Raw genomic sequence first — 72,089 nt, 5'->3', positions numbered from 1 at the left:
GTTAAGCCTCATCTAGTTCCTCCCTGCTCAGCTCTCCAGCCTGTCCAGGTCTCGCTGAATTGCAGCACAGCCTGCTGGCATGTCAGCCACTCCTCCCAGCTTCATATCATCAGCAAACTTGTTGAGGGTGGACACCATCCCCTCATCAAGGCCACTGATGAAGATGTTGAACAAGACTGGACCCAGCACCGGACCCTGAGGATCACCACTAGATACAGGCCTCCAACCAGACTCTGCACCGCCAATCACAACCCCTGAGCTCTGCCAGTCAGGCAGTTCTCAACCCACTTCACCATCCCCTCATCTATCCCACACTTGCTCAGCTTTGTTGTAAGGATGTTGTGGTAGACAGTATCAAATGCCCTGCTGAAATTAAGGTACACAACCACCACTGGTCTCCCCCCATCCACCCAGCCAGTGATGACATCATAGAAGGCTACCAGGTTGGTCGAGCACAACTAAATCAACACAAATGTGGGTTTTTCTGTGGAATCCATCCTAGGTTAAAAAGATTTTCCTTATGACTCACAGTCAAATGCTGTTCTCTCATTCCTCTGAAGTTGAGTTTAAGTGGCTTTTAGGAGAAAACATACTTTTACAAACCAGGGGAAAAACATAAGGCTGCGTTACTGCTTTCTCTAGCAATGACAGAGGTTCTTGTACTTGAAATAGCTAGGGCTAGCAGATGGGCACAGACACAAGTTCTGGCCTTTCCTCCATTGCCTCACAACCTCTCACTCAGAAAGCTAATCCAAAATTAGAGAGCACAGGACCTCCTATCTGCCAAAGGCTTCTGGTAGTAATTAATTACCACAAATATCAGATCAAAGTGAAACCTGCCAAAAGGAAGAAGAGTGAAACAGCTTAGGGGTATTAAGACCACAAACTCAAAAAAAAATTCTGAAATTGTTTTCTGTCTGAGTACATCCCACTGAAGAAAAATCCATACTCAAATTTACTGTGAGACACTCAAGGTCAGGAAGAGCAACATACGTGTACTTTATTTCCACCTATAATAGAACATGAGAGTGTTACAAGGAAGTACAGGTAAAAGAAACTTGGTACACTGCTTTATATTCTACCTATTCTTAACTTCAAGACTTTTAAAAAACATTAAAAGAATACAAGTTTTTGTCTTGAGTGAGCATGGGTCTATCCCTCAAATAACAGCCAATTAATTAATCCTCCTAAGTACCTGAGGAAAAGAAAATTGCATTGATAGCATCAAGTCATTCCACCACTTCTCAATAGTGCATTCATTACTTACAGTGCCTAAAATCATGGTGAGGATGGGGGAAGTGGGATTATTTGTACATAAGAAAAAGCTTCAAAGTGCTATAGCCCTTCATAGTCTTCCAGAGCTTTTCATTATAAAAGTCTCTAGATAATTTTTATTTCATCTGTAAGACTCTGGAACTGATACTGTTGGGAAAGAACCACCTACATACAAGCAAAAGTATCTGCAACGATTCTGCTGGGGCTGTTGCCTCCTTGGTGCTCTAATGACTGGCTAGTTTCCCAAGATACAATCAAACTGGTTCTGCTAGAAGAGAATGCAAGTCGTCTTCAGTGCTGAATTCAAAGGTGATGGAAAAACCAAGTTCTTCCGTGATAAGCACAATTAGTGTTGGTTAAAAGGAACAAAGTTTCTAGGTCTGCACACTTATTAAACTGTGAACATCTAGAAGTCTTGAGATCAGTATACAAGACAAATTAATGGTTTTCAAGATTAACAAAAGCTATCCTGTTTGGCTAGCGACTGTACTGAAGAAATTGCATTGTCAAATCTGCACCTAAAGCGCTCAATAGCTCATGAGGAGGAATGGATAAATTTGCCCATCCCAAAATGACAGGATTACTTACTTCTGAAGGTCATATACAAGGTTAAAAGTATTATGTGTATATAGGAATTATAAATATGATTTATTTATGATTCAGTACATATTATTGTAATGATCACAGTTAAGCTCCTCCCAAAACAATTTCAGTAAACACCAGTGTGCAGGGTGAGCCCCAAGTGATGTTAAAGTGAACCCAGAGACATCCTCAGAGATAATTAAGCCACAGGAAGGAGCCAGGTGTCCCTTCCCTTGCTTTGAATGATGTCTCAAGCACTCCTGTAAGAATGCTCAAAAAACAGTCAAATCATGGAAGGGGGCTTTCCTTTGATTTGACTTCCGTGTGGAGTCCCAACCAAGATTTGGCCGGCATCCAGTGTCTCAACCAGTCCTGGAACTAGAACTAACTACAATTACAAGGAAGTGCTAAGGGACACCATCCTTTCCCTTTGTTACTATAAATAGGGGCCAGGAGAGAGGCAGGCCTTTCTCTTTTTTTTTTTTTTCTTTCAACACCAGGGAGAACAACTCCGGTTGGCAGGCCCAACACTGGAGCCAGGACTAGTAATCTCTCCTTTTCTCAGTCTTTCTCTCTCTCTCTCTCTCTCTCTCTCTTTTAGAGCTATTAAGTAACACAAAGCTTACTTGTATTTCTTATAAAACTGCACAACTTAAGTAGATATCATTGTGAGAAGGCAAATGCACATAGGAAAACTGTTTTATGGAATTCTCCCAGTAAAGTTAATGGTTTTTTCCCCTTAGGTAAGGATGTGTTGTTTCACCTTAATCTTTCTGAGGGAATTTGCAAATCTTGATCACCCAGCTCCCTCTCTGCAGATGGGACATAACAGACTGTCATGGTTTTATGATTTTTGTTATCGGTATTCTACATCATAACACCATGTAGTGCACTGGGAGTTAAAAACTTAATGCTCCAGTTCCTTGGATTGTGGAGAGTTCCAGGTACCTGGTTCTCAGAACAGAAGAACTACATTTCCCAGAGGACTTTGCGTTGTTCTGTTACTGTTTTTCAGTTCAGAGGGAAAGATAAAAACTGTTCACATATCACGAGATGTGCCCTTTTTTTGCCTTCCCTTGCCTTCTGCTCATCCCTGCAGCATCTCTCTCTCTAGCCATCTCACCGCCAGCATTAGAGTAAGGCCTTTTGGTTTTTGGACACTCTCGCTCATTTTATTTATTAGCTTCAATTCCAGTTATATTGTATTATACTGTATTATAGTGTGTTATTTTGCATTACGATATCTTATTTAGTAAATTAGTTTGTTTCTCCTCAGATCATCACCGCTGTTTTGTTTTCAGGCCCATCTCCCTACCCTTTTTCCCTTTTCCCTTTCCCGGGGCATGGGTCCATGGGTCCCCCTGCCCCATTAGTCACGGAACCGGGCCGAACCTGCCCGTAAACCGCTGACACAGCCTTTTCTCTGTCTTTTGCCACTTCCTATTCTGTGACTGTCCCTTATCATTCCTGAATGCTGGTAGTGGAACATTGCAACAGTTTGTGAATGCTGCAGCCTATTCCAAAGGTTGCCAGACAGTGAAGGCAAGACACTGGACTCTGTGTAGAAAGTGCTAGTTGTGTTTCAGGGTCCTTGGAAGGAAATGAGGAGCTGTAGACAAAAGAGTGGAAGGAGCTGAAAAAAGAAAATCAGTGTTTTCGTTAACTTCTGGTGAGTGCTACTCTGAAAGCAAAACAGATGTTTCTGCCTTTGTCTGGTGTCTTGGGGTCATGCAGATCTTCTGGTTCTGGCACAGGCTCTTGTAGAACAGGGATGGTCACAGTAGTCACCATTGCATTCCTTACATTTTTATACAGATAAGAAAATAAATACAGTGACATTTGAAGGGTGGAACACCTCATGGAGCCTTGGTACCCTAGAGGTGTGAGCTCCAGGAGGAGGGAGGTGCTGATGTCACTGTTTGGAGTTTTCAGTTCTAGTAAATTCTCGTAAGATAGTAATAGTCTTCTGAGGGCCATCTGCTATGCACATGAGGGTATTTCCACTACCTTTCTCTGAATGCTCTTCTCAAGAATTCTGTTTCAGACTCCTTTGATGATTCCCAACAGGGACTTGTTTCCTAGACATCTGAAAATCTTTGCTTTTTTCCACTCTGATTGACTCCTAGATTTTTTTTTTTTTTAAGAAATTGGAGGAATTTAACGTGCATTTTCAAATGGAACGCTACCAATAAAAAAGCATAATATGAGCTTATGCACAATAAACAAAGCATAGGTGATAAGAAATCAATTTAAATGTCCACTCTTTTGGCCATCTGATAATGGTTATCTTCATTAGCTTTTCTCCGTCAACAATTTTAGGATTTATTTTTAAGAATTTGACAACAAACTCTTCTCAGTTTCAACCTGTGCCACACAGGCAACATGAGGTTTTGTTTTATCCTTTTTGGCATCAATAGCAAAATTGTCTCATTATTTTGGGAACACTTTTGCAATTGTTTTGAATTACGGCATCATTGGTACTGACCTGAACTTTAGAAGTTTTTTTTTTTTACTCCAATATTTTACCATTCATAATTTAGTCTACTTGCTCACATCACTTTCTGTGATTTGAAAGAATTGAAAAGAAAACATATAACTAAAAAAAATCTCAAACTACACAGCCATCAGAAATCATTTTTTACATAAAATATATTCCTTTTTTAAAGTGCATATATAATCTTTCTGGAAAAACTCTCAAGCTAGAAAGATGGAAGAACTAAATAAAGTTTGCATCTTAAGTATTCCCTAAATATTTAATTCATCTTTAGACTAAAGCCACTGACAATGTAGCTGGACTTTAAAAACTAAGTTATCGTAATTCAATTTTTACCCTAGTGGGTCTTAATTAAGAAATTCAAAGGAAAAAAAAAAGGAGAAGGAAAGAAAGACAGACACCTGAGATATTGAGAACTATGGAGAATATTGTTAGTGAAAATAAAAAGTAGATTTATCTCCATTAGGTTAATGCCTCTGACAAAATAATTTAACAAAGGGAGACATTCTTATAATACTCTGCAGTAGAGCTCTTTTCAAGAAAAAGAAATGCTGAAAATTTCCTTGCCAAATGTCTGCTGGACAAAAGCAAATTTAAAATTGGGAATTTTCTAAATGAAATAGATACACAAAACTGTCTTGAAACAGACCAAATGCTAGTACAGTCATGCATGCCTCCAATTTCTGATGTGTTTGAGAAAAGATTACTTCGGGCAGTTTGTGACACTTTTCAGAAAGCTATCTGGAATTCTGCTCTGTTCTTGTTGATTACTTAGAATATTATTTATGAAATAAATGATGGTGCTAATGTTCTATGAATTAAATGAACCAGTCAAATTACTTTAAAGGACTCTTCTATGTAAACATGAAGTTCTGATCATTTGAATCTCATTTTACACCCTCCTTGAGACCCAAAAATAGTAATTAAGTTTAGATCTATATGTTGTTGCCAGATGGAAGCAGAACTCTAAAAGAGATGTCTTTTTTAATTTTGTTTAAGGAATCTGTCTGTTTAAGGTGCTGTACATTTTGTTAAAGAATTAGAAGAGCTAATTCTGGGACCATTCTAAAGTATTTAGTGCGAAAGCTGATTAAAAAGAATGTGTACTTTGTGTATTTTTCTTTTGATAAGTTATATGTTTCACTAGAAGTCGATTTATGAATCGTTCATGAGTTTATTGCCATATAACCTTGGAAGTTTCTCTAATGAAAAACCTACTTATCAAAAGAGCACACATATACTAACATACATCTGTGTATGAATAAATTATTATTTGATAAATAAGTAGAGACAGAGGCTGCTAAGGTCTAATACTGGTGACTTCAGACTGACACGTTCTACTAGGGAAAGAACAAGGGATAAAACTTCAGGTTTCACCACTAGGCAGGTAGGAATTTTAACATAGAGAAAGGGCTACTTTGTTTAAATGTTACTATCTTGGCATCTAAGGTTATCCACAAGACCAAACATTTTGTAATTTGTTAGATGGATGTTTTCTCTGTCCATGCTGTGCTGAGAGATATGAAAAGGTACAAGCGTGTGCCTTTTTCTGCTCATGACTTCGGACAAAAACGTGTCGCAAAGTGTTTGCATGGCTTTGCAGAGATCAGCATTGTACTCCATGTCCATCCTGTGACCTGCTGGGAATCACTGCAGTTCCACACACGGAGGACATGGGCCTGACCAGGTGGACAGGGGCGCAACTGGTTCTAAGCACTTTGTGGCTATTGCAGGAGCAGCAAGTTCTGCTGTGCTTGGGATCTATTCTGGCAGCTGGTAGAGAAGCAGCATTTGAAGTTGGAAAAGTTCTTCATACAGTTGTGGCAATACTTGTGAGACCTTTCATAACCAGCCACAGAATAAAATCTGTTTCAAGACAGTTTTGTGCTTTTATTTCATTTAGAAAATTCCCAATTTTAGATTTGCTTTTGTCCAGCAGACACTTGACAAGGTAACTTTCAGCATTCCTTATCCTTGTACAGAGCTCTACCATGGAGTCTTTTTAGAATGACTCCCTTTGTTAGATTATTTTGTCAGAAGCACTAACCAAATGATGACAGATCTACTTTTTATTATTACTAACAATATTCTCCATAGTTTTCAATACCTCAGGCATTTATCTTTCCTTCCTTCTCCTTAGTTTTTTTTTTTTTTTTTTTGAGCTTTAATAAAAAGAAAAGTCATGCTTCAATACATGATCAAGCTATAATTATTACAAGACTGGCACTCTTCTAGCCTGAGTAAGTGTATCAGGTCTTGGAATTATAGTACACAAGCATAAATCTGTGGGAGGAAAACAGCACCTGGGACAAAAACAGGGTTAGTTTAAGCAGACATCTGTGCCTTGGATGCTTACACGAGCAAATAAAAAAACTGCATGTGACAAAAAAAAAAAAAAAAAAAAAGTAAAGCATTTTAGTCTTGGTAAGACTTGGTAGTCTTGGTTACAAATTTTAGCTCTCGGGCTCTTTTAATTAATATTTTTTGCAGGTTTCCCTTCAGAAACACCATGATTTGGGTGTAGAAATAGTCTCTCCTTGGCAAGCACATTTCCTTTCCTTCATTCATTCTGAGTTAATTTGAGCATATTGTAGTTGTTCGATTTTTTACCTAGTCTCCACAGCAGACTATTGTGAAACACAACAAATCCCCCATGTCAGGCCCTGGCCTGCCTGTATCTAGTAGTGCCTTTTTCTTATCTGCTAAAATCTGCTTGGGCTTAACCACTGGCTTACAGCGTCCAGATGTGTACTTAGCTGGCCAGCTGCTATTCCGGCAAACTACCCACCAGAACCTTTCCCACAAATGTCATCAGCCAGTCAAATGTCATGACTGAGTATATTGAACTTTTTTTCATATTTAGATGTTTACTGGAGCATTCCTATCCAGTTCTTTGGACAATGATTTTTGCTCTATAACGTGACTCACTGACAATAAATATAAATGTGTCATAGGTCTTTTCTGAGGAAGTTGCTTCATTATCCAGTTCTCTTCAAGAGATCGTAAAATCATTTTACCTGTTCAGTGGTTCATTAAACTTTTCATAAATATTAAAACAAAAAAGATGAATTTGGAAGTTTAAGCAAAATGGTTATGGTAAAGAACTGAGAATCAAAGTTTAAATAAGTGTGCATAAACATCTGTTGAAAGACTTTCACTTTTCAAGTCTCTGAACAAAGCTTAGATGCAAACCTGAGAGGGAAAGCCGTGCAGTATAATTACAGGTTTTAACTGCTAATTGCAAAAACAAACAAGTCTAGACTTAAACTAATGCTAACACTAAGTTCTGTGACCTTATCCTAAAACAGGAGTGACACACTGTTTTTCAAATTCTGGTGATGATTAGAAGTGAGTCAGTACATGACTGTATTCATACTGATATTGAATTACCACGTAATTAAATTTCACAAAGAGAGTAGGATAGTGAAGGAGCATACAGTGGTAACGTTATTTTATCTGATGAATTCAGATACACAGGTGCTGCTGAGTTTTAAACATCCCTTAGCAGTTACACTGACAGAGAGTCAGCAGAGCTGACTGATGGTGGCTCACAGAGTGAGTCTCAAGCTACTTCAGCTCTGAAAGAAATAGACCTTTCTAATTCTCACTATCCATTCTTCACAACACCTTAGATTTTCCACAAATGAACATTTGTTTCTGGATATAGTGTTTCTCAAGTGGGAAAAAGGGATTGTTGTTCAGTGCTCATATTGTACAACTGTTTAGGCATTATAGAATCACAGAATCATAGAAACCTTAGAGCTGGAAGGGACCTTTAGAAGTCATCTGGTCTAACTCCCCTGCAAGGAACAGGGACATCTACAGCTAGATCAGATTGCATAGAAATACATCCAGCCTGACCTTGAACATCCCCAAGGATGGGGCATCCACTACCTCTCTGGATATCCTGTTCCAGTGCATCATTACCCCTACTGTAAAAAACTTCTTCCATGTATCCAATCTATATCTCCCCTCTTTTAGTTTGAAATCATTTCTCCGTGCCCTATCAAAACAGACCCCACTAAGAGTCCAGCCCCTTCTTTCCTCCCCAGAGCCTTCTCTTCCTGAAGCTGAACAGCCTCAGCTGTCTCAGCCTGTCCTCATAAGGGGGTGCTCCACCCCTTGGATCATTTCTGTGGCCCTCCTCTGGAGGCATTCCAACAGGTCCACGTCTCTCCCGTACTGAGGACTCCACATCCGGTCACAGTCTTCCAGGTGAGGTTTCACCAGCACAGAGTATATGGGCAAGATCACCTCCCTCATCCTGCTGACCACTCTTCTGTTGATGCAGCTCAGGATATGCTTGGCTTTCTGGGCTGCAAGGACATATTACTGGCTCATATCTAGCTTGCCATCCACCAGTATCCCCAGGTCTTTTTCAGCAGGACTATGCTTTCATCATCCAACTTGTATTAATAGTGGGGATTGCCACAACTCAAGTGCAAGACCATTCACTTGTCACTTATCTCCATCCAGACACTGAGCCACTGACCACCATTCCCTGAGTACAGTCTCTCTGAGTTCCTCATCCATCAAACAGTTCACTCATCAAATCTATGCATTTCAAATTTGGAGACAAGAATGTTGTGGGGGACTGCATTAAAGGCCTTCCTGAAGTCCACATACATGACATCTGTAGCTAGACCTTTGTCTGTTGACTCAATCACACCATTAAAAAAACCACTAGGCTAGTCAGGCAGGACATGCCCTTGATGAAGCCATGCTGGTTGTCTTACATCACTTCTCTCTCATCCATGAGCCTTAGCACAGCTTCTGGGAGGGACATCCTTCACATACTTTCCTGGCTCAGAGATGAGGCTGACAGATCAGTAATCTCCATGGATTGTCCTTTCCACCCTTCTTAAAAATGGGTGTAACACTGCATTTTTTCCAGTCACCAGGGACCAGGCTGCCATGACTTCTCAAATTATTAAATATCATCAAGAGTCAGGCTATTTGTATTTGGAAAGGTTTCCTAACACGTTGTCAATAAGAAATAACATGTCCGCATGAACACACAAATATGCACACATCAAGCAGTGTTTGACAAAGGAAAAAGGCTCTGGAGACACCATAGAGCAACCTTCCTGTACCTAAAAGGGTCCTACAGGAAAGATGCTGTGGAACTCTCTATCAGGGGAGTGTAGTGAGGGAGCCACTCTGAGAGGTAACAGCTTTTATTTTAAAGAGGGGAGATTTAGATTAGATATAAGGAAGACATTCACAGCAGGGAGGGCAGTGAGGCACGGGAACGGGCTGCCCAGAGAAGCTGTGGATGTCTCATCCCTGGAGGCGTTCATGGCCATGGGCAGCCTGATCTAGCTGGAGGTCCCCTACAGCTGGGACATTTGGGGTTGGAACTGGTTGAACTTTAAGATCCCTTTCAAACCAAACCATGATTCTATGAAAGACGCAACTAGAAAATTAGAGCGTGGCTCTCTCAACACACTGCTGGATCTGGAAGCAGCCTCCATCAACTTCTTGCTGCATGCCACACAGCTAATACAGACACAGCAGACCAGGAAAACAATGGGCTCAGGGCTTTTTGTCACATAAGCAGCTGAAAGACTGTGCACACATGTATGTGTCAGAGAGCTTTGCTCCCCTCTCCAAACAGCCCTTGAAAACCTGTTTGTGGCACAGGTTTCCCCTGCCAAAGCATGTGTCAGTGCTATTTACTGAGAGCAGATATCTGGCATGTTGGTCTTTTTGGAGGGAAGAAGGAGAGAAAATACAAGTAAATGCTGTAGTCCTTCAATGTAACTATGCACTATGTATTGTAATTGTGTAGACAACAAGTCAGATGGTTATGAAGAAGGACATTTCTGCAGTTCCCAGAACACCTCAGCTTAATCCCATTCTGTTTTGAACCTTCCAGTACTGCCCAGACCTGCTCCAAATTTTTACCAAAAGTTGTGCCTTTGTGCTGTTGTCAACACCATGCTTCAGTAAGAACTGCTTTATAGAAAGCTGTTCCTAGTATTAACATTAGATTGCTCCCCACAGTAATTGTGGGATCTAGGCATTATTATTGCTTAATGTTGAATTTATTTTCTCACTCCATCACTTTTGATCTGAACAATCTATATGCTTTACTAATTCTTGTGAAAAAAAAATATCTTACAAATTCATCTTTCTCTTTGCAATCACCTTTAATTACACTGATAACATCAAACAAAGAACAGCATTTGTCTTATTAGATTCCGGTTAAATTGTGTACGACTGAAATATTCAAAAATGTTTTAGAAAAGAGTCATTGCAAAGAGATAAAGTAAGCAACAAGGGGCACTGAATAGCAAATACAGGAGAAGGAAAATGCTACTGCTATTTGGGGATTTTTAAAATTATCAATTGGGGTGAAAAACGAAAAGTTATTTAGCAATCATTGTTTCCATCTGGATAGATTTCCACCATCTTCAGAAGCTGTGAATCCCATGTCTGTTCCATGAGATGTATGTTCTTTCAGTTTCACTCCTTTCAACAGCACCGAGGCTGACTTTCTTAAAACTCACAGTTAGTAATTCAACTTGCTGTATAAGGGCCTTGGGCCTTCTCCCTTAAGAAAAATACATCAAGAGTTCAACTGGGTTTCCACTGAAATAAATCTTGAATCAGACTAATGCAAGATATTTACAGTGAATAATTTTAAACTCCAAGTTATCCAGAAAAATTCTGACCAACATAGAAAAATGTGGCTTTAAAGTTCAAATTCTAAGGAAAAATTACTGAGATGTAAACTGAGTTTCCTAATTCTCTTTTGAATGTATTAAAATATTTATCATGTAGTCATGTATATCCTGTCTTACTGACAGCCAGTAGATATGCAGTTCAAATGCAAGGTAGGTTCATCATACTGCTGCTGTAGGCTGGGACTTATTTTGTTACCAGTCCGAAACAGTGTCTTTCATTTGTTCAGAATTCATGTGCACACTAGACTTGATCTGTGCATTTTATACACTCTTTTCAATGTATATTTTAATACTCCATTTCAAAGTGTAAGGGCAGTAAGTTACAACATAAGTATATTAAATCTGAGAGAGAAAAATAGCTTAGCTAAACAGGAGTACTATTGGGGTGACGGGTTATAAGAGATACCAGTACTGCTGCAATGACCAATTGTTAACTCAGGAAGTACAAGCTATGCTTCAAAGAAAGTTAAATACGTTAGTATGTTATAGACGTGGAAGACTAAAGTACTTCAACAACTTTAGTTCAAATGAGCTGAAAACATAAAAGTCATGATGTAGTTAAAATTCTGATATTTGAGCATGTGTGAATGTGATTAGATGCAACCAATATCTTTATTTGTCCTGCACAGAGAACGACAGGTCCTCATTGCTATGGTTAGTCAGCCTAGACAGAAAGGATCTCAGATGAAAATCTGGATCCTGCTGAAGCAAGGTAGCAGTTGCTTTGGTTCCTGGTGCTGAAACTTCTCTTCCTGAAGGGTGCTCACTCTCCTTAGGAGCTAGAAAATTTTAAAAACAGACTTCCTTGAGAATAATATTAAGATCCCATGTGGAGTTCTTAAAAGTTAGGATGTGCCAGCCATTATGTTGTGGGACTTGGATGTTTAAGCCTGGACTTTTTGAGGGACTATGTAGATGCCAGCAGCATTAGGAGGTTTAGGAGAAAGATACTCTATATTCACCTCAAACCTAAGTCCTGCTGCTGTGCTGACAGTCATCAGCAGCCATCCAAATAAATACAGTCATCACAGACTGTTAGATCAAAAGGATTTGTTTTTTTCAGTAATGCAGACCTTCTGTGTTTCACTGAAAAGTTTTTTGATCTCTGAGGGGAACTGAGGTGTACCAACCAACAGCATGTTCTGTGATGCTCTCTCAGAGCTGTTTTGTTCATTGCCAGCCACCAGCCATATTGGGTGCTCCTGAATATCCATGTCTCTTCAAAACGGCACGTGGAGGCCCTGAACTGCACTCAGCTGTTGCTTTTGTTCTAGAAGATAAGTTTCTAAGCATGTATAGAGACAGAGAAGGAGACCAAGGCCTAGGCAGCAAGTGGGAACATGGAGAAAAACGTGCCAACATTTTGAATTTCCATTATGTTGGAAATTGTGATACTTAAAAAAAAAAATACAAAAACATTTCCTCAGTAAAAAAATTCTGAAATAAACTTTGACAACAAAAACAAATTGTAAAAGTGAGAACTCTAATCTTTCACTTCCATGCTGTGTGCATGAGAATCAAAGAATTAGAGAATAGTTTGGGTTGGAAGGGACCTTTAAAGGCCATCTACATCCAGTCCACTCCTGCTGGTCAAGATGCCCAAAACCCCATCCAACCTGGCCTTAAACACTTGAGGGATACCTCTAACATTATCTTCAGCTTTTCTGAGTGCAAGTCTCCCAGACAGAGCGTTACTAGTTAGCCGCCTGCATGCTGTCACAGCAATTATACGATGCTGGGCAGTGGTTATACGCGCAGTGCCCTGTGCAACAAAAGAGCTGCCATAAGGGGACTCTGCTACCATAGCCAGACTCCTGAAAACAGCAATCAGAGCAGCGTTCGCCCAGCCAGATCAGTCTCTTGTGGCTCCTGTCAAGAGTAGGTAGGCCACAGATAGGCTGCATGCACCTGCATTGCCCGGGGCTGCCTACCCTGGGCTCTCTGGCTGTGACACACACGCTATGTGTTCTCAAGCACCAGCCCACTTCCTTCCCATCTTCAAAACTTCACTTGGGTAATCGCTATCTCCCTCCACCTCTCCTTTCCACATATATAATTTCATAATTTAAGAAATTCCCAAATCCTACACCCCCAAAGTATAATTATGCTAACATTCTGGATACGACTGGCATTTCTGCAGCAGTTAGGTACTTCAGGCAGGAACACATTGCTCATGTATACAAAAAAAAATAAATAAATAAAAAAATCAAAGTCTAAGGTTTACCTTTCAGCTACATGTATGAAGATGTAACAAACTAAAACTGTCTCAGCAAATACAAGTGAGACTGATAAATTATACTGCCAGTAATATTAATAATATTGATCAGAAATGTATACCAAGGTGAGTGACTTCTTGTTGGCTTCAGACTTCCTCTCCCAGTGAGGGCTGGCAGCAGTCCTGCCCACAAAGATACCATCTTGACCTGCAGCCAAGTAGCAACAGATATTTCTTAATCCCTTCTTTCCACTGCTCAAGCACAGTTGCAAATGCGGTGTCTTCAAGACAGAACAGGACTGCCAGACAACAAGCATTAAGAAAGAAATGAGATCTGTTATAAGGCTCCATTCAAAAACTATGTCATCTTATGTTATTTCTCTTAATGGAAGCCACTTACAAATCCCTCAAATCTGGCCAGCTTTCCAGGTAAAAAGCTGCTATCAGAACCAAGGCCTCAGTATTGTTATGGCTGGAGCAAGTAAAAGCTGAAAGTTTTTGGATGCTTGATCTATAAGCACTTCACTTACTTTTGTTATTTCTCCTCCCACCTACCTGATCCAACACTGGGCAGAGAGCTGCTGGGCTGCAGTGGGGAAGTGACAAAAAGAAAGGGAGGGCACTCAGGATTAATGTTGAGAGGAAATGAGAGATCAGATAAATTGCTGACAGGTGCTATTTATTAACAGAAGTTTTCATACATTAAAAAAAAGCATCCAATTAAAGAAAAAGTAACTGAATTCCTTGATTCTTAATAGTCTTTCATATGAATGTAGTTAGAAGCATGTTTTAAATGTCTAATTGTCTTTTATAGGCATATACATTTTTGGTTCCTCTAAAAAACGCCTTTATCATTTGCCAGTCTGATTAAGTTTCCAGATTCTGCTTCAGTTTTGTTCTGCTACTAACTGCAGACACACGGAGGAAATAAAACCATGTGCACACCAACCATGATGGAAAAGAATGTCAGTGCATTACGGCTTGCATGAGAACCAAAACAAGTTGCACACTTCAGCTATACACAGGACTTCTACATCCCATGCAGTAAGGGTAAACAAGCACCTTTATTAATGACCATTGTGTCCTGTTTAGTAAAGACAAATTAACAACAGAAGGTAACAAATGGTATTTTCCTTGTCACAAATTCCTTCCTTAGACCGGTATTACTCCCACTACGTCACAAGGCAGTGATGCTGCTGATTTTGTGAGTATCACAAAATTCACTCAAAGTGAATACCTTTATCGTAGGTTGCACTTCTGTTTATACAACTGCAAAAAAAAAAAAAAAAAAAAAAAAAAAAAAAAACCACAAAGCTATTCAGAAGAACGGTGTTGTTTTTATCAATTCATTAACTTTTATGAAGCCAATTAATAGCTTCAGGTAGAAAGTCCCAGAGAAAGATGAAGGCACATGGGTTTGTGACTTAGAAGAAGAAAACCCTGCATCTCCTGGAATACGAGAACAAGACTTCCTTTAGGAACACTGGGTTTTGTTGGTTTGTTTGGCAACTTTGGGGGAGAGTTGAATGCAGGCATCCCCAGCAGATGTACGCCGTGCCAACTAGAAAAAGATGGAGCATTGCTGCTTGTAGGAAACAACAACACACATGGCACATGAGGGTCTCAGCAGCATGTGCCCAAGTGGGGCTTACCATTCTAGGTAACAAGGCCTCCCTGAGCACTGCAGGAGTTCAGTGCATGGCATCTCGTTCAGTGAGACAGACGTTAAGACTCCAATCTGAAAGCACCTCTCTTCACTCACACAGCCCGACATGAGCGATGCTGCCCTTCCAACTGTTTCCAGCTCCCCGTGGCCAAGCCCCGGGCAGGGAAGAGGCAAGAGCCGACTGGAGTGGGGGTCGGGGAGAAGAAAAGAGGGAGGGTGCTCAGGCACGCGATATTGCTTCATCGACTTTCGCCTGGCCCCAACTCCACGGACCAAAAAATCCCATTTCCTCCTGCGGCAACGGCAGTCCTCTTGGGTTTCCTTAATGACTCATGCCAGACAGCCATTCCTTGCAAAATAACGTTTTTTTTTCCCCGAAACCGAGACACGGCTGCGTCTGCAACCGCCGCCCCGAACTGCTTCCGTGGGGCCGGGAGCATCCCCTGCTGTCCGCCCCACCACCTGGCCCCGTCTTTCTGTCCTCCAGCCGTAAGCATCCGAAGACGATGCGATGTACGCGCCCCCGGGCCCCTGCCCGGCGCTGTGAGCCGCGGAGCCGTTCGGCTGCGTGTGCACGGAACGCCCCATACTGTCCCTGCCTGCCGGCAGCCGCTTTCCCAGAATCTCCATTATCCAAAGCACATCGCGTGTTCCTGCTGCAGCCTCTCCGGGGTGAGCCACGCGCCGCTGCTCGAGGGCTGTAACGCAGCGTCAGCTGCTGCGGAGTTCCTTGCTTTGATTTGTTTGGGGTTTGGATGCTGCGGTTGTTTATTGTTTATTATCCCGGGTTTCTTTTCGAGTCACTGACACTTCGAGTCTGAATGCTTGTTATTTACAGTTCTGGAGAGAGGTTCATGAGACGTCCAAATAAGCCCCGGTTATGGAATTGGAAACCATCATTTCCGTAGGCGTACAGGTACATATATGAAGCCAGCAACGATCCGAAGCCCAGCAGGAGAAAAACAACGTGCACAGGCACCATGGATAACGCAAAGGGTAACCAGCCGGCTCCGCTTGCGCTCCCGAGCACCCGCGCCGCCCCCTGCAGACCGCCCTCCGCGCTCCTCGGGTCATGTTGCAGGCGCGAGAATTAACCTCTGGCTTTTTCTTACACAGTCTATTGTGGCTTCATCATCTTTCTTCAGATCGCCGACCTACCGCGGGAGGCCGCCTACAATTTCAGCCTCTGTCACCACGAAGATATACGAGACGATCTCCTAAACGCTTTCGATGAGCGCATGACCTTCAGCGAGGTTGGTGGTTGCTGTGGTGGCATCGGAGGGAAACTGTCGGGACGGCACTGCCTCCACGATTCTGTCCTTAATGCCGGCAGCTCTTTCCGAAAATACTGATTAGCAAGCCGGGAGCTGGCTAGTGTAGTAAACCGGAGCACAGGACGGGGAAGTTATCTCCTCTCCTCCTCCGGCGACCCTCCTAAACCGTGCGCTGAAGCTGGGACTGGCAGGGACGGAGAGCAGGAGCTCTGCTGCCAGAGCGCTCCCGACCCCCGGCAGAGCCCTAGGACTGACAGTGTAAAACCGCACCGACGCCGAAGACGGTTTCACGGTTGCAAAGGTGATAAGTGGTCCAGAAACTCCGCGGGCGGTTCGCTCGCGCAGACAGCGCCCAGCCCGAGGACTAGGCTCCGGGCGCACCGAGCAGACCACCACCGCCTCCCGGCAGGCGGAGCACCGCCCGCTGCCCTGGCCGCGTCAATGGGGCGCGAAGATGACCCCCCTCCCCGTCTTGTTGTCTCCCTCCAGGGGCCGTTGCTCGATTTTCACACCTGCGAGGAAGAGTCCGCGGGCCCGCAGCTGTCCGAGGTTCGCCCGGGTGAACGCGGCCCCCAAGGGCTAGGTGGCATACCCAATCCGTGCGGAGCCGAAAGCCGAAAATAAAGACACAAAGGGGAGGAGGAGACGGAGGGGAGGGAAGAAGGATAGAATCTGGAGAAGGGGCAAGGAAGGGGGGAGAGGGAAAAGAAGGGATAAAAGAGAAGAAAGGAAGGAGAGGGGGAAAACGGGGAGGGGGGGGAAGAGGGAGGCAGGAAAGGGAGCGGAGAAGAGGAGACGAGAGGAAAGGGAGAGAAGGGAGGGGTGAAAGAGGGAGAAGGTAGAGGGGGAAGAACCGGGGAGAGGGAGGGGTGGGGAAGGGGAGAGAAGATGGGGAGGGGAGCGGGGTTTTAGGGGACCTCGGCAGCGGGAAGTGCCCGACGCGGCCCCGCAGCTGACGGCCGTGTCCCGCAGGACGCCCGCCGGGCGCAGCAGGAGGGCCGCTTGCTGGAGTGCGTCCTGGAGGGGGCGCGGGTCTGCAGGGAGCTGTGGCTGCGCACCGTGCGCGTGGTGCGGCGGCGCTGCCGCGGCTATCGGCCGCCTCAGGTGGGTGCCGCGGGCGGGGGCGGGGGCGGCGGGGCGCGGCCGACGGCAGCTGCTGACGGCGCTGTGTGCAGGAGGAGCGGCGGCGGCGTGGCGAGGTGCGGTGCGACGAGCGCAAGGTGCAGGAGCTGATGGCGATGTGGAGGAGCTACATGAACTTGGAATAGATGGACAGACAGATGTGTTATATATATTTTTTCCACTGGACTCACTATTTATTGTCCGCGGACCGAGCCCTCTTGCAAATCGCCTTAACTTATTGAGGAGCCCCGCGGCCACGCTGTACGGGTGTGCCATTAAAGCATTTCAACCACGCGCTATGCCGCGCCCCTGGCTGTCTCTGCCGCAGAGCTTATGGGCCGTGGGGGAGCGCTTTGGGCAGCGCACGGCCCCGCCGGAAGTGGGGTGCGACTTCCGGGCGGCGCGCGGCTCAGGGGCCGCGTGCGGCAGCATGGCGGCGGAGCGGGGTGGGTTGTTCGCTGGGTTTCGCGCGCTCGGCCGCTACTCCAGCCACGTCCCGCACGTTCTGCGCTACCACGGCCGGCACCGCGAGTTCTACGTGGCCACCGCGGTCGGGCGCAGCGTCCACACCTATAACGTGAGTCGCACGCGGCCCCCGCGCTGAAGTCAGGGGGTGGGGGGGGGCGGTGGCAGGCGGCGGGGCCGGGCTCGCGGCTCCGGGGAGCAGCTAGTGGGGGCCTCGGCCAGGCCTGAGGCTGCCGCGTGCCGGGGCATCCGCTGCTGTGGTGGTACGGCGCAGCTCCCTGCGGCTGGAACGCCGCGCTTTAGCGCTGGGGCTGCGCCGATCTGAGGGGCAGTCCGCTAGTTCCTGTGAAGCGTTACCCCGTAGGGGAAGAAATGAATGCAGTCCAGTCTTGCAAGATGAAAGCACGTGATGTTGACTCTTTACTCTTTTTATTTTTCCCCCTTATAAAATAGCGTTTACAAAAATAATGAGAAATCTCTATCAACTTATTGCATTTTACAGTAGAGCACAGACTGCATAGTGCAGATTTTCCTGTGTCTCTTTGCTAGCTTTTTAGTGTTTGCTTTTGTCAGTGTTCTTCACAGAGCTTGAAGCAATTTTAAAGCAAACATTGCTTTTTGAACTACTATCTGCGGGTTTCACCTTAGACACTGTTGTAAACTAAGGTAAATCTATCAAATCTATCTATCTTGTGAGGCATGCAAATTCCTAACCTCAGCTAGGCTAGTTCCTTGAATTTTGAATTTCTGTCTATAGCAAATTAATCACTAAAAATGCCTTTTTCTCATTGCAGGTGAAGAAGCTTGGTATTGTTGCAGTGAGTAAGTATGCGCAGATTTTTTTTTTTAAATATAGTAGCTGCATCCAGTTCTCATATTGAAAGGACAAAATGAATTGTGTTTGCTAATACTTACACTGGGGAAGTCTCTGAAATACTAGGTGTTAATTTGGAAACAGGATTTCTGTTAGAACTATGATTTAGTTCTTTTAGGGGTATGCTTTGCGAACCTCTTCTCACTCTGTTTTTCCAAAACCACCCGTAGGCTTTAAAGGAGCGAGCATCAGTGAAAGCTGTTATTTTCATCTCTTCGTTGTTTTTATGGCTACTTGAAGGAAAATAATTACAAAATCATAGCAGATGGTAATAAAAGTCTTCACAGTGTTAAGTGTGGGCTGGACTGCTGGGGACAAAGGACATGAAAGCATAGTTTGATGTGGTGTTGGCAGTGGGAGAGAAAGCATACCCTAGGTGTCAACATATTGTTCCGTGCCTTCATCAACAACCTCAGCTTCAGTCCTGGGACGTGTTGCAACGTGTTGGGATGGGGCTGGTTAGCTGAAACCATGCAGTATTCAGCAAGGCAAGCAGAGAATGTTGCACCTGGCATACAACAACAAGCCAGGAGCTGGCTGCCTGCATGGCACCTTGCTGACAAGTTTCTGGGGTTGTGCTGATGTCAGGCTGAGCAGGGGCCAGCAATGCAGTCACTCCAAATAAGATAAACCCTGTACTGAGCTATGTTAGGAAGACAACCAGCAGCTTTGCAGAAACTGTTGTTGCTCTGTACTTCATGCTGGTGGACCACATGTAGACTGCAATAGCCAGCTGAGGAATATGGTGTAAGAAGAGACATTGAAGTAACCTGATCTGCTTAGTTTGGTGAGGGGATAAATCACAAGAAGTAACCTCTTACTGGAAAAGTACTCACAAAGATGTCAGCTGACCTTGTGTGGGTGGTGGTTGACAGTATAACAAGGGGCAACAGCCGCAGTTTGCACTTTCAGGCTGGTGGTTAGTCAGTATCCCTGACTGAGGGAAAGCTACATTACAATGTAGATATCGAGAGAGATACTTTCCCAGAAGTTTTCAAGACTCAGGTGGGCGTAGTTAAAACTAACCTGATTTAATAGGGGTTATAACTTGCCTTTGAGAGGAACTGAGTGGGATGATGTCTGAAATACCTAGCCAACAGGTGATTCAGTGACATGAATGCTGTCCTTAGAATTAAAGTTTTCCATAATTTTTTTTACATGGATCTCTTAAAAGCCAAATATTTTTCAGTAACAACTGAGCCCATCCACACATTGGAGTATTAACTGTTGCTTAGCTAGGACCAGATTATAAATTCAGCAGTGAAGACATAAAGCTATAAACAAACTTAACTTCTGCCTTCAGCATACAAAATGGTAAAAATGTTGCATATTTTGTGAAATCCTTTTCAGTGGGCTATAGTTTCTAATAGACAATCATTATCACTTTCTTGTGAAATGTGATATTAAAGTACAGAACTTGCAATATTAAAATACAGAATCATGATTCAGAAAATAAATGATCTGCCTCTCTGATGAGTGGTTGTTGTTTATTGATGTTATGTGGTTGGTGCTCTGAACTTTTCATGGGTGCATGTCTAAAACTGTCTTGGCTTAAGAAGGCTCAGATTTCTATAACCTGATTGTATCCCTAAATCATCATCGTAAATAGAATTATAGCATAGAATCATAGAATGGTTTGGGTTGGAAGGGACCTTTAAAATCATCTAGTTCCAACCTCCGTGTTATAGGCAGTGACACCTACCACTAGACCAGCTTGCTCAAAGCCCCATCTAGCCTGGCTTTGAACACTTCCAGGGAGGAGGCATCCACAACCTCACTGGGCAACCTGTTCCAATGTCTCACCGCCCTCACAGTAAAGAATTTCTTCCCAATATCTAGTCCAAATCTACCCTCTTCCAGTTTAAAACCATTTCTGCTTGTCCTGTTGCTACCTGCCCTTCTAAAAAGTCCCTCCCCAGCTTTCCTTCAGGTACTGGAAGGCCCCCTGGAGCCTTCTCTAGGTTGGAGAGCCCCAGCTCTCTCAGCCTGTTGTCATAGGGTGGGTGCTCCAGCCCTCTGATCATCTTTGTTGCCCTCCTCTTTACCTGTTCCAACAGATCAGTGTCCTTGTGCTGTAGGCCTCAGAACTCGACACAGTACTCCAGGTGGGGTCTCAGGAGGGCAGAGTAGAGTGGCAGAATCACCTCCCTTGACCTGCTCATCATGCTTCTCTTGATGCAACCCAGGATACAGCTGGTCTAGGATTAGGATGGCTTTAGTGCTATTATTGGAGGAGGTCTAGCACGTTCAAACAGTTGAAACCTCTTGCAGAGTGCAACCTTGTTTATTTTTTCAGTTTACTACTTCCAGCTGAAGCTCTGCTGCGCTACAGTAAAGAGTACAAAGAAGTGCTGTGGAATAGGATGCTATGTCATCATATAATAAGTTTGCATCATAGGCATGCTTCTGTGGTGACTCATTTTTGATCTGAGTTTCTCTTTGCATTTGTGCCGTGGTTTTGTTTTTGTTTTTATTTGTTCACGTAGAGTATTTGTCCCAAGAGCTTTTTTTTAGGTTTCTATTGTGGAACCACACCAGCTTTTACTGAATGTTGTATAGAGCTTAGAATTTTTTTTTTAACCGTTTGAGCTAGTAAAGTAGTTGATGCCAGAGCCAGTCAGTAGGTGCAGAGTGAGTAACATTTTTAAAGCAGTAAGTTATCTCTCTCTTTAGCTGTCAATAGAAGAAACAAATGCAGGAGCATGTGACAAGCTTACTTAAACTCACAGGTTCCAAGAAAGGCTGAAATTAATAGGTGTTGCAAATTGTGAGCCTTTGGTTTAGTAACTTTTTCCAGTGGGCTGTATGGCTCTGACAGTCTGTAGAAAGTGTTATGTTGGAGAACTTAGCTTCCTGAAGGCTTGCAGATGAGTAATATTTGCCTTTACTTGAGGTAGTAATTCAGTAATTTATGAAAGAATTGCATTCGTATTTATAAATCTGATGCTACTTATCGTTACCAGATGTGATACTCATAATATTGTGCTACCTGAAATGAATGTGTTCTTATAGAGATACCTATAATAAAACAGTTTTATTGGTGTGTCACCAAGCTAAACAAACACATTGTCAGACTTTGACTTCGATTATGAAGGTGAAACCCATTGAACTTTTCTGTTTGATTTACAGGCAATGCTTTGCTACAAGACATTACCTGTTTGGCAGCAGACCGAATGTTGATATTTGCGTCATACGGCGACGTTTTCCATGCTATTGCCCGGAACAAAGAGGTTTTTAAGAGTTTGTTTATTCTTTGGTGGTACATTTAGTTTTCTGCAAACTTGTATTTCCACAGCTGTTTGTTACCTTCAATTTTAAGAAGCTGTTTTATTGCTGCTAAAGTAGAAGATTAAATAAACAGCATAAAACAGGAACTTATAAGAACAGATTTTGTGATGGCTGACCTATGTTTTATATATTACTTACAATAGTTACGTAATTACTTAAAAATCTGTTCATTGTTAATTCATTTAAATAAATAATTTAAAGATTATTTAAAATATCTTGCAAATAAACAGCTTTTAATACCAAAGAAAATTATATGTGTTCCAGTTTAAGTTGTCTGGCCTTTCCATCTGTTTTGTTTAAACTTGTTGCTCATGTGTTTTAGCTGTCCTCAAGTACTGTGTTAACATTGTATGCTACCCGAACAGTTTGTACTTAAAACTCTCCTATTTAAAATTTTTAGGTAGTTCATACCTATGAAGGTCACAAGGCAAGAATACACCTTCTCCAGCCTTTTGGTGATCATATCATCTCTGTGGATGTTGCTAACGTTCTTATTGTTTGGGATATACAGTCAGAAGGTGAGAGACAATTTTTGTTGTTGTTACTACACTATGATATAACACTGTTAAACTTTCAGTAATTACAAAAGGTAATGTGCATGTTAGAAAGTAGTTTATTCTTCAAAAAAGAAAAAAATTCTTAAATTACATTATTACTAAAACAGTAATTTGAGGTCATAATCGTAGAATAATTTTTCATTGATTGATTCTGCATCACATGTAGATAGTCTCTAACATTCCATATAAGTGTAAAGAAATGTGCTTTACAGAAATAACATATTATTGTTACATTTTTGGTTAAAGATTTTGGGTACAGCAGCGTTGGCACCATCTCTGAAATCCTCTAATTCCTTGATGTTTATCAGTCTGGATAAGAGTTAATTCTCATGAATAATCTTCTGATTGTGTCAGCATCTTCTTATGCCATTGAATAGTGCCTTATGGAGTACTGCCTGCCTAGATCCTGCCTAAAATTCAGTGGCCTGAATTTTTTCTCTTTTGAAAGTTTTATCAGAATGGTCCAAACAGGCTCTGGTGATTTGAAGTTGCTATAACAAATAAAAGGTATGCTAATGAAATGAGCTGCTTTGCTCAGGCAGGAGCCTGAATCCTTTGATCCTTTGGAAAGATATAAATCACTATAGTTTTGTAGTTGCTAGGTAGGCTTGTAAGGAAGAAATATACCTTCAAGCCAGCAGATGTTATAAAGTAAACAAGCTTAGCATGTCCTATTATGCATTAGCTAATCCTTTAATGCAAGAAACGCAAGCTATTTGGTTTATGTAAACTTTTGTCTGCCTTCTACATTTGCTGGGGTATAACAAGCTACAGGTTTGCAGGGTTAGCCACACTACCATCATTTCTTTTTTTTTTTTTTTTTTCCTTTGCAGAGGAATATCTTCAAGTGATTTTTGATAAGGCAACTTTTGCAGTTTCTGCAATTTTGCATCCAAGCACCTATTTGAATAAAATTCTCCTTGGGAGTGAACAAGGGGGCTTGCAGCTGTGGAATATAAGATCCAAGTAAGATTGTAACTATCTTAGTTATACTTCTTGCTCCAAGTAGTTTTGGACACAACAACTAATATTTTTAAGTGTGGTAGCTTTTGAACACGGAATATTTTACTGAATACTTTGGCATAAGTTTTCACTTGGTGTGTCTCCAGGAACAAAGAATGTTGCTGCTCCCTGCGTGATGGTATCTTTCAAACTACTTGTTGTTTACTGTCTCTGCAGAATGTCAGGGGTTGCTCAGGAATCTTTAAGTTTTTTTTTTTTTTTTAATTTCTTGGAATCACATAGCTTTCCCATGAAAATAGTTGAAATGATAGTAAATGCAAGTCCAGGCCTCCTACCTCCCTTTGGTTGGTGCTGCTCCAAGGAACTGCTTGCAGGTAGTGTGGAGGTGGTTAGCATTTGATCTGTAGACTTAAGAAAGAGATGTGTAGACATGTAGTTGTCTCTGAACATGTCCCAGTTGAACACTGTCCAGATGACAGTATGTCATGTTTACTATGATCAACTGCTTTCTCACTCATGGAAGTTAGAGGGAGCTTATCTTTTGCTGTATATTAATATACATACTGCAAATAGATTGTATGGTTGAATTTTTTATTCTCGTACACACATTGTACTTTCCATGGAACGTAAGGTGAATTTTTGTTTCACATTGAGGTGTTTTGGAAACCCGGTATACACTATGAAAATAAGGAAATAGAAATAACCTAGAAAGTATGGAAAAGTAAATGTTTCTACTTGTGTTACTTTTGCATCTCTTTAATGCAAGACACAGCATGTAGGACACAGTGTATCCCAGATGTTAAAAAATCTTGCTTAAACGTCTTGGTTTCTTGCTTAGCTATATAAGAATTTACATAACTGTTACTGGCCTTTTGGCAACTTTGATGGGTTAAGCAATATCTATTTTCCACTGTTTGTTCCCTCTGGAGGTTATTTTGTGGATACATATTGGCACAATTAGAAAAAGGCAAAATTTGTAGAACTGACAGGAAGCTTTGGTAATCTCCAGCAAGAACGGGCAGAGAAATGAGGATAGATGGCTGCTAGCAGTGTTTTAAGAATGACTATTTCGGTGGTAGAGGAACAGTTTTTTGGTTACGTCTGTTCTTAAATATTGTCTTAGTTATTTCACCTTAAGTGCTGTGAGACTACCTTGGTTGTCTTTGCTGTTACTATTTATATTCTTGAAAGAAACAACGTTGGTATACTTGTACTGTAAATATGAGTTACTCTGCAGCAGAGTTACTCCGCAAATGAATGATTCATTTTTTTTATTTAGAAGCTAACCCAAGACTCAATTGTACAGGAAGCAACTAACAATGAATGGGTCTTCCTCCGTATTCATGTTATGTAATTATGTCATCTTTGAAGTATTAGTGCATTTATTTTTTCAAATAAAAATTACTGGAAGTTTTATTCTGAAAATTATTGTTTTTTTTTTTTCTTCTAAGAGGTATTTAAGGGCAAAAAACTGACATACTTGTTTGTATAAATGCATGAAAAGCACTCATTTTAACATGGAAAATCCTGAAAAGTTAATTGATTGATCGTCTTTGGTTTTGTTTGTTTTCCAGCAAACTCTTGTATTCATTTCCAGGATGGGGCTTAGGGGTCACAACTCTCGCACAAGTTAGTATTTTTTTTAATCTTATTTTCTTACATAACTGGTCAAGAGTAGGAGGCAAAATACTGTAGTTTGAAATGGAAATAATATGTGTTCTTTTCAAGGCATGCTATTAACACCCTACAGCATTTTAGGTAGTAGGAGGCAAGATCTTGTGGTTTAAAATGGCATCAGTGAAAATAATGTGTATTCTTTTCAAGACATACAAATAACTCTCTACAGCTTATTAAATACTGAAGAGAAGTAGACTTGAAGGCTAGTCCTAGCTCTGTCATGTTAAGCATCTTCTGTGCTTAGCATGTTTAGCGTGTTTTGTGCTCATCACTTCTGTAGACTTTGTTCACTGAATTACATAATGAATTCACAAAAACAAACAAGGTGTTCACAAGATACCGGGTTATTGTGTTACTTCCATGACGCTGGTAGTTTCTTGCTATTTAATTTTATTCACATCAGGCAAAATAGCATGTTGTAGATTTTATTGATTCAGGCAAAGATTTTGTAATTGTTTTATTTTTCTAGTTGTAAAAATGAATTAAAACTTACTAGTAGTATTTAAAGCATTGCTAACACCTCTGAAAATGATCTGTGGTTATCTTGTGTGAAACTTTTAAATGGATGTGTGTGACTATATATATGTACATATATATATGTATATATAGATCTACCAGAATTACTGAAAACTTGAAATCTTTTTCTAAGGAATTGAAACTAATGAGAATGTAACCGTTCTATTCAGTGAAGAGCTGGTGCGAAGTTTTGCACCTCTCTTGTTGTATTAAATGTTCAATTCTAGGTTATGGCAATATAGGTAGGGGTTCTCTTGCAAGGTACCTTTACTATTTGTTCTGGTGCTGGTAGTTATGGGGTGGTGGCAAGCTTTTTCAATTGTCTTTCAACGTTTCCACAGGCCCCAGCAGTAGATGTTATTGCAGTCGGTCTTGTATCTGGTCATATCATTATACATAATATTAAGTTTGATGAAACTCTTATGAAATTTCAACAAGACTGGGGCCCCATCACAGCAATATCTTTTCGTACAGGTAGGTCTTAAAGTGCATATAATGTCACTAAAGCTAAATGGAATTTGGGAAAATGTTTTGAATAAGCATTTCAGAAACAAAGTTTGGAATGAGAGTTTTAGTTTCAAAGGCTGCAGATAATTTCAGGGAGTTATTAAAAAAAAAAAGGGAGATTAGATACCTTCATCATGCTTGCTGTTTCCTAGTACTTTCCTGTGTACTGCACAGGAGGCATGGCATACAGTACTCTTTTTTTTTCAGTGAAAAGTAAACTGTTTTTTAATGTGCCAAGAGCTAACATAGTACACAGCTGTCGGAGTTACTTGCAGAGTAATCAGTATGCTAAGTTAGTGTATCAACTTAATTCTCAGAAGCATCTTCTCCATGAAGATGCATTAAAATGTTAGTATTTGAGTGAGTAATGAATGGATGTTTCTGCAGAATATATTTGCAGCTTTCTTCTGTCTTGTAATCACTCAAGCTAGTTACAGTAGTGTTGTTTACTGCTTACAGAACTATGATACTGAATCTAGCCTCTCATTTAATAGAGAAATATGCAAATCTTAACAGCATGAGCATTGATACAGAGCCTATACTTGTGTATAAATATAACCTGGTTCTTTTGAGTTCATGTACCCATTTCAGTCTTTAAGTACTCTTCAATTAAATCAAAATGAACTTGCTAAATTTCCATATTGGTGAAGCACTACCATAAAAAGAAAATTCTAGGCCTGTTTTAGCTGTACGTGAATGCGATTATGGATTGGAAGCTGTCTTTTATTGAAGCTGAAAGGTTGGTTACTAATTATGTAGGATATAGGGTATTTTTTTTACGTTGATGTGATGAATGTTAAACTACTTGAATATTTGTGGAACTTAGTGTTATGTGTTTGTTTCCTTGGTGTCAGGGCAGAAGAAGAAGAACAAAAATTACAAATTTTGTGAAATTGTAATTTTACTTAGAATGCCTGAATAAAGATGTTACCAACTTACGGAATTTATTTTTGCAAGCTGCTGAGCAAACAAACTTAATAGGTTTAAAAAAAAAAAGACTGTCTACTTGAGGTAATACAGTGGCTGTCACATCCTGAGGTATGAAGGCTTGTAAGTTTGAGGGAGAAACTGGGGAACAGAATAACTTAAATGAATTTAAGGCCTCTCATGCTTTCAAGTAAAACTGCTAGCCTTGGCTACTAAACTTGAATATATTTGGTTCTATCTGATAGGAAAAAAATCCTGCTTCTCTTACAAGTGACCTTCATTTATTTTCTGTTTGAAATATTAGACTATTTCAGTTAAAACATGTTTTTAGAGCTAGCACGAGAATGACTGTTTTCTTGTGATTGCAGCCTTTTCTCGCGTCAGTTTTAAGATGTGAAATGTAAATAGGGACCTGATGATCTGAAAATTAAAAAAAAAAAAAATTGAATTTTTTTTGAGCAGATGGACACCCAGTAATGGCAGCTGGTAGCCCAGTTGGACACATAGCTTTGTGGGATCTAGAAGAGAAGAAACTAATGAGTCAAATGCGAAATGCTCATTCCACAGCAGTAGCTGGTATGTCATTTGTCCCTGGAGAGCCACTTCTTATTACTAATGGTGCTGATAATGCTATAAGGGTAAGTTATAGTAACTGCTGCTTTCTGATGATGTGTTTTGTTTTGGTTTTTTTTTGATCTTGCAGTCCTCTGAAGTGTTAATGTGTACCCTAGATTGAAATAGTAATTTTCAAGAGATACAAATACAGCAAAACTCAAATGACTGAAGTTGCTAGCTCTCAGCTGATGAGTTAGTGGAGCAGTTTAAAGTTTTGCTGCCCTGCCATTGCTTCATTGATTCTTTATGGTAATTTTGAAGAATAAAGCTTTGGATCCATGCTTCCTAAACCACAATTTATATCCTGAAATGCTAACTTAAATCTTGATCTGGTTTAGTTTTTATTAGTATTCTGGATCATTGGCTGTTGCAGTTGCTAAATGTCCCTTGTACCTTGCATTCTCTGATCTGGTAGAGTGGCATAATGAACAGTGGGGAGCAGTCAGCTGCTGCATTGTAAACCTCCAGAGTTTTGGGGTAAAACATGAATGCCAGTGTGTGAAGTTTGCTCAGCTTTCAGCTTACCCCCTCCCACTTCCAGGAGGTGTTGTTGGCGCTGCCATATTTATCACCTTAATTTTTCTGCTTTTCTGGGGGGAGGCAGGTGTGGATTTTTGATGGACCTGGTGGCACAGGACGTGTATTGAGAAGCCGAATGGGACATAGTGCACCACCAACAAAAATCAGATACCATGGGCAAAATGGAGAGCAAATTCTTAGTGCAGGTATGAATTCTAATTCATCAGTCTGGTTTCCTAATGTGATGAAAGCACACAGAGCTTACCGAGTTTTGTTTTATTAATGTAAAAGATAACTGTGTATTACCCATGAGATGTGTTATGAAATGTAGAAAGCAATTAGTGAGTGGAGGTAGCATTGTTACTGTATTAGACTATTTCAGGCTTTCCCCGGAGAACAACAGCGTTTCTGCTGAAAAGTAGTTGTAAGCAGACAGACTTTGGAGGTGCCTTTATTGTCTTTGTTTATATGTTTGACAAATAAAACTGCTTCATTTTTGTCTTAGAAACTATCAGCTTGTCAAAGTGAAAACCACTAACAACTATGTCAATTCTGTTGACAGAAAAAAATAGGCAACATAATTTGTTTAAAAAGTTGCAGGAGCCAGTCTACTTTTCTCACTAGCAAGATTTATGGATTATGATTTCTTGGTAATTTGTTACAGCTTAGTTTTATATGTAATATATCTCCCCAAGTTTTATATGTTATATATCTTCCCAAGATGACTTGATACCAATATTTCTATCAATGAGTGTGTAAGAGACTACCCTTCCTCAGAAACTAGTATATTTAAAAATAAATTAATAGACTGCTAAAGAAATTAAGTGCTAACTCAGAGTGTTTGGAGGCCCAGAGCACTTCCAGGATGGAATAAAGAGAAACTTAATGTAATCTTTAATCACTCTGAAGTAATTAAGTAGCCTACATGAGCAACATTTGAAAACATTACATTTTTACAAATGTTAATACAGCTCAGCAGTACCACCTTTGGCCCCACCATGTAAGAGAGACATGAACATATTTGGAAAAACTCCAGCATAGAGGCATGAAGATGATTCAGAGACTGGAAAACTTCTCCTCTGAGGATAGTGTGAGAGAGGAGGGATTGTTTGTTTGTTTTAAGTCTTTTCTCTAGATTGGGCTTCCCTACAAATAAACTTCATAAAATTTCACTGGTGTCTGTGGCTTCATCCTGCTTGATGTTGCTCTGAGTTCCTACTATGTCTGTCCTGGCTCCCAGGCTGAGGAATCTTATTTCTTTGCAGTGTTCTGCCTCTGAATGTGAATTTCTCTGCCTTACAGACTTTTTGTTACTCCTTTTATGATATACAAGTAAAGGTGTTGAGTTCTAATAGTTACTCCACTGTCTTCCAGGTTCTTTAAGTATGAATTACTGTGAATAATTTTCTTTCCTAGTAACTGTTTTCTGATTCTCTTGAACTTCTAATAAAGTGCTGTTTATTTTATGTGTTATACAATTACATTTTCTGTTAGTTTCCAATTCTGCCTTGTCCATATCTCCCCCATATAGTGTTTTGTTCTGTCTTTCAGTTTCATATTTGTGTTCTGTCCCTTTATTAAATTGAATTACTCAAAGTTCTGTGAATACTGATCACTGCGTAGAGGTGAGAATTCCCATTAGTGTGCTTGTTTGCTGGGAGATGGAGAGTTCAGCCTTTACCATTTTTGTATTGGTTAATTTACTGGCTCACTTAGGTGTTACTAATCAAACACAGAATATCTTGGGTAGAGAGGAAAGGGATAAAGAAAGGAATACTGTAGTTGGTGAGAGTAGTATATGGTCATGGGAAAGCCTTGGAGGTACTATGGAGGTATTTGGAGAAGAGAACAGTATTTGTAAGGTAGTAATGATAGAAAACTTGGAATGGCTAGGTTTTGTGAGGGACAAAGTAGGGATAATGAAGGAGTTGAACATAGAGAAGATTAAAAAAAAAATTCTGCATGTATGATACAAAGTATTAGGATATAGACCATAGAAAAGTGGACTTCACTGTTATAGTACTTGTAGAGTACTTTTATTTTTTCTCGGATAAGAATTGTTATTAAATTAGTTTGGGTTTCTGAGAGCTTATCTTCTGCTTTTCTCGTTCAGATACCTTATGAGTAAATAGAAAGTTGATTTTTACGCTTCAGTGTTTTTTGCTAATATTTTGTCAGGTCAAGACGGAACATTGCAGTCTTTTTCAACAGTGCATGAAAGATTCAATAAAAGTTTAGGACGTGGTAAGTATTCCAATGAAAGTACAAGTATTGTAGAAAAAACTTGAAAAATATTTTTGTAAACAGATGTGTTTTCACTTTAACTGTTATATGAAAACCATTCATTTCAACCCCTCTGCAAAACGCAGTCCTTCCTGGTAAGTTGTATTCTCCGAAGTGTTTGGCTGATGAAAAGTAATTTATGTAGCTTAACAGCACATATTATTTCACTGTGGGAAATGCTGGTATGATTTTTATATTAAAAATGTATAAATCAGTGAGTGATATTTATCATGCATAAGTTTAACTCCTTTTCCCTCATTTGTTTTTTGTTTGGTAGGCTAAATTAATACAGTTAATTCAGATTTCTTTTCTTCATTTCCTTTGATTTAATGTAGAGCTTTATTAAAAAAAAACACAACAACTCATCTTTGCATGGTGTAGTGCTTGAGGGACACTTTCATTTTTCTCATAGAGTGAGACTCAGACTAAGATAATTCTTATTTTTAAATATCTGTATATGAAATTATGTATATTTAAATTGGGATGGTTATTTGCTATTTATATTCTCTGGGCATGAATTCGGAATTCTTGAGTGTGACTACTCAAATGGTTGAATGTTTGCAGTGCTTTATATAGTCCTGTTAACACCACACATTCAGTTGTGATGATAGATCTCTGCCTTGGAATGTCAGCACAAGATCCTGGAACAAATTATTTGAGTACTGCATCTGTGAATGTGTTAGGGGAGTGATTAGCTCAGTATCATACGAAATTTGGCAGAGACTCTGTTAGAGTCTTCAGACCCTCGGGAACATCAGTGCTTGTTGAAAGCCAAAATTTTCAAAGTTTAATAAGAACTTTACGTGTAGTAAATAAACTACTTTAAAGCAGTATTTTGAGATCTAGCCATGAGATTGAGACACTTACTTACTTTTTTAAGGTTCAATTAACAAAAAGAAATCGAAAAAGAAGGGTCTTCAGCATGATACAATGGCACTTCCACCAATTACAGCCTTTGCTTCAGGTAAGTAGTCTTTGTGATATATGACAGCTCATCACATGTTTATTTAGTCTTTTAACCCTCAAGACACAAAATATGTTGAAAGCTTGTGCTGTATCAAGATGAAATCATTGAGATTGTGACTCTTCGTGAACCGCAGAAGACAATTCAAAATGGCATGTTATCTGGTAAACTCCTCTTGCATTTCAAAGTAGCAATATATCTTATATGTCTCCAGTTTAACCAGCAGTTGTCTTGAAAATTTCCAATATGAGAGCCAAAATCTTATGGCATCCATGTTACTCTAAGCTGAACCAGCAATTAGGGAGGTGAAGAGCTTTGTCAGCTGAAGAAAGCATAGTTGCAACAGCTGATTTTTGATCACCCTGTTTCCTTACTTGAGTCACTGTTCAAAGGCAAATTTCAGTTACTCAGTTCATTTGTACTTCAGTGACTCTAACATTTAGAAGCAAAATTACAGTTATCTGTGCCTTATCAGAGAGGTTTTTCTTTAAATGAAGCATGTCCTCTTCATATTTTCTCTTCCAACTATGGTTCAGTGTTTCCTATGTTGAAAGATTTGGACTTAAGATTAAATTTCAATGATACTTACTTGTTGGAAAGCTACATGTATAAAATGCCTGCTTTTTTTTTTTTTTTAATGAATGTTAGATCTTCTGCTTGATTAATTTAAGGAAGAGCTAAGGAAGACATACCCTAGGTATGTCTGGAGACATCAAACATTGATTTAAGTACATTTTACTTAGAGTTGCTTCTTTCTTGCAATATTGTTGTTGCTGGTGTGTACCAGTTTGTTTCTGGTTGCTTTATTTTTTAAAGGTTTAGAATTACCAGTTACAAGATCTGAAAGTTTTTTCACGTTTTCATTAATTTCATTAATTCCAGAAGAAGGGGCAAACTTGCTCATTATTTAGAACCCGTCATGATTGATCGTATTTGAAGTTCTACTACTAAGCTTTAGAGGAAGGGTTTTCCTGCAAATGCAGGAAAAGCTTCTGCTGTGTAACACGGGTCTTAAAATCTGCACTAACTGGTTTAACTTGTGGCTCTTGCTGCTTCAGAAGCTTAAGAAAAGATTAGGGTACTCATGGAAATGTGTACAGTTTGAACAGCTGAATTAAACCATTTAAGTTTAAATATGCTTTTCAAACCATGTGGGTTCATATTTGAACCCATATAGAGACTAGAAATGTGGTGTAGGAAAAAAAATGTGGTTTTATTAGCATTTCAGTTACAATGGTAAGTGAACAAGTTTGCCATGTTGGGTTTTTTTTTCTGAATAACCCTTTGGTTGTCCAGCAAGAAAACTGAACGTAGACTGTTTTGCCTAAGGGTACTTCAAAATACTGCATCTTATGATATTAGAAAAAGGTTATTTGACTTTAGAGCGATTGTTTCTAAAATGAATGTGTATTGTATTGCAGAAGTGGCTCATCAGAATGACTGGGATGGTATTGTTGCCTGTCATCAAGAGTATATAACCTGTACAACCTGGAGCTATCAGAAAACTTCTATGGGAACTCATAAACTGAGGCCAGAGGAATTTAGCAAAAACAAGCCTATTAATATATATGCAACAGTAAGTTTATTAGTTCATTTAGGATACTGTCATCAGTGCAATGCTATTTTGAATTGTTGGTAGAGAAGCAGTATTTATAATGAAAAAGCACTTACCTAGAGGTGTAATAGTTATTTTTCGGAGTTCTTTATGATGGCTAGCTTAGCATGTCTAACTAACTGTTCTGTAGTACTAAGAGAAATGCTGTATATGCTTTTTTTTTTCTCTTACACATATAGGTTAATTGCAGATTTGGAATTCAGACGGATAGGTGATTGTTGTTTACCTTTAATTTCTCAAAGTGACTCAGGTTGAACTGTACATCAGTAATGCTATACTTGTGCCGTCTATCATCAAACTGAAGGGAAATTACTGAAACCATGTGGGCTTTTGTTCTGACAATATGGAAAAAATATATTTTCAAGTTGCAAACAGGATATTTGCTTTAAAGTGCTTTGGAACTTGAGCTGACCACAGTGAAAGTCAAGCAGACAATATAACACACATAAATGTTTGCTGAGGATTTACTAGTTTGCAACTGAAGTAGTTACTGTAGCACATGTAATTCCTTTGCTTCGCAACCACACTACTGATTTATCTTAAAATGCGTTTTGTTTTTATGACCTTATGCTTAGCAGTTAAGTGGTTCAGCTGTAAATACCTACTTTCTCTTAATAGTTAGATCTCCTTTTAAAGAGATTAGACCATTGTTTCTCTGTTTCTTACAACTTAAACTCTGTGAATTTATGCTGTTTTGGGGTACCGTTGTCAAGGCTGATGTTGAAGCAGAGTTGCAGCCAGGTATGCATTGTCATTATGGTAGTTATAAATAGGGCAACCATGAATTCAGTATAGGTTACTCATTTAGATTGCAGCTTGGATGTTATTATATGTGACTTCTGAGAAAACAGGTGTCACTAAGTCATTATTTCATTGTCCTTTATAAGCGTGCACCATCTTATTTATTACTTGTTGCCAGTTCGCTTATTTTAAGATTTCCTGTCTAGTTTTTTCGAGAGGTTTATTCCATGCAGTTTTCCTTGAAGTCTAATAAAAACATACTAACATTCCTAATACGTTTTGTTAACGTTCTTAGCAGTTTTTCTAATTAGACAGTTTAAGAATTGTTTTCATAGGCGTTTTTATTCCCTTTGAAAGGCTGTTGATATTACCACATGTGGGAACTTTGCTGTAGTTGGGATGTCAACAGGGCAAGTAGATGTGTATAACATGCAGTCTGGCATTCACAGAGGACGCTATGGCAAAGAAAGAGGTATGAATGTCTTAAAACTGACTCTTAACCAGGGTGGCAACAACTTTGAGTTCTGTTTAAGGAATCTAACGTACCTTCCAAGTTGAATTTGGGAATCTGTTCCATTGTACCCTACGCTGTTATATCTTGTACTATAATTGGAAGTAATTTGAGTCTACCTCTTCAGAGCATGGTGCCTGCTGGTTTTTAATATCTATGTCTGTTTGGTTTTAGTCTACAGAGTTAACACAATTTTTAGCACTAAAATGAGAACCTGGGGTCGTAGATACCTTTGAAATAGTCACATCTACAGTATTTGGCGTCTTGTTGGCCAAACACATTTCACAAAATGTGAAATGTTCTCTGCTTAAAAATGAAAGAATACTTTACACGGGAAATAGAAATCCTAAGGAATTCCAGTTCTTTGCATGTGCTGGTATTTAAATATCCAGCTGCAAACTTAGGGCTTTGTGGGCAATGGTATTCAGGCATCTCCTTCTAATGTTGCTTATGTGGATTTTTCATGTCATGTATGTTTGCTGCTGCTTTGTAAATGTGAGATGTATAGTAGGGTCTTCATAGTCTGATGTTTTTGTTTGTAGAAATGAAGAGAGAATCCCAGTGAGTCCTCAAAACTTGCTGGGTTTTTTGAAAGCTGTCTAGCTTAAGAAACCTGAAGTTATCTCTTATAATAGAGGGATGAAAAAGTAAAGCCTAGACAGGGATTGAGAAAATTTGTTAGGAGTTATGCATTATCTTTACACTGCAGTATGAAGTTCCCCGGGAAAAAGAAAAAAAGTACTTTGTGTAAGATCTGAAGCAGTAAATTCTGTGTAGAGTAGTGGAATACTTGGAAGTATTCCATAAAAGATTTAAAAAAAAAATCCTCACATTTAACATTAAAAAAAGCTCCCCAACTAAAAGCAGAAATGAAAGTTAATCTTCAGATTCACTGTGTGTGTCTTTTGTTTTGTGATTTGAATTATTTTATGTTCTTCCTGGATGTATACATGAAAACAAGGTAATTTCACATATTTGGTTTCTGTACTGATTAAAAAAAAATAAAATTCAGTTGGTCTTGTCAGTTCACTTTAGACTTTTTTGCCGCATGTTTACAGCTCATTTAGTGTAGTTAGGCAAAGTCATGCAGAACAGTGTTTGTCATTATGCTGATTTCTAAACTGTGTTTAAATTCTGAAATAAAACTTCTTTTCTCTTGATTTCCAGCACATGAGGGGTCCATTAGAGGGGTAGCAGTGGATGGATTAAACCAATTGACAATCACAGCTGGAAGCGACGGATTAATTAAATTTTGGAAATTCAAAGCTAAAGATCTAGTTCACTCCACTGATCTTTCTTCTTCTCCAAGTGGAATTCTGCTTCACAGAGATAGGTAAGAAAATAAGGCTCTTTCATATGCGTATTGTTTGCTCTAAATATGAAAGTCTAGGTAGCAAACAAATATTTTAATGAAGATTCCATTTATGATGCCTGAAATACTACAGACTGCTAGTTGTACAAATCATATTACTAGACTGAAGGAGTATGTGATCCCATTTCTCCTGACATTAATTCAGGACAAAAAGATCCTGAAGTAAGGTTAATACGTTGTTTTCATTTATCTCTGACTATTCACTGACATACATGTTACTTATTCTTGGCAGTGGCATTCTGGGAATTGCCTTTGATGACTTTGGCATTAGTATTTTGGATATAGAAACCTGGAAGATTGTCAGGAAGTTTTCAGGACACCATGGACGTATTAATGACATGGTAATTTTTAACTGATTTTCTGCAGTAAGTTACATATACATATACCTTATTCATTCTAAAGGCAGAGTATTTTCTTTGCAAATATTCATTTACTGAGTATTATATTCAAACAATATAGCAGTTTTGGCAATGTTCATTTTCAAGTTAAATGTGTCCTGTTCAAATGGCCATGTATTTTTAGTGTACCTTGGTGTTTTATTATAACTTAGCAAGTAGCTAGTGTAGCAAAATGAAGCACCAACAGTAGCGAAAGTGAAGTTGAGATGTAGAATTCTTCTAGTCTTGAACTATACATCTACACAAAATGAACCAGGTGAATACATGGTATAAACAGATCTGGGATTATGCAACACACTGATACTTCCTTATTTTATGATTTATGTAGTAGTGTTTTGCAGTGTTCATTAAGATACTTTGTTGTTAGTGTCTGATTTAATTCTTCGTGCTAGGAAGTGAGTATTTGATTTCTTCAGTTTTATGCTATGTGTTTTTCATTGTTGACATAAAAATGAGGTCCAAAATACTTAAAGCCATATGTAACATGTCGGTATATTTAAACCTGTTGTGAAATAGTTTCTATTTTTGTAGTTTTCCATCTTTAATAAGGTGCTGTCAGTTCTGTTTTATGGCCAGATCATTTCATTGTGATCTCTGGAAGTCATCCAAAATGGAGCTGTGGCATTAAATTGAGTATTTTATTTTAGACTTTCAGTCCTGATGGTCGTTGGCTAATAACTTCATCAATGGACTGTACCATTAAGACTTGGGACCTTCCCTCTGGATGGTGAGTCAGTTGAAAAAGCTTTAGCAACCCATGTTATGAACTCCTGTCCCCTGAGTGGCAAAAAGCCTTCTGGCTTCGTGATCTGTCACCAAACTGTACTATATGATAGTCAAAGTTTTGTTATCTTGATGTGTGAGCAGCAAATAGTGATACGCTGTTCCTAGTCATCTTGCCTACCATCTGTAACAGGAAACAGTCTTACCTGCATGCCAAGAGGCTGATAACAAAACATGAACCACTATGTTATTTTCCCAACAAATCTTCAGGTAACTGAAATCAGTTGTGAGGACCAGATTCTGTGCCTTTTTCAGGGAATACAGAGTAACGGTGTCCTGAAGATCTGATTATGAAGTTCAGATTTCATACAAGTATGAAAAAGTGTGAACTTCTTTGTCCCAAAGCAGTTATGTAATTTAAATAGCGAGAGATTGCTTAAGGTGAATGGCTTCCATTATGCTGAAGTATTAATCCAGTTTGTTTTTTGAATGGAAGCCTGTTCTTACGTAAATTAATTTTAGCAACATGTAAGTTTTTCTTCAGAACTTCAAGAAATTCTGGTCAAGCAGAGATCCAGATAGGACATGATACTCCCTGTTGGGTTTTTTTTGGGTTGTGTTTTTTTTTTTTTAGACTTACGAGAAAGTGTTTTCCATTAACTGTAGGCTGAGGAATTTATTGAAAAGGAACAACAACTCTTAATAAAACTCTTGAGCTCAACCAGGGCATGGTTGCTACAGCCCAGACTACCTCCCCGTCTTTATCAGCTCATTTGCATTGGTGGGCACCAGTTCCAGTAACATTTCTGTGGATGGTTTGTCTAACACCTGGACCAGGAAGTTGTTCTCAGTGGTCTCCTTTATTGTTTGCAGTCTTCCAGTTGCTTTCCCAGCAGATATCCGGGTGGTGGAAATCCCCCTTCAGGATAAGTGCCTGCAAGCACAATGCTTCTTGTAGCTGAGGAAAGAGGGCCTTGTCAACAGGCTCCCTAGGATCTGGTGGCCTGTAGTAGAGCTTGACAGCCACGTGTCCTTAATTTTTACCAACAAGCTTTCAAACTGATTGTGGCTGTTTCTCAGAGGCAGTTCTTTGCCATCTGTCAAACATCAGGGGCAACTCACTTGCCTGTCTGTTCAAAAAAGCTTGTAGCCTTCAGCTGCAGTATTTCTCTTTTGAGATTGATCCCACCATGTCTCTGTGACAGCAGTTAGGTCTTATCTTTCTAATTGCACTACAGTTCCCAACTCCTCCTTTTGCTTATTTTCCTTGCTGTGTGCATTGGTGTAGTGGCACTTCAGCTGGAGTATTGGCTGTGTTACATTCTTGGAGGAGGCCTCTGTAATTCCACTGGAACAACTTTGAGGTTTTTCCCTGTGTTTCCTAAAGTGACAGTGTTCCCTGGCTCTTCTGTCAGTCAGAAATTCATTCCCTTCCCGCACAGAATCTAGTTCTGGTCAGTCCATCCAGTTTGCTGCCCAGAACACTCTTGCCCCACCTGGTCAGTTGCATCCTATCTGACATCAGCATGCCCAGTCTCTCAAAGGTGCAACTGAGATCACAGAACCCAAAGCTGTGAGCATGGCACCATCCACACAGCCAGAAATTGACCTGATCCATTCACCTCCTTCTTTGTGGGTCCCAGTGTCTGTCAGTGAACACATTTGAGTACTTCTTGTAGTTTGAAGTAACTGAAAATTATATCTTGGAAAGTGACAAGCCTTGCATTGAACATGAGTTTGCATGGAAGTCTGATAGGGTATGCATCATCCAGTAGTTGCAGCAACGGCTAGAACTCAAAAGTGACTTGTTTCAATAGTCACACACTCCTGAGTATTTCAACTTTCTTATGTGGTATTTTTTTCAGTTTTCTGCAATAGGAGAAGGAATGATCAAGGAATGGGATAACATGCTGAAATTATGGTAATGTCAGGAGAAATGTGTTGCAGATACTGCAGAATGTTGTTCATTCTTTACTTTAGGGACATTAGGACATTCACCAAATGCATTTGAAGTATCTGTAAAGAGAGAGAGAATTAACAACTAATGGCAGAGAAGTAAAAGATTGAGTTCAGAGCAGAGTGGGGCTGCATGGACGTATGAAATCTATTACCACTAAAAATGCATTAGGCCTAAGGAGTCAAATGTGGACAGATAGTTCAACAAACGTTCCTCAGAGTGTCTTAGGAGGCAGAATAAATGTTCCAGCTGTAGCTGATAACATAAAGTACTATGGAGGTGAGTGGTTTGTTGTGCAAAGCTACTCATTCACTGAGTTTATATGGTGTATTTGGATACTTCTGTTATGCTAGTTTGTGTATGTGCTTACAGTGTTCTGCTTGTTTTTAATCCTATTTGTGCTGTAATTTAGATACATATAGAAAAAAGTTCATTTTGCTGAAGATTTCTGTTTTCTCTCTTTAGCCTCATAGACTGCTTTCTGCTAGACTCTGCTGCATTGAGTCTTACTATGTCTCCTACAGGAGATTTTCTAGCTTCAGCACATGTGGATGATCTTGGAATTTATTTGTGGTATGTAATATTTATTTCTGTAAACAACTTCAGGTAGGGCTGAATGCTTTCAATCACCTTTGTGGCAAATACATGTTTAGCCTGCAAAGTATCATCTCAAGAGCTTTGTAATCTTTTCTTCTAGAAGACTGATGTATTCTCTACTGCTATGAGCTGTAAATGTTTCATAGAATAATAGAATTGCTCAGGTTGGAAAAGACCTTCAAGATCATCAAGTCCAACCGCAACCTAACCATACTACCCTAACTCTTAACAACCTACTGCTAAATCATATCCCTGAGCACCACAGCCAAACGGTTTTTAAATGCATTCAGGGACGATGACTCAACCACCTCCCTGGGGAGCCTATTCCAGTGCTTAACAACCCTTTGTGTAAGGAAGTTTTTCCTCATATCCAAAGTAAACCTCCCCTTGCGCAGCTTGAGGCCATTTCCCCTTGTCCTGTCACCTGTCACCAGTGAGAAGAGACCAACCTCGCTCTCGCTGCCATCACCTTTCAGGTATTTGAAGAGAGCAATAAGGTCTCCCATCAGCCTCCTCTTCCCCAGACTGAACAGCCCCAGTTCCTTCAGTCGCTCCTCATAGGGCACATTCTCCAAGCGCTTCACCAGCCTTGTTGCCCTTCTTTGGACCTGCTCCAGCACCTCCATGTCCTTTCTGTACTGAGGCACCTAAAACTGAGCACAGTACTCGAGGTGGGGCCTCACAAGTGCTGGATTTGGGGGCAGGATTACTTCCCTAGTCCTGCTCACCACACCATTCCTGATACAAGCCAGGATGCCATTGGCCTTCTTGGCCACCTGGGTGCCCTGCTGGCTCATATTCAGCCAACTGTCCATCAGCACACCGAGGTCCCTTTCCGTCAGGCAGCTTTACAGCCACTCCTCCCCAAGCCTGTAGGGTTGCCTGGGGTTGTTGTGACCAAAGTGCAGGACCCGACACTTGGCTATATTGAAATTCATACGGTTTACCTTGGCCCATCGATCCAGTCTATCCAGTTCGCTCTGTAGTGCCTTTCTACCCTCAGGCAGATCAACACTCCTTCACAGCTTGGTGCTGTCTGCAAACTTACTGAGGGTGCACTCAGTCCTCTCATCAAGATCATGTTAAAGATGTTGAATAGGAGTGGCCTCAGTACCAAGCCCTGGGGGACACCACTCATGACTGGCCACCAACTGGATTTAAGTCCACTGACCACAACTCTTTGGGCCCGGCCATCCAGCCAGTGTTTCACCCAGCAGAGCGTATACCCATCCAAAGCATGGGCAGCCAGCTTCTCCATGAGGATGTTTTGGGGGACAGCATCAAAGGGTTTAATGAAGTCCAGGCAGAATGCATCGACAACCTTACCTTCATCCTCTAAGTGCGTCACCTTGTCATAGAATGAAATAAGGTTTGTCAAGTGGAATCTACCATTCGTGAACTCATGCTGACTGGGCCTGATCCCCTGGTTGACCTTTAATTGATCAATGATGTCTCCTGAGATTATCCGTTCCATAACCTTCCCTGGCACCGAGGTGAGACTGATAGGTCTGTAGCTACCAGGATCATCTTTCCAGCCCTTTTTGAAGATGGGAGTCACATTTGCCAGTCTCCAGTCCACTGGGATATTCCCTGTTAGCCAGGACTGTTGAAGGATGACGGAGAGTGGCTTGGCAACCACATCTGCCAACTCCCTCAGCCCTCTGGCGTGCAATCCATCTGGCCCCATGGGCTTGTGAGTGTCCAGCTTTTGAAGCAGGTCCAAAACCATCTCATCATGGATTATGCATGGCCCATTCTGTTCCCCATCCCTATCTACCAGCGCAAGGGGCTATGTGCCCAGGGCGCAACTAGTCTTACTGTTAAAGACTGATGCAAAGAAGGCATTAAGTACCTCAGCCTTATCCTGATCCTTGATCACTGTGTTGCCCTCTGCATCCAACAAGAGATGGAGATTCTCCCTAGCCCTCCTCTTACTGTTAATGTATTCATAGAAATATTTATTGTTGTCTTTCACCTTAGTGGCCAAGTTCGGTTGTAGTTGGGCTTTGGCCTTTCTGATTTTCTCCCTGCACGGCCTCACTGTGTATTTGTAATCCTCATAAGTTGCTTGCCCCCTCTTCTAAAGATCATAAACTTTCCTTTTGTTCCTGAGCATAAGGTCTCTGTTCAGCCAGACTGGTCTCCTACCTCATCTGCTCATCTTCCATGACTTGGGGATGGTCAGCTCCTGCACCTTTAAAATTACTTCCTTAAAGTAGTCTTAGCCTTCCTGGGCTCCCATGCCCTCCAGAACTACCTCCCAAGGGACTGTCAACCATGCTCCGAAAGAAACCAAAGTCTGCCCTCTGGAAGTCCAGGGTGGCAGTTCTGCTGACTCCCCTCTGTGGTTCAACAAGGATCGAGAAATCTATCATTTCTTGAGCACTTTGCCCCAGATGGCCTCCAACCTTTATATCCCGCACAAGACTTTCCCTGTTAACAAACAGCAGGTCCACGATTTTGCTTCCCCTTATTGGCTCCTTCACCATCTGTGTCAGGAAGTTGTCACCCGCACACTCTAGGAACCTCCGGGACTGTTCCCTTTCTGCTGTATTTTAATTCCAGCATATGTCTGGGAAGTTGAAGTCCCCCATGAGAACAAAGGGTTGGAGACCACGAGACCTCACCCAGCTGTCTATAAAGTACCTTATCTGCCTCTTCATCCTGGTTGGGTGGCCTGTAGCAGACTCCCACAGTAATGTCAGTCTTATTGGCCTTTTGCTTGATTCTGACCCATAAGCTCTCAACCGTATCATCACTATCATTAATTTCTGTACATTTGTATTCTTTCTTAACATAGAGGGCTACACCACCACATTTCCGTGATGGCGACTGTATCATGGTTTCCAACCACACAATGGCCTCCAGCTCCTCCTGTTTGTTACCCATGCTGCGCGCGTTAGTGTAAATGCACCTTTAAATCTCGTGTCATTAAGATACTTACTCTGATAATGGAATGATCTTTTTTTTTGTTTGTTTCTTTCTGTAAACAGTTCCTGTTATGCCATTCCCAAAATTTCTCTTTGAGTCTATGTCTTTTTTTTCCTGCCTTTTTGAAATATTGCACATACAGTGTCACTATCTGAAGGGCTTTTCTTAGTATACAAAATTGTCTGAGATTCCTCTTAAGAATTTGGAAGTTACGGCAGGAACAGGTCTTCTTCATAGGAGAGTTGCACCAGCCCTCTCATCATCTTTGTGGACCCACACCTACAGCTTTGCATCCTTCTTTTGCTGGGGGCCTCATGCCTGGATGAGGGTTTTCCTGAGGGGTGTTCACGTGTTAAACCTTTCTGTGGTTAAGTAAAAGTGTTTTGTTATGAGTAATTAAAAAGTTTTCTTATCTACCTTAGGGTTATATTGGCAAAAAGTGTTTACCTGAATTGCTCGTATGCAGGTTCCAAACTTCAAGAAAACTTGTTACGAGTACTACTCTGTAATTATTTGAAAGTAGGATTAATCATTTATGTTAGCATAATACTTTACCTACTAAGTACAAGCAAGATCTTTAGGTAATTTTGTTATTGGAAATAAATGCAGAAATTGGCATTGATTGAAGTAAAATTACTTCATATTGCGGTATGAAGTCTTTGGCAATGATACTTTAGCATAACTTTTCTATTTCAGACTTTTTGGCAATATATATCTTTGCATTTCATTTCATGTTTATCTGTTTATCTTTACTAGAACCTGCTGTGTTGTTACAGCGCAGTATTATTAGGCTGCAGTAGAATTCTGTCTAAAATAACTGTTCCCATTCACATGAAAATAGGTTTTAAAATGTCTGTTTCATTTTTCAGGTCAAACCGCTCTTTGTATTCACTTGTCTCTTTACGGCCCCTTCCAGCAGACTACGAACCTTCAGTGATAACACTCCCCGGCACCTGCCCTCTGCAAGGTAACTTTCAGACAAAAGATTATTTTCAGTTTGATACTGAATTTGAAATAGAAGGCACTTCTCACTTCCTTGCTGAAAACTTGATGTGTTATTATTCTGTTTCTGAACTTCTGTCTGTCATTTCTGGCAGACTTTGGCATACTTTTTGTGCACTAATATTTACTACAACTTCTGTTCATGTTTCTACATTTGGACATACAGAACTACGTTCTGATTACCTTCACTGGTTCAATTAGATTTTGTGGTTCTAAGAATGCTTGTGCTATTTGATCACTTTCGTTAAGCCCTGATTGCCTTAAGTACCATCCATTATGACCTCTGTTAGAGGTGTTTGAAATAAATATTTCTGTTTGAGATTGGATATAGGATCATTGTTTGTTCCCTTCCTCTCTAGCTTTTTTCATCTGTATTTGTGCTCACCTGCCACATTCCTGTATTGAATTCCCAATGGAAGAACAGCCTAAATTGCATTATAAATACATTTAGTACCAACAGTTGTGCTTCTGAAGGCCTCTAGATGGTGATCTTGTCTGATCAATTTTAGCAGTTCTTGTAAGGTGAACTGTGTACATTTTGATCTCCAGCTGGAGGAGAGACACCCCTAGCTACTGATTGCTTAAAAGAACAAATAACCTGCTCTGTTAATGGCTTAATTAGACACGCTTTCTTTCCAGATACCTAAATTAGGGAGACAGAATTTCCTCCGATAGGTTTTAATCCTATAAATTAATTCTGGCAGAATGCTTGATTTCAATTCCTGTCTTCAACAAATGTAAGGCTTCTGTTTAGATGCTCAAAACTTATAATGTTTTGGTGTTGTGATTTTATGTTTTTCTGTGATGTTCATGGTTTCAGCTGTGTAGTGTTATGCAAAAAGAAAGCAAAAAGTGAAGGCGTTTGCTTTGCAAATGTATCTTATTAGCCTTTACAGTCTTGTCTATTCAGTTCTATGTTTTAGCCATAATTATTCGTAATTTTTCACTGAATTGATAAAAGTTTGTTACAGAAGGCTTGTCAGATATTTATTATGCTAACAGATATATATCTGCAACACATATTTTTTAAGAAATTGCAAAATAAATAATCATGCTTTTATTTATAATAATTAAAAAAAAAGTATGTTCATAAAATATATATGTTCTTGAAAGATGTGGATGTGGCAGAAGGTGAAGACAAATGTGATGAAATGATAGAGTATGACTCACCGGAGCAACTGGGAGAGCAGCTGGTGACCCTGTCCTTACTACCTGAATCAAGGTGGAAAAATCTCCTCAGTCTTGATGTTATCAAGGTAATACTATGAGATACACCATTGTTTATCTACTGTAGTATCTGGATAGTGTTTCTTAAGAAGCAGGTAAAAGAAAGGCTATTTCTTCTGTAAACAGTCTCTGAGAAGAAGTATGTAGTAACTTTTACCATAATGCTTTGTGCAATGTGCAAAATAGCTATCTGAAGGGAGATATTTCTTTTTTAGTGCATTTTATGAGTGTCCATAAATCTGTTCCAAGAGCCTCCAAACCACTGACAGCCACTCCTATAAGCAGAACAAAAGAGGGAATAAATAAAAAATACTAGCATACAGCAGGATAATTCTGCCTTTGACCTATGAGCTGCATTTATGTGTTCACAGGACTTGATCTCACTTTTCAGATACTGTTCCGGATTTTGCAGAAGACTGCAAAAGACTTCTTATCACAGTATCTGGGATTTGAGGGAGGGGTTATTCTAAATAATTTATATTCATATTCAGTTCATATTCAACAGTAAAATGTTTTTCTGTATATTTACTTTTCAGTTCTAATATTTTCGTGATATTCTAAAAATAAATGTATTGACAGTTTGTATTAATTCCCGCTTGTTCTTGCTGCGATCATGACTTTATTCAAATATCTTATTAACAGAAAAAAAATAAACCAAGAGAACCACCAAAAGTTCCTAAGTCAGCCCCTTTCTTCATCCCAACGGTTCCTGGTCTTATACCTCGATATGCTGCTCCAGAGCAAGAAAACGATGCACAGGTAAAAACAAGACTCAATATTTAATCATGCTTACCTAGTGTATTTTTACAATAAAATCTTAAAACTTTTTAATCCTAACTGAAATTTTTGCTATAGACTTCACCAATTTTAATGTATTTACATTAATGCTTTTTTCTGTAAGTCTTCATCATGTCAGGAAAAGAGTATAACTGAGATGTAAATATGTTTACATGTTCATGTATGTTTACTTATTCTCTCATGGTTTAGTCAAAGGTAGTAAATATTGGAGTACTGGCACAGAAATCTGATTTCTACATTCATCTCGAAGAAGCCCTGAGCACTAATGAATGTAAGTTGAGAAATTTCACTGAACATGTAAAAGCTAGTGATATTTTGGTATGTTTCATTTCTAATGCCGGAGTTGTAATATGTGAAGGAAAAATGTACAGTAGCAAATGCAAAAAGAATGATCTGATAGGTATAAAGCTGAGTAATACATATCCACTCTTGATCAAAGATCAAGCTGACTGGCAGCATGGAGCCAAACTGGCTAAAAACTGTGTAGAGAAAACAGGTAATATTCTTAAGACTGTTAGATATTCTTGGAGGTTGTGATGATGTAATCCAGAAAGTATCCTCTTTCCTATTTGGAAAGGAATGATCTGATAAGGAATAATCTGGTGGTTCACTGAAACATGAAAAGTCTGATTTGTCTAGCAATTTCTATTTGCAAAGGCTACCTCTGAACTTTCAGCAAACTTACTTTTAATTGTTGTTACTTTATAATTTAAACCTTTAGGAAGAAATAACTGACATAATGGTCTGTTGGATTTTTTTTTTTTCTTACATTCTGTTAATCTTGAAATTTGGTCAATTAAGAAGCTGGTGAGAATGAGTCACTTAAATTGAGATTTTTAGAAATGTTTGGCATCATAGCTTTCCTGGAAATTTAGGTGGACAGCTGTTGAAAGCTTGTCTATGAGGCGGTTCCGAAGAGCTTAAAACATTTTGTGTACATACCTTATTTTGGCCATCTGTCACAAGCAAGTTGTGGTTTTATACTGTTTTTAGTATGCCATTTGAGAATATTCTATTAAGCTGTTTTAGAACTGTCTTGAGAAGAGTAAAACATGAGATGAAAATAAATAAAAAAAAAAATTAAGCCTCTTTTGGCTGTCTGCACCAGGGAACAAGTATACTCCATGGTGCATTGCAGTAGTGATCACCTGGGCTTCCCTCAGGCAGTATCTTCTCTGCTGTAAGGACAGTGTGCTGCAGGATCTGTGCTGTAAACCCAGTCCAGGGAGCCTGGTGATCCACTCCCAGGACATTGCTGGTGTGTAACATGGTTCTGTGCTTGGTAGTTTACAAGTGCTTCTTCTAAAGGTGAGTAGGCCATGCAAATAAGTAGTGGTGCATGAGAAGTCATCCTAGTTTACCATTGGAATGGAGGCAAGGTTCTGCACCACAGAGCAGGACTGTAGAATATAGATTGAACTGGGCACCTTTTCTATATTGTATGTATACAAATTTCATAGTATATTCCGTGCTTGGTTTTTCAATCTGTCACAGCACAAAAATGAGTTAATGCATCCCTTTAGCACTGTTAATGTCACACCTGCACTTCAGCTAATGATCTTCATGGGAATTAAATATTCATGCGTAGAATTAAATTTAAACCACCTAAAAAGTACTAGCTAATGCCTGCTATCAGTAGTTACCATGATATGAGAGTATAAGAAACTGCTTTTCTTAGTAACTTCTGAAACTGAAATATTATATCAGCTGACAGCATCAAAAATTTTGCTACCAAAAGCTGTGTTTGGATCCATATATGCTTTTATTTCTGCATTTCTAAAACAATTCTTAAAGAACAGATTTGATTGCAGAAATGGCGAGGAAGATCATATATGAAGAGGAGAAAAGAGTTACTTGTAAATTGCGCACATTTACTTAACAAGGAGTAATTCTCTTAGATGCACCAGGTTATGTTTGACTTTGCTTAATGTCAGTAGCAGTAAACACTAAAGATTGCTAGAGACTAGTAATTGGTTTGTCTCTTCTAGGATATATTTGCCTTAATGGCTTGGAATACAAGTTTATACCTTCTTTTTGCTGAAAAATAAAAAATGGCAGTCTTAACTGGTTGATCAGAGACATTCTTTATTTAAAGATACAGAAGTTAAAGAAAATTTATGCAAAGTTATTACTTGTATTTGTCATGGTAGGCTTAGAAAAAAATGCAGTTTCCTTATTAGAGATGTATTTTTCTGAAACGTGTGATGGGCAAGTAAGTTAAGGCAGGATGGCATTTTGTGGAAAGCAAAAAAAAGGAAGAGGAAACATTAGAAATTTGAGCTGTAGGTTGATTACTGTATATCAAGAATTTTGAATTGCATTGGACGAATTCCTAAGATTCTTCTCTGCAAATGTTAATGATAATGGATTACTCTATGTTTTAACACAGATACAGCTCCACTTAATTTGCTGAAAGACTTGGGACCATCTAATATTGAGATAGAACTGAGGAGTTTGGCTCCTGAGGGTGGTGGTTCTCCGGAGGTGATGCTAAGCTTTTTGAGAATGATTGGGATGATGCTGAACAAGAAGTACAACTTTGAACTTGCTCAAGCATACCTTGCACTATTTTTAAAGGTAATAATGTTCTTTTAAAATTTGATCTTAGTCCTGAATAAAATGGTCCAGTGAAAGGACACAAAAGCTGTGCGAACTCTCTGCTAGAACTATTTATCTTAGTTGGTTTCTTCTGGGGATGGTTTTATAAAGACTTACCAAACATGTTTTTTACAGGTTTTTGCTCTGTTATTTGTTCCATGTGTTTCATTTTTTGTAACACAGCTAGTTTCTTAGTGGTTGTTAATTTTTAAGCTAAGATGTTCTGCATTTTGAGTAATTCAGTGCACAATGTTTGGGAAAGTAAAATAAGCATTTTATTGCACTCACCCCTTGTAATTGGAAGCCTGACTTTGTGTGTCAGTGGTCTGCCTTTCTGTTAGCTGTTAAGCTTCACAGAACTGAAAAATTACTCCCAGATGTGTGAAAGTTAGAAAGGTACCATGATAAAATGCAATAGTGTTCACTCAGATGGGTTTGTAGAGAATCAAAACCTTTCTGATACTGCCATACCTTCTTACCTGCTGTATGAAGCTGTGGGAAAGCAATTAATTACACCTGAATAGGAAAGTTGTTAAAACATTCATCTATTAGTCTATAGTCTATTAGATCTATATAGTATCTATTTAATGGCACATTTCTTAACATAATTATTTCAGGGTTTTCTTTGTCTCTTTCTTCTGTTGGCATTAAGTGGAATGCATAGGGTTATGTCAACAAGAGCAAATGGTGCAAGCTAATAAAACTAAATCTGTAGAGTGAAACATTTCAGAATAATATAAACTCCCCCTGTGATAAATGCATGATGATATATTTTGTTATAGATTCTAGCGAAGACAGCTCAGAACTTATCAAAACTCCTAGATTTATGCTGTAGTTGGGAAAATTACTATTCCATCCATTAAGTGGTAATAATATAGTGACACTGTACCTGATAGAAATAGTGCATTTCTTTTTGCTTTGCTGAGGTTACTATCTATAAAGAAAACACTTTGTATAAGGAAAAAAAACATCCCCCTTATCATTAGGAGTGCACTGGAATGATTCTTCTTGCTTTATTCAGTACAGATAATTAAAATAATAATACTGATTGATCTCAGAGCATCTCTTTCCTATCTCTAGACTGATCATGAGTTTATGATGCTGTTTTTGGAAAGAGGTGAAAGTTACCCTCTAGAGAAGTGTTTGATTAGGATAGATTCAGCAGCATCAGTACATCTAGTAAGATGTGTTGCTGTCTTATCCTATCCACTAAATATGTGGGAGGAAAATGAGTTCTGAAAAACTAGCAAAAAAAAAAAAAAAGAAGTGGGATTAAATTGAATTCATTAATTGAAGAACTATCTTCATTCATTTCCAGTACTTTGTTTTCAGGAATGTAACTGAAGAAGCTGATATTCTGAATTTTGTCTGTGTTAATTTTACTAACTGCTGCTTATTTCTAATTTTCAGTTACATCTTAAGATTGTTTCATCAGAGCCAAGCCTATTGGAAGAAATATCCAGACTGTCAACACAACTTGAGGAGACCTGGATTCATTTGCGGACTCTCTTCAATCAGAGTCTATGTGTGTTAACATATATGAAAAGTGCTTTGCTATAAAATATTTAAGAGTTTTGACTACATAAAAATTGCCTCAGAAAAATAGTACAACTTTTTGCCAAAGTTACTGGATTCCAAGTTTTTTACTGGGAGTTCTGATTATTCAGTTATTCATTTGTCTAGAACTGAGTGTTGTAGAACGTGCGTAATATGCAAATGCTCCCTGAACCCTGACAGCATGGGCTGTACCACCTGCCCTGGGGAGCCTGTTCCATGCCTTCCCTTCTCTGGTGAAGAACCTTTTCCTAACACCCACTGACTCTTCCGATGAAGCTCCATGCCATTCCCAATGAAGAAATGATTTACAACAAAAAAATGGGAAAATATTTTCTTTATGAGAGACCATACCATTTGTTATGCTTAATAAATCAGTACCATTGATGCAAAAATAAAACAAACAGCATCTTAAACCAATATTTAGCACTGTTTAATGATTAAAGCAAAGGAGTGTAAAAATTTGCATTCTTCTGAAATCAGAGTGCATTTATATAAACCTTGTAAAAGTTTTCTTCTCACGTTGCCAAGCTGTATTCACTAAGCAGAGGTTTCTAGCTGCACCACAAATGATGGAAATCAGTGGGGAAGTGGGAAAAAAACATTTACTTTATGTCAAGTTTATCAGTCTAATTTTGTAATATCAAGTTCTGATGAAAATTATTAAGGAGACCAAAAATTACAGAAACAGAAGCCTTAGAATCATAGAATCACAGAGTGGCATGGGTTGAAAAGGGCCATAATCATCATCTAGTTTCAACCCCCCTGCTGTGGGCAGGGTCGCCAACCACTAGACCAGGCTGCCCAGAGCCACCTCCAGCCTAGCCTTGAATGCCTCCAGGGATGGGGCATCCACAACCTCCTTGGGCAACCTGTTCCAGTGTGTTACCACCCTCTGTGTGAAAAACTTCCTCCTAACATCTAAGCCAAGCCTCCTGTCTTAGTTTAAAACCATTCCCCCTTGTCCTATCACTATCCACCCATGTAAACAGTCGTTACCCCTCCTGTTTATACGCCCTCTTCAAGTATTGGAAGGCCACAGTGAGGTCTCCCCGGAGCCTTCTCTTCTCCAAGCTAAACAAGCCCAGTTCCCTCAACCTTTCTTCATAGGAGAGGTGCTCCAGCCCTCTGATCATCTTGGTGGCCCTCCCCTGGACCCATTCCAAGAGCTCTGCCTTGAGTTGTGAGGGTTTTTTTGCTTGAATCAGATGCTGTTTTAATGAGTTGGTATTTATGTTTAATATAATAGTGTTTGGGAATTTACAAGAGAAATTATCTTAAAACTTTAAACTTTACTGCTTGAGAGTGTAGGGGCCAGGGAAAGGGGCAATAGAGTGTATTGAACTGTGTAGATTTGATGGCCTGGCTCATCAGAACCACAGAAATACAAGGCACTGGTGGACACCGGTGCACAGTGCACTTTAATGCCCTCGAGTCACGAAGGGACAGAACCAATTTATGTCTCTGGGGTGACTGGGGTTCTCAAGAATTGACCATGTTGGAGGCTGAAATAAGCCTCACTGGTAAAGACTGGCAAAAGCATCCTATTGTGACTGGCCAAGGGGCTCCACGTATACTTGGTATTGATTATCTCAGGAGGGGGTATTTGAAGGATCCCAAGGGGTATCGATGGGCATTTGGAATAGCTGCTGTAGACACAGATAATGTTAAGCAGCTGTCGGTTTTGCCTGGCCTGTCAGAAGATCCCTCTGGTGTGGGGTTGCTACAAGTAAAAGAGCAACAGATACCGATTGCCACAAAAACGGTGCACAGATGGCAGTACCGTACCAACAGGGATTTCTTGCTCCCCATTCATAAGTTGATTCATCAACTAGAGAGCCAGTCAACAGAACTAGGGAGTGATCAGCAAAACTCACTCACCTTTTAACAGCCCCATATGGCCAGTGCATAAAGCCAGTGGAAAATGGAGGCTGACGGTAGACTACCGTGGCCTGAATGAGGTTATACCCCCCATTGAGTGCTGCTGTGCCGGACATGCTAGAACACCAGTATGAACTGGAGTCAAAAGCAGCCAAGTGGTATGCCACCAGTGACATTGCTAACAGCTTTTTCCCCATTCCGTTGGCCACAGAATGCAGGCCACAGTTTGCTTTTACCTGGAGGGGCGTTCAGTATACCTGGAACTGTTTGCCCCAGGGGTGGAAACAGCCCAAACGTTAGCCATGGGTTGATCCAAACTGCACTGAAACAGGGTGGTGCTCCCAAGCACCTGCAGTATGTTGATGACATCATTGCATGGGGCAATACAGCAAAGGAAGTTTTCAAGAAAGGAGAGAATAATCCAGATCCTTCTGTTAGCTGGTTTAAGCTATTAAGCGGAACAAAGTGAAAGGACCTGCACAGGAAATTCAGTTCATAGGAATAAAGTGGCAAGATGGACGTTGTCACATCCCAAAGTATGTGGTCAACAAAGTCATTGCCATGTGTCCGCCCACTAGTAAGAAGGAGACAATCTTTTCTGGGCGTAGTGGGCTTTTGGAGAATGCATGTTCCAAACTATAGCCTCATTGTAAGCCCCCTTTGTCGGGTGATGTGGAAGAAGAATGATTTTACATGGGGCCCTGAGCAGCAGCAGGCTTTTGAGCAGATTAAACAGGACATAGCCCATGCTGTGGCCCTGGGGCCAGTACGGATGGGACAGGATGACAAGAGCATCCTCTACACTGCTGCTGGAGGGAAAGGTCCCACCTGGAGTCTGTGGCAAAGAGCCTCAGGAGAGACCCGAGGCCGACCCCTGGGATTCTGGAGACAAGCGTACGGGGGTCTGAAGAGCGCTACACTCCAAGTGAGAAGGAGATCTTAGCCGCATATGAGGGGGTTCGAGCTGCTTCCAAAACAATCAGAAATGAAATGCAGCTCCTTTTTGCACCTTGAGTGCCGGTGCTCAACTGGATGTTGGGTTCCCTCCACCCATCATGCTACTGATGCCACTTGGAGTAAGAGGATTGCATTGATTACTCAACAAGCTCAGATGGGGAACCTCAGTCATCCAGGAATCCTAGAAGTGATCACAGACTGGCCTGAACTGTTAACCTGCCCACTCTATACCTTGGATATACCAAGTGCTGTGTTGCACTTGCTCCAGCTAGACACAGCATAACAGAAGGAATGTAATTTTGTATGTAATTTTGGTGAGAATACTTGAAAGACAGATTCTTTGCATTTGGCAGAAGACTGAAATGATTGTGTCATCTAATTTTTGTATATATGAGATTTTATTTTTTATGCCATCACACTTTTGAACTTCTTTTGTCATGTACCCTGCAAACACCACAAACACATAAATGTGGTGTGGAGTACTCAGTCCTGCCTGAACTGAGTTACACTTCAGGCGTCCGCATACAGCATGAGATCAGCATCCTTTTTGTTCTCAAATTTGCAATAAAGGTTATAAAATTTGTCAAAGGAGTGCAAAGGTGACGGAGCCTAGGGCTGGGTCTTGGACCTGGATAGATGGGCTTTAAGGTCTCCTCCAACCCAAGCTGTTTTATGGTTATGTGAAAGGTGAAATAGTGTGGCAGTTTCCAGACTCTGGTGTTTTTACCAGCTGTCTTCAGAACTTGTAAAATTTATAGGGGGAGGTAATGTGTGAGTTTGCTGGTTTTGCTTTGTTCTCAGATTATTTTTGCTGGACTACCTGAAGGAGTTTGGAAAAAAGCTATCCTTTTTGCCAAACAGGCTGTTCCCCTGAAAGCAGAACCAGCAAACTATTTTTTAATGATTGATGTGTAGCACTGTTGACATAACATTTTCAATTTGAATGTTCCATTAGATGTGTTAATGCAGTTTGCCATGAAGTGATGAGTTTTAAGTCCACCATGAACATTTCAGTCATTTTCTTCAGAAAGTAGTCCTTTGCTGTGATATCCCTCTTCCTTCATTTGTTTGTTCTTTTCTCAACATTTCTTGTCATCACTGCTGTTTCCAGCAGCATTTGACTATTCTTGAGGCTTATAATGCCGGTTCTGACTCCTTGTTCTCAGCTTTTTATTTTGTGTTCCCACTCCAGTCAAAGTGGTGAGCAGCTTTATGCCACTGATGACTTTTTCAGTAATAAGAAATTATTTTTGCATTATACTGGATGCAAATGTACGTTTCACAAGCTAACTCCTGTGAGAGGGAATATGTTGTGCTACTCATCAAAATTATTGATTACAAATGAGAATAGTACAACTGAATTGCTGGATTTGGCTTCGTATTACCTATGAGAATTTTAATTTAGCTAATTTTCATTGAAAGAGCATATTCAGTGTGGTACAAGATAACAGATTAGCTGGATCAGCAGTGCAGTTGGTGTTAACCCTTGGTTTTCTTCTAAGCAGGACAGCTACTTCCTAGGCAACACCTGCTGCAGGCCAGCTCTGATAGCAGCCTGCAGTTAGGCTTCTCCACGCTGCCACAAGTCACAGCATTCATCCCACCTTCTTCTCCAGTCTGTTACTTTTCTGTGGCTGCACGTGTCCCTTTTTCACCATAGTTTGCCATTTCAGCTTTTGATGGTGGTGTTCCACACAGAAGCTCCTGTAAGCAGCAACCCTATTCAGTCAGATCTCAGTGCTTCCTCAGTTTTCTTCCAAATTTGACACCAAAATGGTTAGGTGGATTTTGTCCCCTGAACTTGTTAGTGGGTTCTGTCTCTGAACAAGGAGAGGCTCTTCTCTGAGCCTTAATAATCTTTCACTGGAACCTTTTCTTTCAAGTAAAAATAAAGTTATTATGAGGAAAAAATGTGGAAATGTAAGGCAAGTATAAACTGATGCAGATGTTAACACCCTCTTCTGCAGCAGCACAGACCACTGACCTGAGCACTTGAACACTGAGTATGTTTCAAATTTGTTGACTTTCTTCTTCAAAAGAATCATAGAATCATAGAATCATGGAATTGCTCAGATTGGAAAAGACCTTCAAGATCATCAAGTCCAACCGCAACCTAACCATACTACCCTAACTCTTAACAACCCACTGCTAAATCATATCCCTGAGCACCACAGCCAAACGGTTTTTAAATGCATTCAGGGACGATGACTCAACCACCTCCCTGGGGAGCCTATTCCAGTGCTTAACAACCCTTTGTGTAAGGAAGTTTTTCCTCATATCCAAAGTAAACCTCCCCTTGCGCAGCTTGAGGCCATTTCCCCTTGTCCTGTCACCTGTCACCAGTGAGAAGAGACCAACCTCGCTCTCGCTGCCATCACCTTTCAGGTATTTGAAGAGAGCAATAAGGTCTCCCATCAGCCTCCTCTTCCCCAGACTGAACAGCCCCAGTTCCTTCAGTCGCTCCTCATAGGGCACATTCTCCAAGCGCTTCACCAGCCTTGTTGCCCTTCTTTGGACCTGCTCCAGCACCTCCATGTCCTTTCTGTACTGAGGCACCTAAAACTGAGCACAGTACTCGAGGTGGGGCCTCACAAGTGCTGGATTTGGGGGCAGGATTACTTCCCTAGTCCTGCTCACCACACCATTCCTGATACAAGCCAGGATGCCATTGGCCTTCTTGGCCACCTGGGTGCCCTGCTGGCTCATATTCAGCCAACTGTCCATCAGCACACCAAGGTCCCTTTCCGTCAGGCAGCTTTACAGCCACTCCTCCCCAAGCCTGTAGGGTTGCCTGGGGTTGTTGTGACCAAAGTGCAGGACCCGACACTTGGCTATATTGAAATTCATACGGTTTACCTTGGCCCATCGATCCAGTCTATCCAGTTCGCTCTGTAGTGCCTTTCTACCCTCAGGCAGATCAACACTCCCTCCTAATTTTGGTGTCGTGATGAAATGCTAGGAATAGCGAAAGTCTGTGCAAACTGGTATAATAATATTGTCATTGTCCCAGAGCATGGAAACTGGGAGGTACCAGTTTGCTTTCTGTGAAGTTGAAAAGCCAAAGTGGTGCTGGGCTGTGTGGAAAGGAGTTCAGTGTTGCTTAAAGATCACCAAAACATAAGTAGTTTCCCCTTTTGATTGTCAGCATCAACAGAAGTTTTGTGAACATGGCTTGCTAGCCCTTCTAGCATATCACCTGTTGTAAAAGTTGCATTTCTAGAGAATTATTTGATGAAATATGACAGTTTTTAAAAAATAATTTTTCTTTTTATAGATGGGGGCTCTAGTCAGTGTCGTCTTTGATGTCAGTGCAAGGAGTCTGGTTGGCATTTTTGATGGGTTTGCAGTATTTTTTAGGGGAGAGTAACATGCAGTGTTTGGCACCTGTGCTTTTTTTTTCATGAAGAAGTCGTAAATTACAGAAAGAGAAATGAAGGCCAGACAAAAAGATCATTTTAAATGGGCTATTACATGCTATTCAAGAATGAACGAGCTCTCCGATGCTTTGCTGCACTTCATGGAGCCTTGCTGGTTAATGCCAATCTATGTAAGATTTCTTTTGCCCACAGATGTGTGCTCTGCTAAATCACAGAACAGTTTGTATTGCCAACCATTGCCCTTACTATCCAGTGGGCTGGAGTATTGATGTGCTGACTTTGAGAGTGCGCCAGTGTTCAGTCATCCCTCTGAAGAAGCAGGCCACCTTGGCATTTGGCAGTCACCTGAAGTCACCCGTAGAATAAACCAGAATAATGTAGATTAAGTGTATTTGTAGAATGTTAACTCATTTGCAACATTTGTGAAGGCCATGGAAGTAAAAAGAAATTTGCCATTTTAATTAGATCCAAAATCTTGCTTCATCCTGTGCAACCCTCTAGTACTTTCTGTGTCGTGAGTAGGGGTCTCAGAAGATGTGAATTTAAAAACCCATCCCATCTCATTCCTTAGTGCCCTGGACTCTCCTTGAGGGTTATTCAGATTCTTATGTCTCAACAGGCTTCAACAAACTTAGCTCTCTAGGGTCTGGCTATTACATACTACTCTTACAACACTGATGTTCACAACTGCTTTGGAAGTGCTAGTGCCTCTTGGCATGGCTGGATGTGAAAAACCTTCAGCCCATTGCAAAGAAATTCATCCCTTCCTGTCACTTGGGGCAGTCCTTAAAGCCCAGGTAAATGTTTTCTCAGTCAGGTTACATTTTCTCTTAAAGGGAAGAGTTGATCATTGAGATCACTGAAATTAACTTTTATATTCACTCATTGCTTAAGATTGATAAAAGGGTAAGCATAATTCTCCTTGAAAAATTCAATTCCATCTGAACCAAAACAAACATAAGCTATTTAAAGAGAGCCTGTGTCAATGTTTTTATCAAAATGCTTTATTCCAGGCACTAGCTGCATAATCTGTACAAAAATTCCTGCAGCTTCCTTCAAAGGATGGAGGATGCAAGTGCTGCCTCTCAGGCCCATACTAAGGATCAGGAATTGAAGAAATTGCTAGGACGTGAAATTATTCGTGAAGCAGCCTTGGGGAAAAGGGAGCTTGAGATTGCTGCCTGATTTTTAAAATATAGTGAGAGCTCAGGAAGGAGTAATTCCCTCTTGGAGGAAGGCAGGTGATTTTGGCAGCAGGCCTACTTGACTAAGAAGGAAACTTCTCAGCAAACTAAGATCAGCAAAAGAGCACCGAATTCATGAAAGCAAGGGCAGACAACAAAGAAGAAACACTGCTCAAGTACTTGACAAAATCAGAAAGACCAAATACAGGACTAACACTGGCAAGGAGAATGAACAAAAGGTAATCTACAGGTATGCTCATCACAAAAGGAGGTATAGATAAAGATGTGGTGGTTGAGGGAAGCAACCTACTGATGGAAATGAAAAAGGCTGAAATAGTTGCTACCTTTTTTCCTTCAGTCTTCACAGGCAAAGACTGCTTCTAATTTTCTGAATGTATTGGCATCATTTGTGATGAAGAGGAGCTACCAACAACAAGGGAGCAATGGTTTAGAAAGACCTTACATCTCCATTTATGTCCCCCTATCACCATGGGTCTGTATAGGAATCACCCACAAATGCTGAGATCTGCATAATACAATAGCGCTGCCTGTCACCTATTAAAAAAAAAAATGCAGTGTTTCCAGAGCCTCCAGCAAGTGGGCTGAGACTTTTGTGCTGACTTTTAAGAATGGTGCAATGGAGGATCTGGGGAACTTTATGTTCACCAAACTTATCTTAGTCACCAAAGCAGTCTTGGATCTTGTGCTGCATATGTTTTTGGAATTCATCTCCAGGTACACCGAGGGCAAGATGATGAAGAAGAGCCAGCAGAGAAGCACAAGAATGAATCATGCTTTACAAAGCTGCTTGCTTTCTAGGATCAAATGACTGGTTAGGTGAACAAAGGAAGAGTTCGAATTTAATAATAAAACTCAGAGCAAGTGTAGCAGTACTTAATTACTTAATAATCTATTATTAAACATTGCAGATTTCTTGCATTAAAACCAATGGGCATACTGTCAACTATGATTTTGCAAGTTTTGGTGCTTGCTTGTCACATTCCGTGCTACGTACCTGCTATAATGTCAGCTGGTTTATGGGTGATACGAGGTCTGCAGCACACAGCTGTATTACTTTCCAGTAACTCAGTATAATCAGCATTACATGAATTAATTTAGTCACGTTCCAATTGTGCCTAATGGTTTAATATTTTGTTAAATATCCCGTATCAAAAAAGCTCAATAAATTAAGATATAGCAATGTTGAATAATCCTACTGGCATTCAAGAGATTTGCAATGAGGCATAGAAGAATTAGGCTGCCAAATGAGTTGAAAGTATTTCCAGTAAATGCCTGATAAGAAAAATTGTTCTAAAATCAGTGTGTGACACAATACATTTGACCATTTTACAAGTTTGTACCTTTTATCTCTGGAGGTTTCATTCTCATGCATTACCACTATATTATATTCCCTGCTGCAACAGCAGATCTTTTTGTAATAGCTTCTAAAGCTTGATTATTTTATAACCATTGAGTAACATAGCTCTGCTTGAGCAAAGGCCTTCTTCCCAGTGTACCAGCTCTGGGAATGATGTAGCTGAGTGGTCCAGCAACCCCTATAAGAGAGGCTGTAAAAGAACAATGCCGGCTGAGGTAGAGCCGTAAAGTGCTGCTATCTTAGAGGAAAAAGTAGTGTCTGAGAATGTATTTCTGGAGCAAGACCCTGCTGCTTAGGCTTGGAGACAGTGGGAATCTCACAACAGTAGAAGAAACAGACTGGGATCTCTTCACAGGAACTGGGGGATTTATAACAATTAAGTCTTGCTCCTTACCAAGGCAAAAGGTGTTGTAAAGAACGTGTGCAGTCAGAAGTGAGAAAGGAGATGTGCTCTTCACCAGTGATTCTAACTCCTGTAAAGCATCTCCCACAATCAAAAATGGAAGCAGCAGAGCAGATACCTGGATACCACACCAGAAAGAGTTATGAGAAAAAAAAAACTGCTCAAAGGAAAATAATACAGAGACTTTGTTCTTTCTATGCTGGAGAAGCAGAGGACTGAAGTAAATAGCAGTGATCCTGCTGGGAAGTAAGGATCTGTTTGCTGAAAGCACATAGCGGATGGATACAATTTCTCCTGTTCCCTGCCTAGCAGTGAAAACACTATGGCATCCTTTCCTCACTGTCAGCATATGGCTGGGTTTGGTCTTTAGGTCTTACATAGCTCCTGTGGTGAGTCTGCCTGAACAGGGCCAAAGAATCCAAAAGGGACTCCAGGTGGTTAATGCTAAACATTGAGAATATCACTGGCATGACATCATTCTTTTGTTACATGCAAGTTGCATGATGCCTCGTGGCTGTCCTTGGGGGACCAGGCAGGGATGACTTCCTGATGATGAGGGTAGCCAGCACTAGAAGTCAGCCTCGGAGGGAACTATAGCAGTTTTAATATACAATGGGATTCGTGTCTATGTTTTGCAATTGCCAGTGTCAAGATCTCAAAGGGTGACATGAAAGAACAAAATGATGAGGAGGGAGAATACAAACATTTTTGAAGCATTTACTTCATAATAATGATGTGGAAGAATTTCAAAATGTGCTATTTTTTTCCCCAACAGAAATCTACTGGTGAATTGTACTGAATATTTCCAGGGGTTGTCAAGACCTGAATAGATTATAACTCTACAAAATGTAAGGTTAAGGCAAGGTGTCAATTCTATTTTTTCATTAGAATATCCATTCCTATGAGCCTGAAAAATTTGATAACCTACTTTATAAATATTTGATTACATTAATCTACTTTACAAAGAAATAAAATACTGAAGAGTCAGTATGAAAAGAAAGATCAATGAAATATTAGAAGCAATACAATGAAGTGAGCTTTAACTGTAAGGGATAAAGATACAGACAGTATTACATGCTGATGAAAATTTTACCATGTTAGATTCTCTGTTCTAGGTATAAGAGAATGTTTCTTAACTGAGCCCAGTGCTCAACAGCTTGAGAACAAACTTTGGTTATATCACACACATATAAGAGAGACTATTCCATTGTGATTGGGGATGTGGGGATCTATCACGTCATTTGCTTCTGTGTTGAAAGGAGTTTTCAGGCAGAACCATAGCAAGCACAGCCCAGATACATATTCTCTCAGCAATTTTATCAACTCAATGTGCTGAAGGAGGAAATGCTGAGCCCCAGATTATTACAGATGTTACCAGTAATTTTGAGACATTTATGGACTCCAACTCTACTTAAGTCTCTGGACTAAGAGACACCTGGATGAAGCTCTGGGGTTAGGAGAACCTGGGCTTGTTGGCTGATACATAGCTTTACCATGGATCACAATCTCCTAGATAACTCCAGCTCAGCCAAATGTGAAAAAAATAATTTGGAATATATTCTGACTTCACATGATGAAGTGACGTGGGCCTTCAGATGAAAACAGTTTAGATAAGATTAATCTAACCTCATTTAAATTAATCTAGCAAGAGCTATGGGCTGGTATTTTGGAATGGATTATCCATTTTAAGCTGAACATTGATAGTATAGATGGAAACAAACCCAGACTGTGCTGTTAAAATATTCTGAGTTCGACCAGCAATAAAGTGGTTACAATAGCCTCTCTAAAGTACAGGTTTATGCAGTAGTCCAGATTTGTTGTTCATTTGACTTAAATACTGCTTGAAATATGCGGTACATTCCTAGGAGAAATGCTGTGATCTATGCAACTATTAAGCTGTGTTAGCTCTGTGAATTTAATAACTGACAGCCCTAAGTGAACTGTCAATTGAGATGACAGATTCCTCTTCATTAAAAAGAGATACAGTGAATCTCTAGCTGCTGACAAGAACAAGGCCTTTATGATGCAACACAGTCTACTGTAAAAACAGGAAAGAACATTCCTTTTTTTTTATAATAAACCATAGAATAATTTTCTTCTGTCTTTCTGTAATAAGATACTGTGTTATTTTGGAAAGGGGCGGGGGGAACGTGCTTTAAATAACAAATAAATATTTTTGTTAAGTTTATGAAAATAAGACTGCGAAATAAATCATTGAACTTTAATCAAGATTGAGAACTACATTCAGAAGAGCCAATTAATTATTTTATGTGCATTGGAGAAGATTAAATGAAGATTAAAAAGAAATGGTAAACAACACAATTTTAAGTGATGCTCCAGTCTTTATTATTCTGTTAAAATGAGTCAAGATGGCCATAAGATTTTTGTCTTTCAAAATTATTCACTCAACTATCAAAAATAAGCATGAATAGCAACAGATGAATTAAAACAGATTTTAGATCTGATAAAAAAATAAGAACTTCATGCCTAACAGAGTTGTCTAATATTCCTTCTTTTCTTTTCTAACCGTTTTTTACTTCTCCCCAAAAGACATTGTGAAGATCTTCTTCTTAGCTGTGCTGCCATCTTCCCCAAACCAGAAAAGCAAGGGTTTCCTAGCATTAGTCAATGAACTCTCAATTTATTTCTCCAAATTTTATCTTATTTTTTTGTGATTTTTTCCTTACGTTATTCATAGTACTGCTTCCATATAACATCCACAGTAATTTTAAGACCTTAATATAACATAGTGGGCATGTCTGTTGAATCCAGCATTTTCTAATCTATGTTCAGTATTTCTAAGCAAAATTCTGTCTTTACATTGCTAGTTATGCTTTTCTGCTTTTACTGACAGGGAGGGTGTCTTGTTAAAATGACAGAATTGTTCCTCAGATTGTACAAAAATAAAGGAAAAATTCTGTTTCTTCCATTTTTCTTTTTAATTTCCACTCCAGCATTCAAACTGTAACAATTATCCTTTTGTTACAGTCTGTTTCTATTCCTGTTGGAGACCAACATGAAAGGCAGTTGCTTTTTTCCCATTGTTACTTTGTTAGCAACCAAGTTATAAAGAGCTAATTCTCAGTCTAAGCAGCACCTACTCATTTCATAAAGTTGGTAATATTTTCCTTTTGCTGAAAGAGAGGTCTTTTTATCATAAGCTTTAGAGCACTTTGCTTGGATGTATTTAGTTTGACAGCGATCCATGAATGTAGGTAAGTTTTATGAGATCAGTGTTACAGGTAGAAAAATGGATACTGTATCATGGCACAGTTTAAAAGTATCTGTATGTAGTCCTGTAGGAGTGTTGTCCAGAGCTTAAGAGAGTTGTACAATTGCATTGGGCTCACACTAACAGCTTCCATACTTAAGTAGTTTGGTGCTGTCTTTTGCCTTCCTCATCACGCAGTCCTGATCCATTGATCCTTGCTAAATCCACCAGTAAGTCAACAGAAATTACAGGAAATAGCACAGAGGAATTCCAGCTCTAGATCCCTTGTTCTACCTCTGAGTTTACTTCTATCTTGTAAAGGTCAGGAGTGGAGGAGAAGGCGCAAAGAAGATCAAGCTTTATGCATTCATGCTAAGCAGAATTGAGCAAACCCCAGCTTTTAGTTCCCAAGTTGCAATTTATGGTTTTGAGATCTGTCTGTCTCTGTTTTCATGGAGATCACTGCTCAGGCATTTTGCCTAGGAGTTCTAGAAATTCTGCCTGTCTTCTCCATCTCTGGCAAAAAGCCTTCACTGCACACCTGTATTAACTCCAAATGACACTTCCAGGTTTACAGGGAAAATAAAGTAATATATCATCGCTATGCAAATTAAGTTACCCTCCCTGTCAAGAACTTACAGCCTCACTGTACTTTAACTCAAGCCAATTTGTTTCTAGCAAGAATAAAAGAATGTTGAATGATCAAATCTGGCTCCCAGTAAGAATGATTTAAGTAACAGATTTCATATTCATGGAAGGGTAGAATCCCTTTTCGCGTTTCCACTAGGAAGACCACTGTCTGGATAGTCAAAGTGATAGCAAAGAAAGTGCCCTTTTTTCCTCAAACATTTCTTTTTTTTTTTTTTTAATGTGATGAAAGGATGTTGGAAATTAAACAATGAGGTCAATGTACTAATTGTGAAATGTAGGGATGCATTAACTTCTTTTCCTGTGATGAAGGACTGAAATAAGAGTTTTGTGTTAATAATAACTTAAATTGCCCTAAATTTTGCTTCAGAGCATAGAAGTATTATCCCTGAAGTCTCTGTAATGAAGGGTCGCAAATATGCTTGCAGAAGCAATGAAAGTCCAGACAACAGGTTTTCCTCCTATGTCTGACTCAGTATACTTGATTTTCAGGGTATTCATTATATGCGTAATATAATAAGTTACTTGTGAAATATCTTATTAAAGTGCCCTACCATTTTCTTTAAGTTTCTGGGTTTGTGTTACATCCCACCTGTGATGGGAAAGAGGGGTGAGCAGATTTGCAAATCCCCCCCAGTTAGATTAAGGCAAAACGATTCTCAGTGTTCACATATAAGAAGAAAAAAGGTAACTTTAGTTTCTACAAAACAGGTATCCTGTAGGCATCAGCCCTCCATATCTACATAAGATGTGTGGTTTTATAGGAAATTCAAATAAGTCTTGTACACTTAACAACTTTGAGAGAAAGAGAGGAAAAAGAGAAATAAAAGGGAGCAGATAGGTGACCAGTTGGGAATCCAGCACTGGGCCTGCCAAGGGGAGTGCTCCATGTGGTGAAGGGAAGCAGCAGCAGCAAGAAAGTAGAGAGGATTCAGGCCTCCTCTAGCCCCTATTTATAACATCAAAGCAAAAAGGGTGCCTGTGTTACAAAGTGTGATCCAATATTTAACACCCAAGCAGGTAGAAGAATCTCAGAGAAAATGTGTAGTTAATTGTCTTCTCTCTTTTGCATACACATTTAAATGCTTTTATTATTTTAATGGCATCACTTACCGTAACTGAGAACACAGTAACTTCACTAAAAAATATAAAAAGCAAATTGAATGTTAATGTTCAAGTTCTGTGAAGTAAATGCTGGTTGTTGATAAATTAAATATGACATTTATTATCCTAGATTCTGTACTGAGCCAGAGCTAATGGAAATTATGGAGTATGGCATGTATTTGTTCCCATTAAGGGTGCTTCTTCTCAGTAGCACTTCAGACTGGTCCTGTCTGATCTTTTTGTTTGTTTTGGTGTGCGAGCTGCCTAATTGCCCTGCAATATGCTAGGCAGGGTCACAGGAAGGAGTGAAGCTGAAAGGTGAAAACTTGCAGTTAACTGGGGTTGTGGAAAACCAGCATTTTCTAGTGGTGTATATGCCAAATTAGAACTGAAAGTTTTAAGTTCTGCTCTCAGGTCTCTTGCAGTCTCTCAGTGATTATAAAATATGTTTGTTAATTCCTTCATCAGTGAGCAATGTTCAGTGTGTTACTGTTATCAAGAATTCAAGGGAATTTTTAAATAAATGAGCAAAACAAGAGAGTCTAGAAGGGAACATCCTGCCCAATATTCAAGAAATCCTTTGGCACTTTGTGGATGTGGTCTGCTCTCTGCCAGAGTATCATATTGTGCTTGTGCACGTCTTGTTAGAACAGCTAGTTGAATTTAGCTTTCACAAAATCTTTCCAGTAGCTGGCCTCCCATAACCGTCAGAATTACTGAGTAATCTGGTTGCTTTCCAAGGCTTCTTTCCCAATAACCTAGATCATTTCAGACTGAGTGTTGTGGAGAAAAGTATTTGCCAGGAATTTCTGTTACAGGAACTGGTAGAAACATCCCTGGACCTGACTCAAACCAGAGAAGCATATAGTTTGCTGTAATTTTATATTGGCATCTTTTGATTATAAGTGTCAAAGTTTGATTTATTAAGATTCCTGAAGAATTTTAAAGTTTGGCCTTTTGCATTGTGGGAAGTGAAATTATCTTTCGGAACGATAAACTAAAGACATGTGATAGAGGGTGGCTGCAGCACTAGCATCCCAAGCATGTAGGCAGAACATGAAGGAATATTAAAATTTTGCACAGATATAACAAGGGAATGACAGTCTACTGAATGGGAGAGTTGCTGTGTTAACAATGAGAGAGTGAGGGTCATGGGCATGGGCTATAAAGGGCCTCAGAGGCACAAACAAGTACATTTTTGTTTGATGATTTGAACTACGAGAGTTACTTAAACAAAACACCAGTCTGGGACACAAGTTACTTTATCAGCATCATTTTGTGTGTGGCCAAACTGCATTCATTGAAGCTCGGGAACAGAACTTGAACTAATTGAGCTATGAATATCTTTGGTAACATGGATAGGTAGGAAAAAAAATATTCAAAAAAATATTCAATGTCTGGGAAGAGTCTGCAAGACTTACACAACAGCGTGTTTCATGGCCAGGGACATCAGGGTCATAGATGAGATCCAGATAGCAGGCAGATGTGTTGGTGTTGTTGAGAAAAAGGTATCTGCAATTAGGACTGGGCTAGAAGCACTATGGTCAGCAGAAATCAGACTGTAAAAGTTATAAAGGGTTCCTAAGCCAGCTGCCTAAGTGACTTCTAAAAGCTTCATTCCTTCCTCTTGGCACACAGCTCACCAGAATCCCTATCTTCTCTGAAGTTCCTTGGCCTTACAGCTTGCTGTACCCATTTCCCTTTTACACCTGGAACTTACGATGATTTTGACAAGTTCTTGTATATTTGCCCACAGCCCTGATTCACTGTGTTGCTTCCCCACCTTTAGCACAGTCAGCCCAGGAGAGCCTCAGGGACCAAAGTGACTCACTTTGTGGAGGTGTGGTCAGTCTGCTCAGAACCATCTTCTTAATTTTAAAGAGTCCAGACATTCTGCCACAGTTGTAAGTATCATCATGATTTAAGACTGATTATTTTAATGGCCCTCTACAGCTACGTTAAGGGATTGGATTACCTTGCAAAAGCTAATGACTTCACTGTTGCTGAGCTACTGTCTGCATAGGAAAAGGAAAGTCTGATGTAGCACAGAGGAACAGGAGGTCAGGCACCATGTGTGATACTGAGTACAAAAAACTATTCACTCATGAAGCTGGTGGTAAAAAGTAACATATTGGTAACAATTACAGAAGGAAGTCTAGCCTCTGAAAAAGAAAAAACCATCTTCTTAACAGCTTAGATCCTGTTTGGATACCTAATTCAAGACCTATCAGTCAATAGGAGGATTCTGTTCATTTTCACTGACGGTGACAAAGGAAGGAGATCCACTGGGTGCTTGTCCCTAGTGAAGGCTCTTGAGATATATAAAAGACTCAAAATTTATAAAGCTACTGATGAATTCTTTTTTCTTCTTCTTTTTCTCCATTCTTGCTTTCAAAATTGCACCTTTTTAATTTTTTTCTTCCCTGAACATCATTGTTAACAAGAAAGAATTTTTTTTTCTTTACTTTTGTAAATTGATATTGAATTCTGATATAGACAGGTGGCAGCTTCTGAGAATGTAGGGAAAAGACAAAATATCACAAGAGTCAGTCATGCTGGTAATGACATGTCTGTATAACGAGCCAGAGAGGGGTATGGATTTTTAATATTGCTCTTTATGCTGTCTATGCTGTGTTAGCTGACTCTTGTTGTATATTCTTAGATAAAATGTGTCTAGGATTTTTTCTTAAACTGGAGGAGAGCTGCACTCATTTAAAATCTTTGAATCTTCAAATAAAGTGAACATAACTAACTGCAAGGCAGCAAAGATTTGCAGCCATATTAACTCATACTGTTTAATGTATTTTCATTTTTTAAGCCAGAAAACATTTTCAGCAATGCTGCTACCTTAAGTTCTTAAATAATTTTTGGTAATTTTGCCTAGTCAATTATTTTAACCCCTACTGGGAATAAACCTTCATGCCTGTTACAAAGGATGTTGTGCTGCATCTGTGATAGCAATGATGCAGCACTTAGTGCAGGCATTGAAGTTCTTCCAGGAGCTGAGTGGGTCTGAGATGCAAATATGTAAATACTCTGAACATTGTCAGATTTGAATGCTAATCTTCATGTGATACATTGGTCAGGAAGGTCCAGAAAGGGGAAAAAAAGAACATACTGATGGCATCTCACCGGTGGTACCCTCCTTGCATTGCCAGCAGTCAACAGTTACATTTGACCTGACATTTAATGAGGAAATAAGATATCAATTGAAGATAATGTTGTAACTAACAAGTTATCATTAGTATCCAATCTTCCTCTGTTAGTTTGCATTCAGATTATAAAATTTTTGGATGTATGCAGGTGATATAACATAAATGGGGGGAGGGAGATGGAAAGTTTTATATCAGTCTCTGGAGACTGCCCAAAGTCAGAGAGGCCTGGTAAGAGACCAGCAAGATTATAGTTCTGTTCTGCAGCAGTTGCTGTTTTGTTCCTGGATGAGGACCCCGGTAAACTGATCTCCCTGTCCCTGCCCTGCAAGGATGACAGCAGCTCAAGGGCAAGATCCCAGCTCCAGCTTTTGTTCTCTACAGGGGAGGCTATCCCTCCCACCATCTGTTCTTCCACTGCCCAGGAGGACTCCCTTCCCAGCTGGCATCTTTTCTTCTTCCTTCTCTGAGAGGTAGGGGTGCCCATGCCCTGGCAGACACAGTGGTCAGCCTCTCCAGCACGGCATCAGGGTTGGTCAAAATGCATTTGCCTGTCCGAGATGCTTATCCTCTTTCTGATGTGGGAGGAGCAAGAACGGGGACTAGAAGTGGTTTTCCATAATTGGCAATGATCTGTTCTTCCTGCTTCTTCAGATGATTTTCAATTTGTCATCAATGAGGCCATAGCCTTCTAAATTAAAATGCAGCCAGAATGACCCACACAATACACCACGTTACTGCTCTATCTGCCTGCAAAAAAAAAAAAAATTTTTTGTATCAATGCATGTATTATATTTGGCACCAATGCCCAGGACTCCTCTTTTTCAATAATAAACATAAATGGCTCCGCTTCTGAAGCAGTTCTCTATTTGTCAGAGAGTTATTCTTTTCCCTGCAAAAAATCAAACCTGCCTGTATTTCAGGTATGTGAACTACACATGATTGTTCATAGATGTATTTTAATTTATTAAACTGCTGCAAAGTAATTAAATCTTGTCATGGAGAATATCAGTCTAGAAAATGTCTAATAAGTTGAAGAGCCCATCCCTGGAGTCCTCACTGAAATTTATATGTGCACCTCCCAGTGCTGTCCTGTTTAGAGGTTGACAGTGCTTCCATTTTAAAATCAACTTTTAAAGAATTAAGTATATAGACATGATTGCGGCAGAACATAGTAGCAAGTACAGGTGACTTAGGTAAAGGGACTTGGCTTCTGTTTGTTTGTTTGTTTTAAGTATATGCAAATTTAATCCTTTGCCCACTTTTCTATCTAAGAAAATGTGATGGAGATGGCTGGCTATGGTAACACCTTTGTAGCTGGTTGCAGAAGTTTTGAGTTTGTGCAGTTTCTGTTTTCAAGAACGTGTATTTTTAAGATTATTGATGAGGAAGGCTAAATGATCCAGTAGCAAGAAGAGAACTCTCTTCTTTTAAGATCTGAACTTTGCTATCAGCTGCACTGTGGGTCAGGGCTTCGGTTTGTTTTCCCTAATCCAGTGATTTACCCACCAGTCTGTGACTTTGTTCAGCAAGACATTTGCACATCCTTAAGTTCCACTAAAATCAGTGGCATGAGTAGAAGTCCATTTTTCTTCTTGCTAAATAAAGATATTAGATCTCAGCAAGAGAGGCTGTTTCCAAGGATGAGTATGCAGTGGATGTAAACCGAAACTTAAACAAGGGAACCTGTTCTACCTTTGGGGTGGTACAAGTTAATTAGGGGCATATAATCAATCAGAAGCAACTGAAGCATCTGACTCCATGTTCCTGCATTTAAGAACTTTTAAGAAGCATTTCTGGGGAGAGTGGATCATGTCATCACCTGTGTTTACTGGGATAGAATGTGGTAGATGCCTCCTACCACATCCCACATATTGGGTCATGATTCAAATTTAGCTGGAATAAATTGAAGTAATTTCAGAGGATCAGTGCAGCCTTTTGTGCTCCCTGATCAAACTGAAACCAGATAGGCTTGTTTGGTAGAGCTGGTCACATCACCTTTATTTAAGAAACTGTGCATTTTTTGTGTGGATCTCATCTACATATGTAATTTTAGTGCAAGTCCATGACAACAAATTCCACTGATACGAGTGGCACCAGGCATTCAAGACCGTATCTGTGTATCTGCCTCTGTAATTTGTCACACCAAATACAAAACATTCTTTATCCCTGTTCTGTTCTGCATTGCTAGTCTGGCAATCACAACTTGATTCTGCCCCTCCTTTCTTTTCTGAATTTCTCTAAGTAGAAAATATACATATATTTGTTGTTGTTGTTGAGGGAGAGATTCTTGGATTCAGTTAGAGAAAAATAAATGTTTTTTACTCTGAAGATCTATGAATAGTCTATAGTCGTATAACCCGCGTCCATAAAAATATCTTTGGATTGCTGACTGGAATTCCAGAGGGCAAAAATTTGTCTTAAACCAAGAGCTGACCTCAGTCATTTTTATCTTTATATTACTTAAATGAGAACAATGTTTGGACTGAAAATGCTGGGTTTTGTCAAGGCCTAGCAATGATACATTTCCTCAGTGTTCACAGAAAAGTTCTTTTTTAATAAGTCAGAAAGAAGCCCAGACTTAAACTTGGAGAACATAGAGAAAAGCATTCTGTATATTAAATGGATTGATGTAAACCCAGGAATACTCTGATTTTCAGTATCTTGTTTGCCTGGCTTTCTCCATACTATCAACAGAGTAGCTAATATGGCCTCCATTTAAACTTGGTCTTAGTTTTCTAGGTCTCAAATTCCTGTCATTAAAATGCACGCCAGACACACATACACAAAAATGTTTTTATGACAATGTTGCAAACAGAATACATAAAGGATACAGGTAGCAGACATTATGAGCAGTATACTAGCAGTTATACTCTCTTCTTTATTGTGCCTGAACATGACAAGTAAGATTTGGCCAAATCTTTTAGTTTTGTCTTGTTTTAAATGCCAATGCAATAAGCAGTACAATAAGCAATAAAGTGCCTTTATACCCTGCTGAAGTGAGATTGAAGAAAGTGGAGATGGGCCTGTGATGGCAGATTCATTTTCTGCTCAGACCCGTCAGATGTCTCAGGGATACTTGCTCCACAGTGATCCTGTCATGCTGCATTTTATTCAGGAAATTATTTTTCCACCCATGGACCTTTAGGTCCCAAGTGAGGTTACTGAAGAGTGGCACAAGGAGAAACACACCATTTAAATCTTGGCCTTTGGGAGTAAAGACTCTTGTTGATGTCAGTGGATTTTGGATCTGCCCATAAGGACTACAAGACTTGACTCAGAAACACTGCGCGTTTTTCCTCCTTTTAGGAGCAGATGAGGACTAAATAACAGATCAATATAGGTATTGATAGAGATGTCTTAAGTCAGACACCTACTTACAACTGTAGCTCTGTTGGGGAAAAAAAAAAGATTTGGGATGTAGTATTTGCGGTGATGCTTTTTTCACTTCGCTCAGTTTTACTCATCACTAGACATTAACTTATCTGTGTTGCGCTTAAACTCTAAAGAAAAATATTTACATGGCATCACTTACATTCGTGTCTCTTTTTATTATTTCCATTTATTCAAATATGTTGCAGGCTGTCTTAGTCTCTCTTCTCATTACCTGCTGAGCAGTTTTCCTACCATCATCCCAATTGGGAAGAATTACCCAAGAAAATGGCAGCAAGTGCTGGCCAAAAGCATGTAATGTTCTTCCATGTCAAGCTGCATTACTCTGATAGACATAAAATGCTATAGCAAGATAAGTGTACCAAACAGATGGTTCTTCACTTTTCTGTTTTTTAAGCTCTACTTTTATGACAACAAAATTTCTTTCTGTTTTCTGTGCTGCTGCTTGTCTGTCATTGAGCTGGGGAATTTTTTTAACCATCAGCTTCTTAAACAGCCTTTGTACAAACCAAACATCCTCCTTCAGATAAACTCAGTGAATATTTTTATATAGAAAACGCTGGAAACAATCAAATATTTTGTGTGGATAATTTTTAAGTAAAACATTTTTCTTCTAAAATTACTTTTGTTGTTACAAAAATTATGTTAAAAAAGATAACCAGAATTGAGTCAAATTAAGTATTTGAATACTTGAAATAAGTAACTTTCATTTTAATGTAAAGTTCCAAAATGGCAATTTCAGGTTTCCTTGTGAAAGCCTGTGTGGGATTCAGACAACTAACCAAGGAGACTCAGACAAAGAGAAAACACACACAGTGCTTTCACTCTAGTCAAGGCTGAAGAGCCTCTTTCTGTTGTTTTCTCTCATTTCTTATTGAAAGCACATTTCACAAATGTCAGTCAGCAAAACATAATGAGCTCTATGATTCTTCAGCTCAGTTTAGATAACTCATATTTCCTTCCCCTTATGAGTGAAGATGCTTATCTACATAACTGCTTACATTTCGTAACAGTTCTATAGCTCCTAGAGAAACGTGAAAGTGGCAGGTAAAATCAAAGCAGACTTCCGTTGTTAGAGTGCTTGTTTAGTGGAAACTTTGTGTAAGAAAAGGCAAGATGAGCTGGTTATCAGATAGATAGAGCATTACCCATGCAGTCCTCATCTGGTATTGAAAAAACATCCTTTTACAAATCAGTTTTACAACTGCTGACTCTGAAAGAAAACTGTTGACAATCTGTTCACAATGGGTAGAGTTCACTGGCATTGAAAGGTGGAAATAACACCACCACCTACTAAAACATACAGTTATTTCATACTTAACCAGATTTTAAAAATATCTAGTATTGAAAGCCGCTATCTAAGCAAGAAACATGGAGAAATGTGCACCAAGATCAGGAGGACAGAGCGGGATACTTGGGTTTGCTTGTTTTCACACAGTGGTTAATTATTTTAATATTGCCTTTCTGCATGTCAGCTCTATGGAAGCAAGAGGAACTGTTTTCTAAGTACAAAGGCTTTGCATACAGCAACAGTAAGTATGTGGAGATCAGCATTCAAATTATGCAAGATTTTTTACATGTGCATCTTTTCATTTATTCTTACAAATGCTGAAGGATCATTTTTAGCCTAAGTTGAGCTTTAGTACAAACACTAGCACAACTCAGCTTTATTTATTTGTTTAACTTTGAACATCAGTGAATATCTAAGAGAAAAGATTAATTTGAACAATATACCGATCTGCGATTATAGTATTTTGATTTAGTGATGCGTTCTTCTTCACTGAATTCAAAATTTAGTATCTTACTGATGGTATTTGTATTTAGATTTAAAAAAAATAATAATCAGAAATGAAGTAAGAAGCAATACTTGGAGGAAAACAATGCCCATAATTATGCTGATAACAT

At 39.7% G+C, this 72,089-nt stretch overlaps 1 protein-coding gene across 1 annotated transcript; it reads left to right on the top strand.

Annotated features, from left to right (window-relative positions):
• Window positions 14,726-49,962, top strand: WDR36 (WD repeat domain 36). Its single transcript, XM_021380974.1, has 27 exons — window positions 14,726-15,917; window positions 16,038-16,174; window positions 16,685-16,778; window positions 17,168-17,299; window positions 17,371-17,894; window positions 18,577-18,604; window positions 21,786-21,886; window positions 22,345-22,462; window positions 23,335-23,467; window positions 25,039-25,093; window positions 25,999-26,131; window positions 27,554-27,729; window positions 28,311-28,431; window positions 30,404-30,469; window positions 31,389-31,472; window positions 32,894-33,048; window positions 34,186-34,300; window positions 35,507-35,672; window positions 35,944-36,052; window positions 36,757-36,836; window positions 39,255-39,362; window positions 43,187-43,284; window positions 44,433-44,575; window positions 45,189-45,305; window positions 45,534-45,615; window positions 47,734-47,921; window positions 49,353-49,962. Exons 1-27 carry the CDS (start codon window positions 15,902-15,904, stop codon window positions 49,500-49,502), a joined length of 3,429 nt encoding a protein of 1,142 aa, XP_021236649.1. The 5' UTR covers window positions 14,726-15,901; the 3' UTR covers window positions 49,503-49,962.

The sequence above is a fragment of the Numida meleagris genome, chromosome Z, assembly GCF_002078875.1.
Source record: "Numida meleagris isolate 19003 breed g44 Domestic line chromosome Z, NumMel1.0, whole genome shotgun sequence".
Lineage (NCBI taxonomy): Eukaryota > Metazoa > Chordata > Aves > Galliformes > Numididae > Numida > Numida meleagris.
This window is presented reverse-complemented; position numbering and strand designations above follow the sequence as displayed.

Coding starts and splice junctions, on each gene's coding strand:
- WDR36 (XM_021380974.1), top strand. Junction 25,094..25,998: donor GGGTCACAACTCTCGCACAA/GTTAGTATTTTT, acceptor ACGTTTCCACAG/GCCCCAGCAGTAGATGTTAT. Junction 33,049..34,185: donor CTATTAATATATATGCAACA/GTAAGTTTATTA, acceptor TCCCTTTGAAAG/GCTGTTGATATTACCACATG.